The 72,089-nt window shown below is 37.6% G+C and overlaps 1 protein-coding gene and 2 long non-coding RNA genes across 5 annotated transcripts; 1 reads left to right on the top strand and 2 right to left on the bottom strand.

The window, feature by feature from the left end:
- Positions 1-17,565: 17,565 nt before the first annotated feature.
- Positions 17,566-44,015, bottom strand: LOC111941809 (uncharacterized). 3 transcript variants are annotated; one of them, XR_015280415.1, is made up of 5 exons: positions 28,576-29,156; positions 25,915-25,975; positions 24,943-25,020; positions 21,663-21,687; positions 19,921-19,973 (listed from the first exon to the last, which is right to left on the bottom strand). It is a non-coding gene; the product is annotated as an uncharacterized LOC111941809 (long non-coding RNA). The 3 variants fall into 3 exon arrangements; XR_015280414.1 differs by lacking the exons at positions 21,663-21,687; positions 24,943-25,020; positions 28,576-29,156 and adding exons at positions 17,566-18,345; positions 43,929-44,015 and having other exon boundaries at positions 19,905-19,973; XR_015280413.1 differs by lacking the exons at positions 21,663-21,687; positions 24,943-25,020 and adding an exon at positions 17,566-18,345 and having other exon boundaries at positions 19,905-19,973; positions 28,576-28,649.
- On the top strand, positions 28,750-40,884 carry LOC147648382 (uncharacterized). Its single transcript, XR_015280416.1, has 4 exons — positions 28,750-29,095; positions 34,782-34,876; positions 37,861-37,956; positions 38,599-40,884. It is a non-coding gene; the product is annotated as an uncharacterized LOC147648382 (long non-coding RNA).
- A 4,507-nt stretch (positions 44,016-48,522) lies between the features above and the next one.
- Positions 48,523-51,376, bottom strand: LOC147648381 (uncharacterized). The gene has a single exon (XM_086867959.1). The coding sequence runs from the start codon at positions 51,374-51,376 to the stop codon at positions 49,946-49,948; it is 1,431 nt and encodes a 476-aa protein (XP_086724085.1). The 3' UTR covers positions 48,523-49,945.
- Positions 51,377-72,089: the final 20,713 nt, after the last annotated feature.

Raw genomic sequence — 72,089 nt, 5'->3', positions numbered from 1 at the left:
GGCTGTCATGTCTCCAACATCAAACAAAGCTCCCCAATTTTGTAACAGGGTAATGAATGTCACGTTGATAGGGACTTTCAAAACTGGGAGAACAACATAAACCAGGATTTATTCCTACTACTCATTCTTGGCTATTCATTTAAATCATTGGCATCATAGCAGTACCTAGTGATTAGTTTTGTTCCTAGAACCCTGAAATTTTAAAGTCTTGCAGGAGATCAGTAAAAGTTGCAAGGGATCTGACTTTGTTACTCTCAGTTGAATTTCAAGCAGTGTCTAATTTGGTATAGGAGAGCTCACCTATTGTTTTCATAATGCCAAAAACACACTGAGAGTTTTGAACAAGATAACAGCAAGAAAAATAAAGTTCATAAACACACAGTCATTATTTTATTTAATTAAACCTAGTTACAGTTCTAAATACCCGGAATCAAACTAATTACACAACTAAACTTAGGAAAGGAAAAATTACTGTAATTCAGCAAAACTGAACCAGATGATGATTTCTGGATAAAACTTGACACCACCAAATACAAATAATCATTTAATCCCAACTGCACCCTGAGACAACTACAAACTCCCTGAGTATCTATACTGTGACTGACATTTCATCAAATAAAAAATATATAATATAATAATAGAGAATAGTTTCTTCCACTACTGCTTTTCTTTTACTGTCTTTCAGTAAAACTATCTTGATTTTTGATGTCCCATTCATTGTGTATGCAGTCCAAAGTAAGGTTCTTCTTGAATTTTTAGCATTGTTATCCAATAATTGAGCATGTGAACTACGAAAGCCTAAATTTTCTATTTTTAGTTTTTAATTTCTTATATGCTTTGCAAGTAGCATCTAAAACTTCCTCCATGCTTATTCTTGGGTTCTTGTTTTCGGTCTTCCTTCTGGGAAAACATGTCCTGTTTTCACTTTGAAAAGACACTTTTCAAAGGATCCTGCTGGTTTTAGAGAATATCAGAAAATTAAGAGATATTCTCTTAATTCTCTTAGCAGGAATATCTCCTGCTCAGAACAGCACATTTTTCTATAGGACACCATAAGTTTTTTTTTGTAGATATGTTCATGCTAATTGTACCACCTCTTTCAAAAACTTAATTTCTGGTTAACTGTTTCATTTAGGTTTTCTTTGCCACTATTTTACCTCTGATTACTTGGCTGCATCTGTCATTCACATTATTGTTGCACTATGTGCTTGACTATAGTCTACACTGTGGTCTTTTAATGGTGGTCTTTTAATGGTCACATTCCTGCTAGTGTGTTATTATGCTTATAATCTTTCAAATTTCTATTTTTTCTGCTAAATCATTTTAACTTTCTAATTTTAGCTTGAACCACAATCAGCTGAAAACATTGCAGACATGTGGGAAAGTTTTCTTTCAATAATTTAAAGTAATCTCTACTGTACATAGAATTTCTACTTCCCATAAGCCACCTTTTCATATTCTTTTGTCCTGGGAATTACAATAGATATCCATTATTTTCAATTGTTAATGGTTTGCTCTTGCCTATACCCTGCCTTCTCCTTATTTCCCATGACAGTTAGTCTTTACACACACATGCACAGTGAGTTTCAGTAACATCAATTTTGGAAGAAAAAAGTGTCTGAGATTTTCTTAATTAAGTCAGACTTGCCCTTACAGCAATTCAATTTTTGCCTTTCAGTTTAGTTTGCAAGTCAAAGAAAGAGGAATGGCTGTTCCCACTTGTCATGGTGCACTGAAGGCTGGCTCCTCTGCACCATCAGGGACATGCAGATCCAAAGGGATGGGCATTGGCTGGACAGCCTAGTCAGGAGTGCTGTCCTAAGATCTACCTGGAAAACTGTGTGACATAGTTCCCAGATGGTGACTCCTCTTGAACTGAAGAACTTAGAATTAGCTATTACCAAAGTATTATCTGGATACAAGACTCACACCCTTCTAATCACCTCTGCTTGAGCAACCAGCTTCAGGCAGCCTCCTGGTGATGCAATCCTGCAGGAGAAACCTGGGCACAACAGAGCTTGGGCTTTCCACACGTGGAGTTCACATACACAGGCAAGCTGTGGAAGTGTCACACACACAATAACCATACACTGATGTTTTCCATTATTTTACAATGCACTTCATTCAGCTACTTATATAGAGCTTTTTTTTATGCAAGGGTAAGGTTTCCAAAAGCAACTAACACTGTAGCCAAGTCTGGGGCATTTACTGTCCCATGCCACTTCATTTTTTTGGAAATCCAGTCCTAAGAACTTCATGGCTTCTGTCAATTTTCACAATTATTTATTATTTCTCTCTTTTTTTTTCCTTTTTTTTTTTTTTAAATAGGTGGAAACGGTCAGCTAATGTTATACAGCAAAAAAAAAGGTGCATAGAAGGGTTTTCCTGGTGGAAACATTTAGACAGGGAGTATATCAAAAAGGTAAATTTACACCAGAGACCAGAAAAGAAGCTAACCCCTGGAACAAGCCGACGTATATTTCATATTTATGCATTACATCTCTGTATCTGGTATAAATTTCTGTATCTCCAAGAGCATCAGCTTGGATGTGCTAATTTACATCAATAGAGGAGCTGGCTCATCTGATACTGGCTTCTCTTCTCAACTTATACAGAAAGGGAAACGCTACAACATTTTCTACTGAAGTTTCACAATTGTTCTGATTGGAATTTTGAGGCCTTTGCTTGCTCACCAGTCCTTCATCAGTCTCACATTTGCCGGATCCAGGGGTAGGAGGTTACGGGTGTGTTTTTTAAGTGCTGAAGCAGGGTTACTGAAATTCATGGAATTCATTCAGGCAACCTAATTGTACTCCCTTATGTACATAATACATATATATACAATATATACAATATATATTCTTAGATTTTTTTCTTAATCTTTTAAAACTACATATTTTGTTTAGCAGGGAATTAATATTCAGTAAATATTCAGTAACTCAAAAACCCATGCTCCTTTTTAAGGCATACCTAATTAGAAACAATCGTGTTATAATCTAAACCGTTCTATAATCTAAATTACCCCCAACAGAGCTCATTACCTTAGAAATACAAGTGTCTTAATAGAAAAGATACTCCATCCCAAGAGCCCTTTTTACAGTGCTCAAGGTCATTAACTAACTTTGCCAGGCCCTCAAACACAGAATATTAAAAAGCACATTAAAACTATTTCGTACTGAAAGCCACCATTTCTAGGGAATGTTTCTTCTACAGTGGCATTGATTGTGAAATGTACTTGTAACATTTGTAGATTGGTCCCCAGTGCAATGGGACAGATGTAGGGGAAGCAATGTGCATGCATCTCACTAATTCATTCAAGCTAGAGTTTTTGTGACTTTCTTGTCAAGTAGTAGAGGCAAAAAACCATGAAAGTACATGGTAGGATATATTCATGCAAACATAATTGTGTTGGCATATATAGCTATGATATACAGCTTTCCTAGTAGATCATGCAATCTTTTTCTCAGCACGTTATAGCCCTCTGAGTAACAACAAACCCTGTTCCCAAAACACACACTATCTACACGTGATCTTCTGTGTGAAGATCATATTTGCTTTTATTTGTTTTCCTTGTTAATAGTTGTGCTGCTTTTACTTGTATTTCATACATATCCTGTCTAGGTCAATACATACAAGTTGCTTTCTAAAAGACATAAAAGGAGAAAAAAGTACTGAAAAATGTTTTCTGCTGACTTAGACAAGCATTTGATTTCTTTTCTACAGAAGGAGTACACTGTCTCACTTCAGTTGCAGCTTTATGTGGAGAGACAGCAGTGGGAGGAGGGAGACGTGTTCTTGAAACATCTGCACAACCTTGATGCTCTTACTTCAGATAGTACTTAACAGATCTTTATTACATGTTTTCTGCGAACTAGGTATCTGTCTTACAACAGAGGACTTCAGACTTGTCAGACTTAAAACAGCTCCCCTGAAAATTTCGACTAGAATCAGCGCTTTCTTCAAGGCATTGTGTGAAGTCATTACACTAGTTCTTTATGCTTTTGCTTTGATTTCTTAGCTAGATGCCCCAAATGAGACGCATGCACACAAAATCACATACTTCCGAGGAACTCATCTGATGAAATTACCTGAAACTTAGATGAATGATTAGTAATTTTACATACATATTACTCATTTGATTGAGGAAGGGAAGAGGACACTGGAAGCTGGTAGTTTTATAGGGTTTTGCTGATTTTTTTACGTATTTATCTCTTTTCCTGAGAAACTTAAAATGAAGTATGGTGTCTGCCTATGCCTATATATTTGCCTATGGATGATTTTAGTGGCTTGAATGTACTAGAGGTAATACTATATGACAAGCTGAAAAGCTTCCTTTCCCTTGAGGACAGGGCAAACACTTTCAGCCCTCAGCTTTTAATGTGTTTTAACCCATCTTCTCACAACATACTCATATCTTATAATTAATTAATTTTAAAATTTTTACTTGTGTGGCTTTTTATATCAATAATTTAAAATACTGGAGCAAATGTATTTATTGCAAGCACTTTTCTCATATCTTCAGATGGGCTGCTCTCATTTTCACAAGTGCCAAAACCCTGCCTGTTGGGAAAGGTGATCCAGATGAGAGTGGCAAATCAGCAAGGCAATATACAGCAATATAGAGCTTATATACATATATATATATATATATATATATATGCATATATATATATTTGCACCATTTTGTGCAGTGGTATCATTATAACACACTTTTGTATTAAATCTTTCCTAACACTGTTGCTTTGACAATATCACAGGGCACTCCACTACTCTACACACAAGATCAGGGCTTACTCCATTTCTTAATAATCTCAAATCAAACAGTGATTAGTTTCAAGGTCACTGTTTTGAACCAGTGCTATCAGCCCATGGAGAAACAGCATTGTGCTAATGTTAAAAAGGTTAAAAGAACTTCCCAAACACAAAGTTGAACCTCTCTAACTTCCTGGATTTTCATAAAGTGAAGATACTCTGATTTGAAAATGGAACTGTGTTTTGCCTCTAATGTTTGTTTATGAAGGTTGTCCCAGAATAGGATGGGTCTGAAGATTACAAGAGCTTTTAATTTCCATTACTAATATTTATTCATTATAAAATTCTGGAGTTTTCACATTTCAACATTTTTCTCCACGTGTTTATAATTAGAAATAATGTTCTTTCTAAGTTTCTGATTTGCTAGCATTACTAAAAAAAATTCTGCACATCTTAAAGTTTTGCCTTAAAATCTTTTGCATTTTCCTAGTCGGCCTAACATTCCTTCTATATGTTTTTACAAGTATTTCTTATTTTTGGAGCATGCATATATTGTCATGCAGAACTGGATTTATAGAATAAGATTTCACTTGCTACTTTTGTTTAATGCTTCATATTTACTGGTTGCACTGGTGATTAATGTTTACTTAAAAATGATTAATGTTTACTTAAATGCATCAGATAGACCTTCCTCCTCCATTGCATATTTAAGCCGATATTGCTAAGTTTTATATTGCCTAATCTTGTGTTTATATTCTGTTTCTAGCTCAATATTTCCACAAATGCACATGCAGGAACTTAAAAAATTATTTTATGTTTTGATACAAGTGAAAATTTCCAGTGTTCATTTCTTCACTATACAGCTGTAACACAGAAACATTCATCTGTCAGTTTAAAATAAAAAGGTTTTAAAAAAAGATTAAAAATTAATTTAACAAAAACTTGTGCTATAATAGAAACAAAATCCCATAATGTTAGCACATCATACAGAAGACAACTATTTGCTAAAATTTCTACATATATAAGCTTAGCATTAGTGTATCAAAGTCAATACAAATCTCAAGTCATCACAATTTTTTTTTTCTTTTATTCCTTTGGGCTTTATACACTATTTAAACCATGCAACAAATACAGATTTTTCATCTACTGTTAAATCTAGGGAGTGTAGCGAAAATCTGGAGACTTTGTATTTACATGTGAAAGTCCACATAACTTTCAATGTATCTGAAACTTCTAAAACAGGGATACCTTGGAAAGGAGTAATAAATTTATTTCAGGAGCAGAGAGTATTAAAGCCTTACAAAGTGTATTTTTAAGTTCACATAAAGTAGTTATTTATGTATGGTACACATTAACTATTTTTAATATTTAATAAGGTGAGAATTATCATAGTTTGCTAGATTAGCAAAGTTGTAATATACCACGGTTGACATGGCAGTACACAGTCAAATTTTCAAGAGTTTGCCCTCACATACATTACTGAATGTAGAGTGTGTTCTGCTATCATCTTTCCTGCTCTTTAGTGAGCCAACAGTGTGAATCTAACTTCCCTAGTCTGCAGAGTGGTTAGAAAAAAAAGAGTTTCTTCAAAATTTGGTTCTATATTAAAAAGTATTATTTCCTGTAGCGACTCTGAATTGCTCTCAGGCCTGAGAGATGCATTAGATCAAAATGAAAGGATTTATTGAAGAATTTAATCAGAGCAATAAATAAAGCAAGTCATTGGGGCACTTCCATGAATGGAGTAAAAATTTTTATAAAGGAAGCAACAACAATAGAGCAAAGTAATCAATTGCAGAAGCAATGCTGAAAGCATTTTAAACATGTACCACTTGCTGCATCTTATTTTATTTGCATCCTAATTGCAGTGTTGATGTTTCTCCAAGGGATAGACAATCTTTGAGAACTAACAGAAATTTCTAGTGCCTTCTGCCAGGTTACAAGGAAAATAGTATACCAATAAAATAGTTTGCAGCTTTACAATAAAATCTGAGGAGTAGCATGTCCAATATGAATATGGAATTGTTCCAAAATGGTTTGAACAACCATTATGTTTACTAAATATCTTTGTAGAAGTCAGTTTTGAAAACTCAGAGATTTTAGCTTCCAAACATATTTTATCTTTCTTTTTCTGCAGTCACTTTCACAAAAAATACAGAGGGCTCCAACCCCTTATCTGAAGAGTAGGAAGGCTTAAAGAATTGTGAACATTCCAGCTGTATCCAACTGTGCTTCAACATATTTCACAGTTTATTATTCAGAATAACAAATTAACAAATTCTCTTTTTCAACAATGCAAAGCAATAGCTGCTCTTTGGGGGTGATTCATTCTGCAATAGATTCAGAGGCCAGAGCTTCCACCACCATAAGTACTGAAGTATTTTCTTGGTGACCAAGACTCAAAACACTTGCTTTAAATTTACTAGTACTTGGAAAGTACTATCCCTTCAAGCCAGTTGTCAAGATGTAGCATAAAACATTATGCAGTAAGTTTGTTTGGGGAAGATGTTGGTTCCTTCACTGCTTAGGTCTTGAATTATTGTTTTACTTTATTATGGTTTTCTATCAATTGTCTTTTGCACTGGTATTTTCTAGAATAGTGGAAAAAAAAAAAAAAAAGAAAATAGAGGAGGAAAAAGTGCAAAATCCTACTCATGCCTTCTCTCATAGCTCATTGACCTACAATGTAGTGCTCAAAGTGAATTGCATAAATATGAAAAATGGTCTTTTCTCATTTTTTTATTAAAGTAGTCTTCAGTTCTACTAACTAAAGCCATTTAAAGACATTACAAAACCTTTTCACTCTTGCCTTGAGGATTCAGTTTATTCCTTTCTTTTGCAGAACAAAAGAGAATTCATTTAACTGACCTCAAATATGTTTTATTGCCAAAAATCCTCTGTTCACTATTGAAGATTCATGGAGCACTTACCTTTCCTTAGGAAAAACTAGCAATTTTAAAGAAAAAAAGAAAGATTTCCGAATATGCAGAGGTTTAATAGCAGGCTAACAAAGTTAAAAGCCATCATTCTTCCTCCTAATATTCCTTAGCTGCTCTTTGACTGTGCTGTGTCTGCAATTTACAACATCAGTTGTAGTGCATTGTTTTTATTGTTTCTGAGGCACTTCTTATCAATAGAAAAAAAGCAATTTATGTATGGGGTGCCTGTAGCTCAATCACACAACAAATGGGATTATATAATATATTCTTTTTTTCCTTTTTTTCCAAATGAAAAAAGTGTACAAATGAAACAAAGGACACCAAATATAAAAACTCTACAGCAGTACAATCTCACTTTGTATTTTCTTAGTTGCTTTACTGAAAATAAACAACAAAAAAACCCTCCATCCACCTATTTGCATATTAGTAAGGACTTTTTTTAAAAAAAGATTGATACATGGGAAACAAAAGTTAAAATTAGAAAGATGTAAGACTGACAGAAATATGTAGCTCTACCCATTCATAGACACTTCAGGGATCAAAACCTCTTGCTTTGTAGTCTGTATGTAACTTTTGCTGCAAGTATTCTTATTTGTTCACAGCTACTAAAACATCATAAATGAGCAATTCACAATTCTCTCATTCACACTTGTTTTTGTCTCTTCTGAAGACACACCCTTCCCACTCCCCAAAAGAAGATCTTTCTCAATGTTAATTTTTTTTTCTGCTTGCTAAAAATTATTTTAATTGCTCTTTCCATTGTGAACATCTTGTTCATTTGAATTGCCTCCAAGAGTTTTTTTTCTGTATGTGCCAAATGTTGCAAAATACAAGTTTCTTAAAGCCTTACTCATTAGAGCTAACATTAAAATATAAGACACTAATAATCACAAATGCATTGCAAAGAAACAGAAAATCCCAGTTCCATGCAGAAGCACGTATTTGCATTTGTAAATAACAAATGTAATTTGTAACTGAATGTAAGTACAAAAAGAAGTATCAAAGTATATAACATGTTTAATTCTAATTTTCTTCCCTGCCATCACTGTCTACCATATCCTTCACATTGACTTATTTTAAAAATTATCAAGGTAGATTGGTTATATTTTCCCTCCACAAGAAAATAATGTTTGAATCCTCTCACAGCTTTCTAAATATTCTCTGAGGAGCGTAAAAATCAAAGTAAGTTGGAGAGTTTTTACTCAACCTTACACAGAAAAAATAAGTGAAGTCATGAAGGGAAGAGAGGCTTTCTTTTCACCAATTTTCACATGTCTGAGCACTAAGACTCCAGCCTTTCTGTTTGAACAGTATCTACCTCTACAGAAGTCAGCTGTGAGACTGCCAGGATAAAAGAAAGTTGTGACGGTCAGCCAGGCACAGCTCCAAAAGTTATATTGAAACACAACCTTGTGACAGATAAGTAGAAGAAAGCTTTAGCATTTTAGAGCTAAATAATAATTTAGACATAGGCATTGCCTCAGTAAATGGAAACAGGAACCATCCTTCAGGAGGGATACTGAGGTGTTGGAGTAGGTTCAGAGAAGGGCAATGAAGCTGGTGAAGGATTTGGAGCACACCTGATGACTAACAGCTGGGTGAGCTGAGGGTGTTTAGCCTGGAAAAAAGAAGGCTCTGGTGAGACCTTATCACTCTCTACAAGCACTTGACAGGAGTGTGTAGCCCCCCTGTAGGTGGGGATCAGTCTCTTTCCCAGGCAACCTGTGACAGGACATGAGGACATAGGCTCAAGCTGTACCAGGGGAGGTTTAGGCTGGACATCAGAAACGATTTCTTCCCAGAAAGGGTGATAGGGTATTGCAATGGACTGCCATGGGGCAGGAAGTGTCACCGTTCCCAAAAGTGTTTAAGGAAAGACTGGATGTGGCACTCAGTATCATGGTCTAGTTCACAAGGTGGTATCTGGTCATAGGTTGTTGGACTTGATGATCTCAGAGCTCTCTTCCAACATAATTGAATCTGTAGTTCTCAAAAAGAACTGTGATTTATTTTTTTCTTTCTCACCCTCTCTTTTTTTGCTTTTCTTTTTCTTGACATAACAAGCCTAATTTAAGTTACTGACTGCACGGAGTAAATACTTCTCCCCAGGAGGACTGAGGAATTTAGGTTCTAACAAGAGAGCAGATGTGTTTCCTTCTTAACCACAGCCATGATTTCCTCTGTGAAAACTAGCTGTAGAGGGAAGGGAAGTCACCATCTTGTATAAAAGAAATATTCAAACCTAACTTTTTAAATTGTCACTAGAGTCTCATAAAATATGAATTTTCTAATTCTTCAGGTATTAATTATTTATTTTAAAACCACTTATTATGTTCTGATTTCATATGTATGTAATTTATCTTTGAGTGGTCATAAAAAGTGTATGGATTATTTTCTACCTATTAGGACCTGATAAAATTCCTGTCCATCTTAAATGAGATGGTTTCTCTATAAGCATGCATACAAATTTCTTCATGAGATAAGTTTTCTGTTCTAATAATTTTTATCAGATAGGGAGAAAAGAATTTTTTTATAGTTTCATGCACAGCTTGGAGAAATTAAGACAGTAATTAGAAAGAAAAATGGATCATTGCCACATGAAAAAGAGTAGTCATTTTATATGATGAATTTTGATTTGATTATCCAAGAAAAGTAATGAGCTCACGTCACAAAAATAATCAGTGTTAGTAGACTCTCATTTTTCATTATCAATGGGGGAAAATAATTTCTATCAGTATATCAGAAGAACTTCATTTTAGCATTGCTTATTTTAAGTGTCAAAGAACTTCTCAGTTTGGAGAGTCTTTGAGTTTCTGTAAGACATTGAAAATTTTGAAGTATTGAACAAAAGAGAAAATACTCCAGTAGCTGTTAAGACATGGGAATACAAATAATAAAACAGAAAGCATACCTCAAAGAAAAATGTATAATGCATCATTATAATGCATAATTACGATATTTTATTTTATTTTCAATTATTAAACTGTTCTTACCTCAACAGGCAACTTTGAGTTTCCTCCCCATTCCACTAGGGTGGGGTGGAGAGAGGGGGGGTTGAGTGAGCAACTGTGGTGTTTGTTTTCCAGCTGGACTTAAACCATGACATCAAATATATGTGTGTGTGTATATATGTGTGTTTATATGTGTGTGTGTGTGTGTACCTAAATATACCTAGACAGATACACACTTATATTTATGGAGAAAGATAGCAAACTGTCCATTGGGTTTTGTTCAACTGCTGAATGACATTCCAGGTTTAAATTACTGGACTGGAAATATTTTGTTCAGCTTTCAGCATTTAAACTGCCATTCTTGGTAATGTGCTGTTGCTACAAAAAGAGAATCTGTAAATTTTATTAAATAATGATTCTGCATCGTATCTTTTAAATGTGACCAAATATGGGTTTCAAAATGCCAGATTGTAGCAGATTCATGCATTGTTCTTTTATCAATACAGTGAACTGTTGAGGGATAATAAATATCACCTTAAGTATTTACTGAAATCTAAAAACAAGTCTCTTTTGACTGTGGTTGTTTTTAATCTGAATTTCTCTTCTACAGTAATGAAAGTGATTCCAGTTTCCTACTCAATTGTTGACAGTAAATAGGTATAATTAGGTACGGATACTACCCAGATATACTGCAAGTCAAGCACACTTCTTGGTAAGTGTTTTTAAAGACAAGGTTCTGAAAACACTAAATATACAATACACATGCAAATTTTCTTTGAAACTTTGTGGTTAAGACCACATGCATCCTTTGTGGATTTGTCATCTGGCTCATCAAGAAAAAAATTAGTCTTCCCTATCATTCATTCCAGCAAAAGCTGTCACTCAGCAAGGAATCAGGCAGACAGACAAAGAACCTTCCACAAAGAAATAACCCTGAAACTCCTTTACCCTGAAACTCATATATATATATATATATATATATATACATGTTTTCCATTAATTTCCTGAAATTCAAAGACATAACTTCTCCAGCCTTTACTTCACTCTTGGGTCATTCCTGAAAACACCCTATAAATTCCCTCCAATGGTCTTAACAGAAATTCCACACAGTTCTAGATTGTAACAGATTGTAACCACAAAGATTATACTAATTCTGATTATATAAATTTGAACTTCTTGAAAGACATTGTGTATTGGTATACTGAATGTTCCCAGCCTATAAATGAAAAAGCTCTTACGTGTGCAACTAAAAAGGCTTATGAGCAAAGACGATATTTGAGGACTGTGAAGACTGTGGATTGTGTTTCAGACACACATAATTATCATTACAGACACTAGTTTGCAGGGTTTATGAACCAAAAACCAGAAAGAAACCTCATGTCATTCATTCATGGAGTGGCATCATTGCAGAATACTGCGCTTGTCCAACAAAGACAAAATAAACATATATTAACTCATTAGAATGAACAAGAAAAATTATCAATTTATTTTCTAGTGATAATATAGATTAAAAATAACCTTAAAAAATGATGAATGCATCATACATCCAGTTTTTATACACTAAGTTATCAAAGCATATTCTAAAATGCTCAGTACACTTAGAATGGTTTGACTTACCATCTGTCCAGTATTTTCCTAGTAAAAATGATAAAATATCTTCCTCTCATTTTCCTTTTTTTGAATTTTAGAGAGATAAAACAACTCTTTCCTCATAGGACATGTCTGTCTAGGGGCATGAAACCAGACACAGCTTATGTGTCTACACTACTGCTGAGAGACATTCGTTCACTTGTGGCATGCACTGCATTGTCACTTTTATCAGGTGATAGTTCGAAGCCTTCAATACAGTGAGATTTTTACTCAGCATTGTCTGCTTCTGTACATTCAGATATTCACAGTAAATCTCCAGGGACAATAGCTTCTAGCAGTTAAAGCTTCTCCTGAAGAATATATCCATAACTGGGCCACATACTTTTCCAGTGCCATTCCATAATTTGCCTGCACAAAATGTATATTAAAATCTGTCTTTTTAACCCTTTACACTGGTGTTCCATTATTTTGAGGCTTATTGTATGGAGGATAAATGGAAACAAGCTATAACTTTCATGCATTGAACCTATAAAAATGTTATAGTGGTAATGTTTTACCACTGTAAAACATTAATACTAATACTCATTACATTTCAGGTGAGCATCAGATTTTGACAAGACAGTCATAAACAGCAAAAATAGAGAACACACAAGTCCCTTATACTGTAATCTTTTCTTTAATCATCTTTATTTCAATGAAGCAGGTACAAAAATGTTTCTTACAAGGTTTTTTTCTTGTGCCATGATCATGGCTTTTCCTTTTGATTTGAATTATTGTATATGTGGTATGCACGTGCATAACACTGTCCATATTGTTGTCCTTTACAGAGGGTCACTATTTGAATATTTTTCAGATTTTTCAGTCCCTTCAGACACAATTTATCTGGCAGGCAGTTTCTGGTGTCAGACACATTCCATAAGGAAGAATTCAAAAGTTACTTGCAGTAAATATAAATAACTTCTGTTTAATAATATGTAACAGCTTTTATTTTACATGCACTTTTTTATCACATTTTGTTCATGAGCTACTGTACATTATGTCAAAACATGGCTAATTAATAGAAAACAAGTCTTGAAATATATTAATTTTTTACTTGGCAAATTCTCAATAGTCTTGTAAGTGTTGAATGAAAGGGCCTAAATTAGACAGTCAAATCAAGTGTTTGCCTCTTTTCAGCTGTTCGTTGTTGGCTCTTTTTTTTTTGTGGGAGGGAGGTTATGTTTTTGTCGTCAGTGATCTCAAGCAGACAGTCTTTTATTAGAATTCAGGGGGACATTTTACTGCTTCAAGTCTGGCATGCAGCAAAATCCACCACATTCACCTTGACAGAATCATGCTCTTTACAAATATATTTTTAAGAAACATATTCTCACATGTAATTTTTTGTTTGTACTTCACTAAGCCTGCAATGAGAACCTGTGCATCATACTTGACAAATACAGAATTCTTTATTCTCCTTTTCCTGCGAAACAGGTTGTTTATTCTTCTAAAATTCAGTTATCAAAACTCTTTTGGTTATTATTCCTTCAGAAAACTAAATATTGTTCCTGTGTGCTCCTGTTTGTCTGTGTACTCATGGTCTGATTCTGGTCTTTTAACTAGTCAAAGCTTATGAGGCTTTTTTTGCTGTGTCCAGTGACAGGCAATAGCAGTGGCATAAGCTAAACACGGGATTTTTCTCCAGAACATCAGGAAACCATTTTTTACTGTGAGAGTGGACAGTAACTTGTAGAAGTTACCCAGAGATGGATTCTCAATTTTGGAGGTTCTCAGAGATCTTCCAGAGCTACATGTGCATGGTCCTGAATGGACCTGCTTGAGCAGGAGATTGGAACCAAATGCCCTCTAGAGACAAGTCTTCTCACTTGACTTTAAGATGTCATAATAACTCAGAGTAGCTACATTGAGACCATTTTAACAATATGATCCATAGCTGAGATATAAGGTATTTCTTCAAACTTCTTTTGTTTTGCTATTTGCTCTGCTCAAGGAGAAGCAACTTTATGAAAAAATTAAGTAATGTTGTGGAAATTCTGAATCTTTGAAAAAAAAATGTTCTCAAGATATTTATTCATGATTGCACAGAAAAAAAAAAGTTTTTATTTTAATGACTTGGTATTTTTCAGTAGCTTCCATTTTAATCCTCTGCAATATCTGTCTGTTACCATTTTCAGGTAAGTTCATGCCACCTCCTACTTGAAACAGGCAAAACTCTGTTCCAGTCTGGAAAAATCAATCAACTCACAAATTTGAGTTGATTAAAATAATGGAACAAATAGTCTCAGACTTTCAAATAGTCTCTATACTCAATATATCTAGACAAATAGCCTTCATACTTCAACTGCCTGTAGAGAGTACATAGGTATTGAGAGTTCAGCTTGTGTGACAGATGCAAAGTGCCAAGGTGCAGTTCCCTGCACAACTCAGCAAAGATTATCCACATACAATTACAGTGACATTGCAGGCTAAAGCCTGCTCAGAACTAGAGAGAATGTGGCATGTCTGTGTGACATAAGAGGCTAGCAGCTCTTATCTAGTGCTAATAAGAGAAAGATGCATATGTCTGTTTTCCCTGATAGGGAAAGCTGAAATGCTCAACCTGATTTCAGAATTAAATTGATATATTAAGTCTCAACGGAAGGTGAAAGGCAGAAACAAAAAAAAATAAAATGAATTTTTAAGAACTCTTTCTAACAAAAAAAATAATTTGACTTGGAAAAAAGTCCAAAGTCTGCTGTGTTTTTGAACATAGTCCTATGTAAGACAGTGTCAATATGCTTAAGAAAAAAAAAAATAAAGAAAAAAAAAAATATATATATATATATATATGTATGTATGTGTATATATATATATATATGTAACAGAACAATCTGTGTCACAACCTTAGCCTGATACAGATTTCCACTGGTGTTTTAATACAACAGGTTTTTAACTACAAATTCTACTGAATTTTGTTGTTTACTGTCCAAGGACCAGAAATCACATGTTTGTATGTTTGCTTCAAACCAAGTTTCAAAGGAATCTTAATTCTCTTATTTTTTTCTGCTGATTAAGACATTTTGTATACTCATCCTTTTTTTTTTTATGTGTATCACAATTTGGGGAACATGAGCAATTAAAAAGTGAACCTTTATCTGTATATAATGCTTAGGGTATTATATTACTGTACAATACACTTTAGAAGAAAAGCACTTCTAAGAAGTAATGAAACCAAGGCTAATGTGGCAATTGTGGTGTATTAAATGTGGGCACAGCTAATTGTGCATGTTCTATGTGAATCAGTCTTCTGATAAAATTCATTAAGGATGCCCATTAAAGAAACTGGCAATCACATTACCTTTTAGTCAAATGTCTCCTTTCTAACAGTATTGTTAGTATTGTGAGAATTCTCTTTAGTGAACTCATTGCACAGGTGTATTGACAGTAAGTCAGTGAAGCAATTTGAAAATCTTTAGAAAGTCTTCAAATAATCTATCCTTAAAGCCATCTAATAAGGAGTAGGAGTTCATCAGATTGTCACTCCTCTCTTCCTATTTGTAAATATCCCATTTACATACTTGACAAAAGAGAAATGGTAGACTACAGACTTGAATCCGTAAAAAAACCTTACTATACAGTGGTTTGCCAAAGGTAAGAAAAAACAGAAGTTATGCAGTAGACACACTTTGGAGGGTCTGTCATCAGTTTTAGGAACACAACAGAACATGTGGATGGTATGCAGATCTTAGCACCCTGAGGGAGCTGCAGAATTAGCATCTAATAGCAATAATCCAATTCTATTCCAGAAGAAGGGAGCACACTCTTAAAAGTTAATTGGTACAAATGTCCCATTTTCTGGAAATCATCACTAGCCCAGTTTGAAATTCAGTACAGTAAATACAGTTCAGAAAACACTGATAAAATAATACCTCATGTTTCTGCCCTATTACTTCTATTAGCAGTCTTCCGACTGAAAAACTGGTTTGAGTATCAAGTTAAACTGCATTTTATATGGGGGCTTTTCAGAAAAATAACAGGAAAAATGGCAGGGTGTTCAGAGAAAAACCTCATGGCAAAGACCTATAGAGGTAATGCAAAGTGTCTGTTTCAATTAAACAGGGTTTGTAGTTCAGAAATACTGATTCATGCTCTAGAAACTGAAGTATCAAAATCAGTACAGAATTCTGAGATTTTCTCTTGCCTGAAAATGAACAGCTGATAACTGTAGAGCTTTCTGAATTTAAAGCTAAAATAGATTTAATAGAGCTTCCAGGTACAACTCATTAAGTGACTGAAGTACATAAAACTTAGGCAAAATTGAAATACTTGCATTTAAATTCAGATCACGCCCAAAATGGTCCATGAACTTGTGTAGCATTGGAGGTACCAACTTAAGGTATATAAAAGCATTTTATACAACATTTAATATAATACATCACAACCTTTCAAATAAAAATCCATCCCTTCAATTTTTGTGCTTTTGAGGATACCCTTTACAGTCTAAATCAGCTTATACCTCATGCACACCTCCAAGCCATAACTAAAAATTTCTTTGCCAGTGCTCTCCTGACACTGAAAACACAGCCTTTGGATCAGGCTTTTGTCATTTTTTATTTATTAAAGTTTTAGATAGTTGCTTTATTTTATAGCAGATATGAAGAAAAGGGCACTACATACACAGCAGCTAGAGAACTGAGTCAGAGGTGAGTATCTTGTGCCCAGAAATCTTACTGGCCCAAGGACATTCAAGGCCATATTTTTCACCACCAAGGAAAATGTCAGGCTGTAATCAGGCCAAAGGGGAGTTTTCTCTTTGCAGTATTCACCTGCTCCATTACAACTGCACCACTTGTATAGGAAATAGAATATTTATAGGGAGAACATGTAGAGTGTATCTCTGGTCTTGCTGGTTGGCACAGTCTTGGAATGGGGAACAGGGGCTTCAGCTTCTGAAACAATAAATTATTTCTATATTTTGTCCAGTGATTGTACTGACTAAGGCAAAATCTTGACAAGAACCATCATTCATTTGGCCAGTCCATTTCCACTTGTCTTCAGAAGAAAATATGCTAGATGGATAGTGAATGGTATATTGAACCACAGTTCTAAGTGATACATGTTTGTTGAAGCTCAGGATTCTAACCATCAAGCAATTTGATCTACTTGAAGTATTTCAAGATACATACAATGTTGCATTAACTATCTAAGTGTCAATAACAACTACAATCAACGTGTGAAACTCCAATTCGATAAATAGTTTGAACACTATTTGAACTTGATTTTTTTCTTTTTTTTCTTTTTTTTTTGTTTTTTTTTTTTTGTGACACAGGATACTGTCCCACCTTGGGATCTTCTTTCATGTTGTGGTATTCTCTGTCTTTGAGAGACAGCTGGAAGCTAGGGTTTTTAACTGTAGTGTTTTTGTCTTTTGGGAAATTTAGTTTTGCAACTGACCATTTTGTAACAGGTGCAGCTTTCATTTACTAGCTAAATTAAAAATTGCACTTCTATTATTTGCATACAGCGTGTGGGAAGTTTATGTCAGGGGACTGCAGAGGAGGAAGAGGCTTTTGGTGAAACTGTCCTACTTATTTAAAGATAGAAATCTAAAGAATATCAAAATGCTTCCAATCTCTCCATATGTATTTCATTAAAACACAAAAAACAAATGAATAGGGAATAAAATGACCCATTATAAAAATCTTCTTTATCCGTGGTGTCTTCTTTTCCTCAAGTTTTGTGTTCTGTTCTTACAGTTTTAAGGTTTCCCTATTCAAAAAAACCTCAATGAAGGCTCCTCTTTCTTCTCAGAAGCAGCATCCTTTGCATTCACTTGCAACTAGGCATTTATTTTTCCATCAGAAGCCTCCTAGAGTGCTGTCTTCTTGCAGGATTATTTCTGTTTAGAGGTTTATAGTGTGAGATGATAAAACACTGTGTTGAGTACAGTAATGGAAACTATAATTTCAAGACAGCAAAGATTTTAATTGGTTTTGTATAGGAATTTATACACAAAGTTGAAGGGAACTAAAAGGTATTTAGCTTCAAAAACTCCTCCTTACACATCCTATATTGATTGCGGTCGAATGAAATCCTGAGTCAAGTATGGCATTATTCTTCCCCACAAAGAGGATCTGTTTGGAAAAAAAAAGGTATACTGATTTATTTACATGAAATCATTACTGAGTCTTTACTTTTTCCTCTCTGTGGGAAGCCAAGGAAGAGTCCTTTCAGGCATCCCGGAGATGCCAAACACTTTTTTTCCTCACCTCAGGTCTGTATCCCTGACCATCTAGACTTCCAGAGAAACTGAACTACTACAACACAACAGTCTCTAGGCAATTAAGTACAATTGTTCACCTTATCCTGAAGCACTGTCATTTTCTGAGGATTTACAATAAACCAAGATAAACAACACATAATGAAATCCACAGCTGTGTGCATAAAAGATGCTTTTCAAAACAAATCCTTCCTTGTTAGGAAGGACTTTATGTGTATATATATCATAACAATCTGAGCTCTGGAAGTAAAAGTTATCATTTTACATGCTGAGATTTATGTTTTACCTATTCATTTTCAACTGTGTTAATACTTTCCTGAAATCCCTATCCGTCAGTGATTATTCACAGAAGATACTCATTGCTTTTAATTTTAAATGTCAGCAAGTAGAATATAATTGAAATACTCTTTCCAACCGAGTTCACATCTATAAGGTTTATTTTATGCTATGCTAAATTAGGCATCTTTCTTGTGCGATGTCAAGAGGGGTAGAAGGGGGCAGGGAAACGTCATGCTGAGGATTTATAGTACACAGGAAAACATTCATAGCTCATGTTCTACCAGTAAGCTTTAACACCAACCTGTAGCCCCAGAAATATTCTTGGAGCAATAATTATTGAATTTCACTGCCTGATCAGCCTACGGTCTATTTGCAAGACTGTTAATTATGCATGATAGCTACTGAAGTTAAAAAGACTAGGCTGTTTTAATAAGGACCACCAATATTAGGCCATTATTTTCCTTAACTGAACAATAATTCATATAATTTTCTCGTTTGTTTGGTTTCTTTCTCTTCTGGTTTGAATTAACAACAGGAGCTCAGTATATTAAAACTGTAGAAACTGAATATATACCACATTCATCAGGTTTCTTTCCTCTTAATTCAGCATTCACACCAGACATGTGAATGAAAGTGGCAAAGCCAGTCAGACTCACCAAAAGGTTTTTGCCTAATGAATGTTCTTACATTTTGCTTGTGTTTAGGAAATTCTTTATATTATCATAATACACACTCTTGTTCTCTCTTTCATATTGGTTCAAACAGTCACTTTAGTTCAGGGTCTAAGTATCACAAGTTTAAAACATAAAAAGATCCTTATGTGCTCTGCTAAACTAGATTTTGCAGCCAACTTTGTAAAAAAGTTGATTAGAAAGTTCAGGGGAAATAGATCCAACATGTCATTTTAACATTAGATGTAAGACAAAGTTTTGCCCTTTCACACTTCACACCAACTTTCCTGAAGTATCTTGTTCAAAATTCACTCCATTATTAATAAGTTTCTCAGGTTTTACTCTATTCTACAATGGATTCTGTCCTTCTTCTGTGTCTGACTTCATTCTCTTGGCAATGTTCATAGATCCAAACAGTACTTTAGAGACACCCGTCTACCCTTGCAGATAGACACACTGATACCTGATAAGAAAGGAACATCTTCACTTGCCCAGCAGCAGGTTACAGTTTGGTACCATTTTCCATCTTGCTCTGTGAAAATAAAATGAATTGGTATATATAAGAGAGAGGACATCAATGCAATATAAATAGACTGTGAGGAATGAGTAGCACATAACCAAATTAATGCTTAGCAAGTAATCTGTGCTGTCAGACTAGTCCACTGTTCAAATGCAAAATGGACCAAGGAGATAATAAAGTAGACAACTGCAAAGCATTTGGGTTACTACACAGTATGTAACTATTATTTTTTTCCTTCAAGCTTTAGATATGAGAGAAATAAAATGAATAGAATATTCAGTAGTACTTCCAGCAAAGAAAATACATCAGTTAATTAACCATCGTTTGTGACTTGAATATATTTGAAGAAAGATGAGGGTGGTTAGAAAAACATATAGCCTCAGGCTTCACTGTCCCTTTGCATTTAGCCTAGATCTTTATATGCATAAATTATCTTGGGTTAAATAGCTGACTTTTTCAAATTACAGTGTTTACTTTGCCCAATAATTTTTGAAGAATGTTTCATTTTTACACCTTGTCACATTCCACAAGTCCAACAGATTTGGTTACATACCCTACTTCTGGGACACACACACACACACACACACACACGAGTTTATTAAGCAAGTAAGTGAGATAACCAGATTTCATTAGTGAAAATGCACTGGCTGAAAATTGTTAACACTTTGAAGGGATATACAGAAAAAAGTGTTTGCAATTTCTATACCATTGACATTGGAGGTAGGAAAGAAGAAAAAGAAGTAGGTGTCTGCCAGTCTCAATTCAATCACACATAAAAAATGACTATAGATGAATATAGCTGTGGGGATTTTATTTATTTATGTTATTGTGTTGGCACATAACTCCAATAATTTGACTGGGAACATTCCACAGCTAAAAAATGTCACTGACTGGATCATCAGCAAATACACTCATAGATTTTACACTGAATGATACTCCATCCCAGCTCAATAAATGCATTTGATAATATATTTTTCTATAGAAAGTTCAGGCATATGCAGTAATTACCTAACTTCTAAAAGCAATAAAAAAAAATCTTCTATCCATATGTAAAATAGATTGACAGAGGTACATTAGGCCAAGTCACTTGCTCACAGAAAAGGATTTTAGTATTTTTCTGTTGATTTGCATTTTTTAGGTACTAATTCCTGATATACCACTAACAGTGTGCAGTATGATAAATTTTAACAAACCAGGCATCATTTCATGAGAAAAATCTGACATTATTACTTAATTCTTTATATCCTAAGCAACTATTTTAATATGTGCATAATATGATATGATATGAGTTAGTGCAAATTAATCATCCTTAGAAAATATATGAGAAGTTTATGGGATCAGCTATAGTAAGTCTCTTTTCTATTTATCTTATATGATATTTTAAGCGAATTTTGGACATTTCCATTTTGATAAAACACCAGAATATCTACATATGCAAAGTGAACCGTGAACTAGGCATTTGTAAGCAGTGGCAGAACATGATTTCTGAATATTTAAGTGAAATATTCAGCAAACTTCAGATCCATATTCTTCTACATATATATTTTTAGTGAGAGAGAACAATGATCTCATTAGAGTGAGGTTTATTATATACTAAATGCACTTGGGGGAAAAAAAAGCTCCAGAAGTTTTCAGTTGGAAAGATGCATTCCTTATGGAATATATATAATGCTAGCTGAGAAAAATAATTGGCTGCTTTACCTTTTGTTTGCATCTAAGTATTACACTGTAAAGGAAAATGGAGAAAGAATTAATGGTATAAGAAAAACAATTAATCTCTAAATTCAGTGATGAGATTAATGGCAACATCAGATATGAAGTGCTCAAAAACTAATTAATTCTCTTCAAAACACATTTTTAAGAGCCACACAGTAGCCTTCTCTTTGTAAAGACAGGGAGAACAAAAAAGAGAACAGTAAAATCATATTAAAATGTAATCTGAAATATCCTGCTCCTTAAATTATTGTGGGTTTTATCACTTCTACTCCCTCTGTAGATTAGGTCTCAGAATACCAAAATCCTCAGTATGGGAGGTCTAAGGATTTTCCTCTCCAGAAATGTTCCGAAATTATATTTCAAATTTGTCTTTAGCCTAGATTTGACACTTGAAAGGTGATGTGTCAATAAAACATGCATAGACTGTAATATTTATGTTGAACCTTCATAATGGTATTACATTAATTCAAAAAAATTAAAAAGGAGATGTGAAATATTTGTGGTTTGGTGTTACCAGACAAAATCTTCAATAGCTGAACCTCTTGATGTTATTGTGATATTACTGCTATAAAGAGGAAAAGGTGCAGGAATGCCTAGTAACCTAAAAAAACAAGGGGCAAGCTTCTGATTTTGCATTTGTTACAAAAGAATATGTTAATACTGTCCACAGGTTAATTAACCACCATATAAAGCCAAAGAACAATGGACTACTGCAATGAAATTCTACAATTTGTGTTTGGATCATATGTGACACTAAATGAAGTTTAAGTGAGCTAAATTTAGAAAAACCTCATTAGAGTAATTGTTGTTAATTCCGAGGTGACACCTACAATACCTGTTATTACTATACATAGCAGAGGAGTTAGGGGAAGGAAAGGACTGTCATTTTTAAGGAAAGAATGTGGTAGAATACCTGGGAAGCTACTAATTTATATAGACTCATCTGATAGCAGTTCAAGAGGTACAGAGTGAACTTATTATCCATGGGATATTAATGCAATTCTGATAGCATGGATTGAAATTTAACAAGACACTGCCATCATTTTCATAGCAGGCAAATATCTCTCTGCTAATTAATACAGAGGCAAAAAATAAGTGACTCCAGGTCTACATGAGAAGTTGCCAGGGGAGAAAATTCCATTTATCTAAGAAAATGACCTATATACAGCTTTTCAGAAAGTAATACCTGTCATCAGGCCAGAACACATTGCTGAAAATGTAAAATAGTTTCTTAACTGTAAGATCACAAGAGATATTGTTGCCTCATGTAAAGGAGAGTTTGTTCCGTCTTAACTTTTTTCTCTATTTAGGCCTCAACTTATTTATCATTATGGGGACTAGAGGCAAAATAAAAACTCCTTAAAAATTAAAAATCCAAACCACATTAAAATAGTGCAATTAATTGTGCAGTTTCTTTGCTGCAATTGTAGTTCAAAGAACATTTTGGTTGTTAACATCCACACTACATTTGTTTTTAAAAATGTAGAACTTTTCAGCACACAGTTATGGTTAGAAAATATGCCTATCCAAAGGTAATGTCAAGAAGTTGATTATCATTACAATGAATAAATGCTGACCTCCGCTAGATTACTGAATGCTAAGAAGCATCCCAGAATAAAAAAGATGTGGGAATTTATAGGACACAAGAACCATGAAATATTTTAGTACTAAAGTTTTTTGGTCATACACTCCACCATGAAGGTCTGAGAGCAACTGGCTTATTTACAGGGAAAATGCATGCTGCTTTTCCTCTGGAGATTATTTTTTTCCTATAGATTTCAGTTAATTAACAAAGAAGTGCAAGAAAAAATAAGGGAGGAAGAGCATCAAAAGGAGAACTTAGAATTTCTTAGCCACAAAGAACATAAGGTGTAGTAGCAGGTTAACATGTCCGAACATTATGTCCTTCTTCCACAGCAGGCAATTCCATTACACAAACATTTTTGAAGTTCTACCAAATTAGAAAGACAGTGGGAAGTTTCCTTTTCTTAGAAAAAAAGATAAAGGAAAAACTGCCAGTTTGAAATAAATCTATTACCTAAATTTACTAAAAAATCCCCTCTGTCATTCATGGAAGTAGGCTATTAAGTTCTATACATGGAATTTTCAAAAAGGAGAAAACTGAAGTACTTCTACAAAGCTCACATTATTTATTACTGGTACTCATAAGCATAATATATGGCAAAAAGTTTTCTGTTACAGCTATTAAGGCATCACAGAATATATGTGGAGTGCATGGGTTATCTGAAATAATCACTTGATAGTCTAAGCACTCCTTACAGAAAACCTTTATGAAGATCACTTTAACTGCTTTGTATTGCCTGGCATCAAACTGAAGAGCATAATCATTTGTGCCGACAGAACTTCGCAAACAAAATACAGAAACATTTTAAATAGAATGAGGAAAGGAGAAAGGCAGCTTCCTATTTCATTTTGATGCTATATGAGTAGTCTACAATCCCTAGGGAGTGCCTAAATTCACTGAAGGAAGACATGACCATCCAAAGAGTGCTTTGCAATAGGCACCTGCTGCATGTATTCTTAAGTCACATTGAATTCCCTGTCTTCCAAGGCTCATCCAGCTGCTGAATGTATGGTTTCCTTGCTGTGGAGGTGCAATCTGTCTCTCAGCCAGAAGAGATGGGGTGAAATACAAGTTAGAGCTGGTCTATGAGTCACCTATTTGGTCATGCTGCTTTGCGTGTCAGTTTGCATTAAAAAAACGCCAGCTGTTGCTTTATTTCAAGACAAAATGTGTGAAGGAGAACTATCTAAAATATGCAACTTTCATCTATTGATATGCTGAACACAAGACTGATAATATCTTTGTTATCGTTGCACAGGATTTGCACAGCACCCAGGCCTTTTCTGCTTTTCATGCTGGAACAATGTCAAGGAGACTGGGGATACATGGGAGGTTAGGATGGGATACAGCCAGGACATATTCCCAATTTAAACATTAAGAAAGGTACAGCAAATCCAACAGTTCATCTCTCATTAGCTTTTTTTTCTTCAGCATCTCAGGTCAATTTTCCAGCAGTCTGAAATTACGGAGGTATCAACCAGTCAATCTGGTCAAGAAATATACAAAAAGGGAAGGACCCTACTACCTGTGCTGCTGAGATTAGCTCAGTTGGTCAGAGCATGGTACTAATAAGGCCAAGGCTGTGTATTTGATCCCCAGAGAGGCTGTCACTTCAGAGCTGGACTCCATGACCCTTGTGGATCCCTTCCACACCAGAATGTTCTGTGACACTTCACATACCAATATGCAGTAGCTGTAGCTTTCAGTGCTTCTGGTTCAGCTAGGGCAGAATTTGGTAGTTGTTGCTGTATGGATTCCCTGTATATACATAAATGAATGTACATATTCATATATACTCTGGCTTGAGAACACCTATATAGACTTCCTGTATATGCTTATTATTAACCCATATTTACTATTTCCACCAAACTTTGGTTGTTTTTAGTTTTTGAAATAGTTGAAAAACATAGGCAAGGCTTTTATATATATTCACCATTTCTCTGGTGCATAGTGTTTTATGCATGCATCCACCATGAATGCATGCAGTGATTTATGTTTGCAATTTGTGCTAACTGTAAAAGAAGGCAGTAGTTTTCTGGTTGGGTTTTTTCTGGTTTTGTTTGATATTTTTTGCTTGTTTGTTTGTGGGGTTTTTTTTGCTTTAAAGAAAGAACAACAGTCATAAATAAAAATCTTAGAAAAGCCCTGAAAACAATCTCATAAAATTAAATGTAAAGAGAAATATTCACACACACACAGAGTTAAGCTATTTCAGAAAAAGGAAAGCCAAAATAAAAATACATGCATCTAAGGCATTTTTGAGAACTATTTTTTTTCTTTTTAAGTAGTGAAAATTGTTGAGCAGGCAAATTGTTTATTTTATATTTCTCTTCAGAAAAAACTGCCACCAAGGAAATTATACAAGTATACGCATTCACACATGTGTATGCTCATGGGAGTAAATGCCAAAGTCATACATTATCTGCAACGCTGTTGAAATTAAAAAATGGACTTTAGAAATTCCAGAATACTGTGAAGGTTACAAAATGAATATTTTACTCATGCTGAAACCAATAAACAGATCAGTTGTACTTGGAGTAATATTTTTCCCAGTTGTGAAAATGTGTAATAAGCAAAAAAATAACCTAAGTAGTAACAAAGGTAAAAATTTTTGAACAGTTATGGCCTAGTTTCCCAGTAAGTAAGTCTCACCTGACCACTTATGCTTATGCAGCAATAACAATTGTTGAGCTTGTTGGCCAGTACAGCAAACCTGGACGGGGAGAGGGGAGGAGTTAGTCCACAAAATTCATAAAGTGGCAGTGAAAGCAGGTAATTAAACACAGAAGGGATGCTGCAACTAGGGAAAGGGCTGTAACCTAAGCATAGGCATTTTGTATCAGGCGATCTACATGGGAGAAAGTGCCTTCTTGAAATTGCTAAAATTTTAATACTTCAGAAGGAAAGAGGGAGGGGGAGGGGGAAGGGGGAGGGGAAAGGAGAGGGGGAAGGGGGAGGGGAAAGGGGAGGGGGAAGGGAAGGGAAGGGAAGGGAAGGGAAGGGAAGGGAAGGGAAGGGAAGGGAAGGGAAGGGAAGGGAAGGGAAGGGAAGGGAAGGGAAGGGAAGGGAAGGGAAGGGAAGGGAAGGGAAGGGAAGGGAAGGGAAGGGAAGGGAAGGGAAGGGAAGGGAAGGGAAGGGAAGGGAAGGGAAGGGAAGGGAAGGGAAGGGAAGGGAAGGGAAGGGAAGGGAAGGGAAGGGAAGGGGATATCTGCAAGAAAAATTGTTCATTCCTTCTCATTTTCATACCTTTGATTGGTTTTGTATTGTTTATATTTTAATTTTTCTGGTGAAATTTCTCTTCACATATACCCTTATTACTAAAATTGTAACTTCTTACAAAAAATTTTGACATAAGCAGTGCCCAAATAACCAAGTTTTGTTCAATGACAATAACGTACACAATCTGAATTTTTGCTTCCTTGACTAGGCGCAAATTTGCCTCTCTTTACAGAGCTCTATCAGACTATATGTAACTGTAATCAATACGAGCCTAAAAATTTGCTGCTGGTATTAGAATTGCCTTGATCATCTGCCCTGAATATTGGGAAATGAGGTCATGTCCATCTTGGTTTGTTATAGCAACAAAGGAAAATGGACTTGTACTAGATTAACAGTAAAATAAGACTGACTTTATATTTACCTTTTTCTGATAAAACACTGTATAATGCAGAAGTGCAAGTAGAACTGTTTTGACCACTAATGATACATAATCATCTGCTTCAAGGCAGATGCAGGCAACTTCTCCCTAAATCTCAATGCTTAACTTAATCATTGTATTTTAGATAGGAGAAAGCAGTCTCCCCCTTGCCAGATTTCAAATGAGATGCTTCACAATGTGGTAAAATCTAGAGGTCAAAAGGAATACTAAGAATTCCACTTAAGGCACTACCCTCTGTTTTAAAAAGCAAGCACTTTACTGCATAGTAGTGCAGTAAACACAGCTGAGATGGGGGATGCCACTGAATAAGATGACAGCTTCATGTGTGCTCTATGTTTTTCTGTCCATTTCCTGATTTAGAGAAGAACAAGCATGAATCTCTTGATAGTGGTTATTGATTATTAGTGGCCTTTCAAAGATCAGCTCCTCATATAATTTAGCTGAAGAGAATGCAAGATATATAGCACAGCTTAATAACCATGAAAGAAGCTAAAAGAAAGACAATACCTAAACCTTAAGTAAAACATCCAAAGATTGTTACTACTTGACTATAGTAATAGTATGTGGTGAAGACTTTTTCTTTAACTAACAGATGTATTGTAATAAAGATACCAAAGTACTTGAGTTTGATTTATCTATCAAATATCTATTGCATTTGCAAAAGACTAGGGATTATTTTTTAACATTAATGCTGTCCTAAATAATTTTAAGTGCATTGCATGAAATTCAGACAATATGCAGTCACTGAGAGTTCTAACGTTCATTTCTGTAGCACTGTAATTTTATGTCTAACTACTATCTGCAAAATTGTCAGTATTTTTTATTTTTAAATTTTGGAAAGCTAGAATGTTTAACATCCAAAAATGAGCTCCATCTAGATATTTCATTCATCTTGCATCAGATTAATCCAAGTGTCATGGTTTTAAACCAATAACTAAGAAAATTACTTATTTCTTGCTGTGAGATATGGATTAGAACAAGAGCAAAACAGGCATAAAACTTAAAAGGGAAAAAAAAAAAAAAGTTTATTGACAAACTACATTAATAAGAACACCAGAATACACTTCCAGAAAAACCTTTTCATCCCCTATCTACCCACTATTCCCTTGTTCACATGACAACAGAGACAAAAACTTTGGAACTTTGATGGTTAAAACAGTCCCAATTCTTGCTACAGTCTTTTCACCAGTCTTTGTAGAGAAACAGAAGTTTCTTCCTGTTAATTTATGGAGTTTTTCACAAGAAAACTATTTTTGTTATAGTTTTTCATTGCCCTAATGTTAGCTGCCCAGAGCTGCTATTATTAGAGTTCACTCCTCCCATTTTCACATCACTCTGAAGTGTGTATGGGTCATGAGTCTAGAGATAGCATTTTTAAGGATAAGTTATTCAAAGGCAAAAAAGTCTTCATCTGTTTCTGTGAGCTTCACCAGAAAACAGTTTTCTCATTGCCTCTCAAGGCTTCAAATCTCCCAGCACTTCACTATACCATAATTACTCTACTTTTTACTCAAATTTATACTTTGAACACTTTATTCCTCTCTAGATACTGTATCATGAATTAAAGGAGTTCTTTTCAGGACTTCATTGTCCATCTCCATAGTTTTAACAGAGAGATATTTCAGCTTAATTAAAGCATCTTCTTAATTCTCTACCTTTTCTGAAGCTTCTTTTCTTTCCTGTCACTGGTAGTTTATAACGTCTCTTTTCATGTTGATCACTCTCTTTTTCTCTCTCTGGATAAAAAGATTAATCTGCAAGTCTCATCTGGGTAATGAAAGAGTTAAAATCTTGCCCAGGCTTTTGTAGCTGGTTCGGAGATCTCTGCCGAACAGGAGCTGGAGCCGTCTGCGATGGAAGGTTCCTCATAGCTGCTCTGGAGAGTGTGGTCACAGCTCCAGCCCGCTGCAGGTCCAGAGCCTCTCTCTTTCTTCACTGGGCAGTTTCTAGTGAATTAGTTACAGCAAAACCTGCAGCCGAGCCAGAGATCGGCTCGGCCCGGGCCCGAGGAAAACCTTCCCCAGGCCCCGCCATCTCCCGGCCGGGAGCCGCTTGGCCTGGCCCCATCCCCGCCCGGCCGCATGGCCTGGGCAGGGACGGGAGGCCTGGAGCTCCGCCACCCTCCACAGCCAGGAAACAAAGAGAACCCAGAGAGCTCTGCTTTTACACTTTAAGGTAGGGTTCACAAGTTGATCCCAGTTTTCAATGGCCTAAACTGCTGTAAATTCTCAGCAATGACCGATAATTGGTCAGGAGAAAAGACTCCAGGCAGTTCCCAGCAACTCCAACTCCCTTAAAGGTAAAGTAACTCCATGACATCAAGTCAGAAAAAAAGGAAATACTTTTCACTTTCTTGGTTCCAATTTTCATCATCAAAAACTGGTATCATCAGTTGTTAAGTAGGAAGTTTTTTCTCAGGATGACTGATCAAAAACTTTCATTAAACCTATCCTGTGTGGTCCCTTTTGTGCACTGATGAAATGTAAAGGACCACTATACTGGTTTCAGCTGGGGTAGTTAATTTTCTTCACAGTGGCTGATATGGGACTGTGTTTTGGATTTTTGCTGAACACAGGGTTGATAATATTGAAATATTTGCTATTGTTGTGCAGGACTTGCATGGCACCAATTCCTTTTCTGTTTTTTATACTGGCATGTCAAAGAGACTGGGCACACATGGGAGGTTGGGATGGGACACAGCCAGGACAGGTGACCACCATTCACCAAAGGCTTATTCAAGATCAGGTAACATCAGGCTCAGTATATAAAGGTGGTGAGAAGAAGTAGGAAGGGAGGGACATTTGGAGTGATGTCATTTGTCTTCCCAAGAAACCATTATGTATGATGGAGCTCTGCTCTCCCGGAGATGGCTGAACACCTGACTGCCAACCAGAAGTACTGAATTAATTATTTTTGCTTTTCTTGTGTAAGTGGCTTTTGCTTTCCCTAAAAAACAGTCTTCATCTCAACCCATGAGTTTTCTGGCTTTTACCCTTGCAATTCTCTCCCCAATACTGCTGGTGTGGGAGTGAGAGAGCAGCTGTGTAAGCCTTGGCTGCCATCTGGGGTTGAACCACGACAACCACTTAAGAACTTATTTTCCATTTTCTGTAGATATGTAAAATGCTTATGAAAAATCATAGTATACCACATTGAAAGCAAGAAACATAGATTGAAAAGGCTGTGACCTAATACAAGTACTTCACTTTTCTGTGTCAGCTGCACATTTCTCATCTTTGAGTACCAAAATGTTCTATTATGCCTGTGCCTACCTCTTCTTGCAAAAGAGTCTGTAATCTCACAGCACAGGTTCAAACCTCCAAAGTAAAATAAGTTCTGATAGCAGTAAAAGAAAAGTATAACATGAATCAAAATCTTTCCACTAAGAACCTTACTGTGAAACATGAAAGATACCAAAAATTTCAGGCCATAATTTGAATATATAAATAATAATGTGAGCTATGTTACATCTTAAATGAAAGGTGATGACTCCTGTCCTATCTCAGTATGTGTTTCTATAGGGATGCCTGTGTGTAGAAGGAATGGCAATGAATAAATGAGTTAAATTTTAGAATCAGTCATGTGATTAGTAAGATTTCTCTTAAACCTCATAAAGCAAAGTATATTGATCTGATTTAAGCTATAGAAGGCATGCCCACTCATAAAACAAAAACAGCTAATTCAATTTCATAGCTGGCCCTCCTTCTTCCAACATCACTGGCTGAAATATTGACATGAGGACTATTGTCCCTTCAAAACAAAACATGTGTTGGACACAGGAATATAAAACAAACAAAAGTGTTCACAGAAAAAGGAACGTATGCAAACCCAGCATGAGCACCTCCACTACCATGCAGAAAAGACAAATGTTGACTTTGCTTTCCCTATAGTTTGTGAGATTATTCAGTTTGAATTCATGAATATACAAATTAACGTATGGAGTTTTGAGCACAATGTTTTTATTTTATAGCAAAAAAGCACAGGCCTATGGGGGTGCACTGTGAACAATTCAAACATAATTAACCATATTTTCTTTTTATTTTTCTGACATAGTCATGCAGAGTTTTTAGTAGAACACATGGGAAACTATGAGCATGCTGTCATCCAGTCCTTTATATAGCATTTCACAGAATAAAACATTGGAATACATTGGAAAGAGTAATTTTAAATGGCAGAAGACTTTTTGGACTGTCTGCCTAGGTTTCATCATGTCTCAGGCCTTTATCTTACTTACATACAAATATAGAAACTTTGTCTTCCATCTTCTGATGGATTGCACTGGTGGAGATTTTGTTGGAAAACTTTTGTAATAATTGCTTCACTACTCATGAACATCAGCATTTTTGCACTGTATAGTAACTACGAGTGTGGCTAATTTTACACTCTTCCATTCCTGATTTTTTTTCTGAAACTTTTTAGCACAGTTGAAACCTATGGGAGACTTAGTTTCTTTTTCACTCCCTATCCAGCTAGGCATTGACATGAACCATAACAACACAGAATCATACATCTCTATTATAACACATGTATTGCCTACTGTCAGAAAATGTGCTAAAAATGTTTTGTAAAACCAGAAAAAGAGAATCAGCTTAGAGAATCATCAGATAGGACAGTCTTCACAATGACATATGCCTTGAGAATGAGAAAGGTACCTAAGAAAATTTCATAACAAAGTAGATGTTTCCACTGGAAGTAGTCTCTTCTGTTAGTATTGTCATGTTGAAATTGCTTCCAGATAAGAGAGAGTAGATACAATTCTTGAATCACTTTATTAATTCACTTTTTTTTTTTTATTAATGATCACAATTTATTTTTACAGCTCCCTAGTCTATGCTACAAGTTTCGGGGTCATATATCACAAATATACCATAATTAACTGGTTAGCATAGGAATTTAGAAACTTTTTTTTCATAGTGTAGACCACAGTCTGAGGCAGGATTACATCTCAGACCACTTCCTTTTCCATTCATGACATCAATGTATTGTACTAATGGTCCATGTGATTATTTCAGAAACTTTTATTTCAGAAAATAACAAGGAAACATTTAATGGACAATTTCTGCCTTTGTAAGATGAAACATTTTTGGTACAAGTTGTATTGGGTCTGACTGAGACAGTTTATTTCCCTGTAGCAGCCCTCACAGTGCTGTGCCTTGCATTGGTAGCTGGCAGGGTGCTGATAACACACCAGTGCTTTGGCTACTGCCAAGTCCTGTCCCTCTGACATTCTGCCACCCCAAGGGGCTGGGAGGGGACAAGATCTTGGGAAGGGTCACAAAGCTGACCCAAATTAAGCCAAGGGATATTCCATACCATGTCACACCAGCTCAGACAGAAAAGGGAAGGCAGAGGGACAGGTGGGAATTTGTTGTTCTACAATGTTTTCCTTCCAGAACAACTACTGTTTGTGTTGAAGCCCTGCTTCCTAGCAAGTGTCTGAACAGCGCTTGCTGATGGGAAGTAGAGATTGACTTTTCCTTCTGCTTGTGAGAGCACAAACTAGTGCCTTATCTCAACCTACTATTTGTTTTCCATCTTATTCCCTTTACCCTGTCCTGCTGGGAAGGGGAGTGATAGAGCACATGGCACCAGGCGCTCAGCCAAAGTCAAACCACTACACAAGTAAAACAATACAAAAGACATTTGCAACTAGCTTACTGAAGACCACCAAAATATTTTTTCCAATACTTTAATATAAAGTTCTCTAGCCTTCTAAGAGTGTTGCACCATTTCATTTATGGTTAGGTAAGGTTAGAATTCACATTAGGGTTTTTTACCAAATACCTGATGCAACCTGCTGTTGATAATAGGCAAAATTTGAAGAAAAACTGCATTGAAGAAAAAAGGCAGCATTCGGCTTCTGAACTAAGCATAACTTTCAAGCTGGTAAATATTACTGCTCTGATTACTCTGACTGACCTGAGATCAAATAAAAGTATGGCATGTCAAAAATAGGTTTTTACATTCTTTACTTTTTTATGAATGTCCAAGACAGTTATCTCTTGACAATTAAAAAACAGAAGTGTTTTATGAAAATACATGAAATATTTCAGATTAATTATTTACGTAGTTAGGTCTTGGCATTAAAAGCTCTCACAGAGAACATCCAGGAGATGAAAAATACTCAAAGAAATATTATGACTACTGATGTAACAGAGCTTTTGTCTACACAAAATCTGAATCTTTCATGATATCAGACAAGTTCATGAACAAGATGATGTGCTGATATTGACAAGGTGCTGACATCAGTGACAAATTTTAAGTGATGCATCAAAATTTATTATGTCCTTAAAGTCTTTGCTTTCCCTGAATTTAAGTCAATCTTAAATTACTGTGTCAACTGTATAAGAACAAAATTCTCTTCTGACAAACAAATGTCAAAATCACAGTTGTTATCAAGAAGTGGAAGCAATAGGTTATTATAGCTCTCCCAAACAATGGCAGGCACCTGTATAAATCCCAAGCACAGGGATTAAAATAAAATAAAGAATTATTTATATTATCTTCCAATGTTTTTTCTCCTTCACCAAAATATTGTAAGCACCCACGATAGTGCAGTTTTATAACTTCAAGAAATCAATATGGTACAGTTTTTATTCATTCTAATTATATTTAAAATTTATGCCCACACATGCATGTGCACACACAGGGATCATAGATATCACAGACTACACGAAAACCTGTTATACTACAAACATCAGCTTAAAATAAAGACTTGTGTGCAATTATCCTCAAGAACATCTCCTCACCATAATCAGGGGAACGGGAAGGAGAAGGAAAGAAGCAAGGCAAGACAGAAATATTTAGCTTACAGGGCTTCTCCTGAAAAAGCAAAACTAACATGATTTGGAATTTACAGATAAAAGGAATCTGGAAAACTGTACAGTGCCAACAGGTCATTTGTGGTGTAATAGTGTTACATTTTTCTCTTATGCTTCCATTATGCTTTTTTGTTGCCACTGAACAGCGAGTTGTTTTTTTGAAAAATAGAATCTATCACAAACCCTTTAAATATTATGAAATAAAAGTGCTTGGGTGCTATTACAACATATTTATACAATTATAAATTAAGATAATTAAGTGTCAATTATGTCCTTCATGCCAGTTCCCAAGCCTAAAATGAGTGGTTCTACAATCTTGCCTTCCTCAGAGACATTTGCTTGGACTTTGTATGTGTAATCTTCAGCACATCATGTTTTGGTAAATAATTTTGGGAAGGCACAAAGATCAGAAGACAGTGCAAAAAAATACCTTTACTCTTGACTGTCGTGAGCTATGGACAATATAGAGCTGAGAAGTTTTACAGAAAGACTGAGGATGATTGAAAATCTGGGTGCTGCTGCATTTGTTGCTGGTAGTAGCTCAAACTGACCAAAAGGTTCAAGATCTGCCTTGTGGTCAAATGTAACATAATGAACATAGGTGTCAGTGTATGAGGAAGTAAAAGAAAGTAAAGAGAACACAAAAACTTGATTCTGAGGTGTCACAATCTCCCCAGTATGAAAATGTCAATCTTGTGAGACCCGTCCTCTCCTTGTCCATCTGCTTATAGCCCAACAATAGGTGAATTAGAAAACATAAGTGTATAGGGAACTGTAACTTGAGGATTAGAAGGTACATCTTAATTGAAAATCAAAAAAGTTTTAAATTTTTAGATAAAATTATGTTGTTGTTTTGTTCATGAATTTGGGTTTTTTTTAACTTCATCATACACAATTAAATAAGAAGTGACTTACCTGAGAAATGTGATTTTAAGTCTTTCCTAAAGATCAATCCTTAAAGACATGAGAGAGAATGCAAACCTGAGTGAAGCTTAATTAAATTTCATTATAATTAATTGGTGCTTATTTTGTAATCACAGCAGTTCTTACTTCTTCGAAATGAACATCTTTTCCTCCTGAGGAATTCAGCCTGTTCAAACAGCACCAATGTTATTTCCCAGTTCGTGAAAATTGAGTAAGTTTTGTGAGCCTTTTTGCATTACATAATAAAACATGACATTGGTGTATGAGTTACATAACTTAATAAGACTCATTATATATCTGCTTATAAAAAGTATGGATCTATAGGCCTATAAAACATATGTAACACAATTTTTTTCAAGGTAAAATAAGGAAACCATTAAGGAAAAAAGCATGTTTGCCTTTATTCTCATGCCTGTTTTCACTGATAACAGAATCTAAACATAACTAGAGCTCCACAGCAATTGGGCACATCACTATTAAAGTGTTTCAGAACTGCCATAAAGGCAGTGACAAGAATGCCGACCTCAGAGGTGAGTAAAGAATTAACAGCTAATGGGATCTGCTGTACTGGAAGCCAGGTATAGCTTTCAACAGACCTGTTCTGATTTAGCCTCACACAGAAAAAGGTCAGCATAATAGCTGATAGTTATTGACAGCTACTTATTTAGGTACAGATAATAGCTTTGGAAGTGAAATCACAAAGCTATTTTGGATGAGTGCTTAGAAACTTGGCAGATAAATTGAAAATGCTCTTAGCTTGCATTTGTTGGCATTTTTATGAAGTCATTTTGTCGTTTTCTTTTATGGTGACTTGAGTGTTGTTACCCATTATTCACTAAGATCTTATTTTGAAGAACATAAAAACTAAATCACATTAAAAAGCTAATATGCAAAGCTAAGGGATGCTCTGGTTAACTAAAATGTAACTTTTGCAGCTTTTATGTCTCACCTATTTGTTCAGTTTGTTCCAAAGTGATTATTTTTTATATTTCATTAGAAAGAAAGATCACTGAGAAATTATGAAGAGATACTTTTAAATTGCATGAGATATAGCTTAATAAATTTGTATCAGTTTTTAAGTAGTAAGGTTCTTGAGAAATAAGAAAATTAAGTTGTACTTTAGTGCAACCATTGTTGCATTGTTCCCACCTTTCCAAAGGGAAAAGGTACAATTCTCCTGAGGTGAGTTCAAAACAGCAGACAGCTTCCTAGTGGAAGGTCAGCATTACTACCATTCCCTTCAGTTTTCTCCATTGTCCTGCTGACTGAAAGCAGTATTCCAGTGGAGATTTTTGACTAAACAGAAGGACGAATACTGTAATAAAAGCATGAACTAAAGCATCAAAAGATAGGGACTGGTACCTAAATGCAAATTTCTAAAGAAAGGTTCATGTATCAATTTTTGCTACTATTAGTTGTAAGATAAAAAGAATTCTGTAGAGTTTGTGAGATCAGTATCTTCCCAACTTCACTGTTGGACTAAAAATAAGCAGCATCTTGTGAAATGAAGTGAAAAAAGGAGCTTAAATTAAAAATCCATTAAAGCCCTTTGATTTCATTACGCTTTAGAAAGCTGTTACTTTATTTGTGTATTTAAAAACACTAATAGCTCCATAAGATTGCATGTGTTTAATAAGCTTTTCTGTTTGGGAGATGGCAAAAGACTCCTAAACATTCCTAAATAACTGTTTCTAGAAGTTAATTATGACCACCAAAAGAATCTCTTATTTACAAGAGAAGTTTTCCAGCTTTATCATGACTGTAAGATTAAAACCAGCATGTTGATCAAAATTTTGGATGAAAAATAGGTAACTGACAGGGCCTAAAGGTATCTTGAAAACTGGGAGCTGTCCTAGAGAAAGTGAGGGACAAAGGTGTGCTACAGGGAATGACAATCAGGAAGAAAAGTCATAAAGAAATTAACAGATTGTGAAAAGGTAGCAAAGAGAACAATCTTCATCATTCAGTGAACAGGTTATGGAACCATAGAGTCATGTAATTGGTGAGGGATGGAAGCAACCTCAAAAAATCTAGCTCCAAAACTTTACTATGGACAGGCATACCTTCCTCTAGCACAGGCAACTCAGAGCCCCATAAACCAGGTCTTGAACATCACCAGAAATGGGGACTCCACAGCTTCTCTAGTCAATTTGTCCCAGAGCCTCAGCACTCTCACAGTAAAGAATTTATTTTTAATATCTAGTCAAAAAGTACCTAATAAAACTTAAACTAACCTACATAAGCTGAAGATCCCATTCATGTTGTGGAGCATGACCACGGCAAAAATGAAAATCTGTACTGACTAATCAGTGCATTCACTGGAACTGTAAAAATATTCCAGAAGCAGACATAGTTTAAGAAGAGAGTTGAAAGATGTTACAAAATCCAAAGTGTCAAAAAAATGACTCAGTCTAGGAAATAAACTTTGCCAACAGAGCCAGCTAGTTTACTTTATACAACAAAAGCTGTGGAAGCACAAACACAAACGTGTCTTTAGGAATAATGTTAACTCAACAGAATATTTCAGGATAGACATTTTTAACCTCCTTCAAAAGATGAAAGTTGAAGCTGAAGGAATGTGTATCTTTCAGAATGCATGTTTTTTAAGCTTAATGCCTTGATTAAATCTTGGGAATGTCAACAAGATTATTTCTCTGGAAAGAATCATTCATGAGTGGAATGTTTGATAGAAAATCCTAGACCAACCAAGGAGCCGCAATATTTCAAAAGCATCTTGAAATCAGCAGAAGAGTAGATTCAATATGACTAGTAAAAATTGAAATATTTAGAGACGGCATCTTGAGCCTCATTGAGTTTTCAGACAGAAAAAGTGCTTCCTTTCTACATAGAACCTATGCAAAAAGGAAAACAATTATTAAAATATATATGGTAGAGATAAAGGAGTTTATGACACTTTTTAAGAATACCCTAAAGACAAGCATCTAAACAAACCCATCAGGCAATTTCTAAGTTCATGTAGCAGTCTTTCCTGCACTATTGGTTGTCTATTAATCTGTGGCTCATGTTTCTTTATCATTATTACAACAGAAAATAAAATACTAAAAGGAATGAAACTCAAAATAGGGGTAACAATTACTTACTCCTACCTTACATATTTAAGAAAAACGGGAAAATTTTGATTCCCTGCCATTAGAGAATTTACCAAATACCATGGTAGTTTCTTTTGTCTTACAGAAAGATAAGAGAGTTTTATAGTAGAAACACTGCAGCTCAATCAGTGCTACTGGCCCTACACCAAGAAATGATTTGTTCTTTTGAATGTCAGACTGGGTAAGTGCAGCATTCATTTCAGTTTTTACATGTTTCCTGTCCTAAACATGGCATACTCATTCTTTTTACAGTGATACCATTTTCTACATAGTCAGGATGCACCTGCTATAGTGAAAATATTATTACTGAATGATATTTTAAATGATCCAAATTTTAGGAAATATATTTATTTCAATCACATGACATTCCATAACTTATTTTTCAGCCATCTGTTTAATGTGGAACTATCCCAATGCACTCATATGGTAGAAAGATGGCCATAAATCTGTATCCATTACACACATGTACGTTCTTGATGCATTTCACTGAGCAGCCCGACTGTTGACAATAGGTGAAAATAAACCTTTATGCAAATCTTGATGTGGTCATGTTAGGGGTTTTTTGGGATGTATCTATTTTATCAGTTATACCTGTGTGTAATCAATGTTTTATTAAAAAATCTTTGAATAGAAACAGACTACCTAGAGTTAATTTTCAGAAGAGTGTTACAGCTGTTCCATAAACCCCTACATAGCTAACTTGTATAGAAACACTTTGGAAGTCATCCAGATATTCTATTGAATATTCAGTAAATACAAGAAGACAACATAATGTTTCTGTCATCAAATCTCTGGTAATTAATTCATCTCTTCATTTTTACAGATTGTGAGAAAGATCTTATACTTTGACCTAAACCAGAAAGCTAAAATGGACAAACACATGGATAGCACAGTTCTAACTGAAGATGTCCCAGTACATTTTAGCAGTTCTTAGACAAGTTTATCTTCTTTAGTTTTCTTTTAGTTTTTTTAGTTTAGTTTAGTTTTCCTAGTTTATCTTCTTTATCTTCTCAAATTTAAATGAATTTGAAATATTTTCAAATTTAACTGCTTTCCTTAATCTAAAGGTTTTTCCATTTACATTTTTGAGTAGCAAAAATACATCCTAAACAGCCAAATCATTGGCAATAACAAATCCAGAGCTTAAGTTTTTCAAGTTCACGGGAATCACTTTTATAATTCTGCCAAATTAACTAGGTAGTTCCTAACTGTAGAGTAGAATACTAGGAATTTTTGTACTTGGGTTTTGTTTTTTTGTAATTCCAAGGGTGAAAGGAGACATCATGCAATGTTCAAATACCAGTTAACTGTTTTATATGAATAAGTGCCCATGTATCAATCCAGAATAATATAAACCTGAAACATTCCCAGAGATGTGAAAGTAGAAGAATTGCTGGGCCAATGACAAGTCACATGATGAGTCTGGTACATCAAGCAGACAAGCTTTTTCCACTATTTAGCACTGGAGCTGAACAGGACGAAAGTGGTACAGACCATTAGGGAAAGAGTACAAAAGAAAATTTATGTTGTCCTCAAATGACATGTCTTTCTACCAGCAATGTGAAGCTCCTCTGACTGCAGTTTTGTAAACTTAATTGAGTAACAATTGTGGAATATAGAAGTCAATGAAAATTACTAATTTTTCATTTGAAAAATTCAATTAACAGGGATGTTCTTTGTATTCAAGGAGTACTGTTGCTGACCATCTCCTATTTGTCACATGAATTATTCAGCAGATACGAGCAAAATTTGTAAAGTGATTTATTTATGAAAGCACTTATTTGGTATTCAGCCAATGCTCTGTCTCATGCTTGTTTGGACTGCAAAGTGTTCAATATCTGGGAAACAAACTGCTGCCATATTTTACACCATGTTTCATCCTCATTTTCTGATGACCATAGTTCCCATGGACTCAAATTTCAATCCAACCACAAGAAGACACTATGGCAGAGGTCACTTTGTGTTTAAAGGACATAATTCTAAAACAATGGAACCCCTTCAGAATTTTCTCTTCTCAAATGCTATTAAGAATTGTGCCAAAAAGTTACATAAAAAAATTAATTATAATTTGTAGGGGGTTTTTTTGTGTCAAATTTGAAGATTAAATTCAGTCATTAAAGAAAAGGAAAAAACCCTACCAGTTTTAGCCCTGCATTCAGAGCTACTTCCCCTTGTACCCAAACTGTAGGGCTACTATTAAAACAGAGAACTTGCAAAAACATGTTAATTAAATAGCTGTAAAAAGAGCTCAGGGAAATAAGCAAATTAATTTGCATATCTCCCTGGTGTTCAAGGGGTTAATTAAAGTGCTTTAAAACATTTTTATGATGACATTCAGCTGCAATGTGATCAGTTGCTGATTTTTCATTTAGTTCTATTAACTTGGGCTTTGATTATATGAATGGCAAAGAGTGAAAAATACTACCACTGAAAGCAAAAATTGCCACAAAAGAGATTTTTATCACAGAGTAGCTTTCATCCTTAGCTGTATTGCCACATACTTTGGCTACCTGGGTTTTTAGAAGCACTGGATCTTTTTAAGAAGAGGAATATCAAAACAATAGGAGAAAAAAATATATTAAATTGCTGGCTGCATTATAAAATAAAATTAATTAACTAGTTCAGTGATAATGCAGTTGTTGAAAAAGCTTTGAAAGCACATCATCATGGCTGGAGGGAAAGTGGTCCGTTTTCCTGCTAAATATTCTTTATAGGTCATTTACAAGTTCTGATTTTATAATAATTATACAGAGGTGCTGGATTATTTTTCTCTTAGTTCAAGCTGCTGGATGAATAACCACACAGAAGTGAAAAATATATCTTGTAGGAAACATTAAACAAATTACAAATCTCCATCTAAGTATCAATTATATGACAAGAGCATTATTAGCTGCACATAAATGAAAACAGAGTGGATAATTTGAGTAGTACATTTCAGAAAACTTCATGCATTTGTTCAATTTTTATGTTGGAAAAAATCATGTCAGATAAAGGCAAGCACTACAGGGAGAGAAAGCAAAGCAAAAAAAACCAAAAAAACCCCAAAAAAACCAAGCACAAACCAACCAAACCTTATCAAATTTACAACCTTTAAAAAAAAAAAAAAAAAGGAAAGCAAATCAAACCCCTTTCCTTTTAAGGCCAGTTTGTCATTTTCCAGTGCACTGTCAGACCCAACAAAGCCCATATAAAACAATGTTTATTTAGCCACATATTGTAACTCTTTTAATCTTCCCACTTTTCAACCAGTCCTATGGTTGAAGGGGCCAGTTTCCCAAAAGCACTGAAAGTTCCTGCTAGTAGATTGTGACCCTGCACAAAACATGGACAGTGAAACAGTAAATTCTACTGATAAACAGAATATGAAAAAGGGTTTACAGACCCCTCTCACCTAGCTAGCCCTGGCTTCCCAAATTTCACATGACCATGCCATTTCATACCAGAATGAACACACATTATGCAAAGTTTCTGCTTCATGAGGCACATTCTCAACTGAAAACAGAAATTATTCTTCCCACCATATGTGAAGCCCACACTTACAGTCATAGGGTTTGCGGATAGTATTTCGTTCCTTCAAAAGAAGAACCATCCTGGGCACATTATCTTGTTGACCCAGCAAGAAAACCCTGAAAAAAGTGCTCTTGAGAGCAGAAAGTGCAAAGGAAAATTTGTAAAACTGATTCTCACAAACTACTCAACTCTCATAAGAAAAGAAGAATACTCCCTCCTGGAGTACTGCTTTCAGTTCTGTGGCCCCAACACAACAAGGATTGGGAACCCTTTGGAGTGACTCCAGGGGAGGCAAAGATGAGCTGAGGCCTGAAGAGTCTTTCATATGAAACAGATAGGGTGCAAGAGCTGTAGCTGTTCAGCCTGGAGAAGACTCCAGGGAGTTCTTATACCACCTTTCAGTATCTAAAGGGGTCCTGTAAGACAGCTGGAGAGGGTTTTTTTTACAAGAGTGTGTAGGGATGGAAGGAGGAATGGCTTTAAACCAGAAGAGTGTGGAATTACCTTGGTTATTAGGAAGAAATTCTTGACTGTGAAGATGGTGAGGTACCAGAACAGATTGCCAGGGAAATTTGTGGATGTCCCATTCCTGGAAATGCTCCGTGCTAGCTTGGATGGAGCCCTGAACAACCTGGTCTAGTGTGGAAGACATCCCTGCCCATGGCAGGGGGTTGAAATAAGATTCTCTCTAGTGCCCCTTCCACCACAAACCATTCTATGATTTTGGTATTATTTTGATATTAAATCTTTCAGTCTAAAACTCTATGAAATGTGGACAGAAAGTAAATACCTGCCCCTTAACCCTCTGCATGAAGTGAAACTTGAAGAAGGGTTTTGGAAGACTGCAGAATGTTAAAAGTGGGTATTTAGAGCCTGAATGCAAAAATAGAAAAAAATTACAAAGAAGTTTCACAAAAGCATGATGATACGATAAATTGTCATAAAAAATAGTGATTAAGACTGTTTGGTGACAAAGTGACAGCTGTAGGACTGAAATTCAAATACAGACTTCATCATCTGTATTTAACTAAGTCACAGGCTTTATTATTCTGATTTAGAAGTCATATTGCAGTTTTTCTATAGAAAAGAAAAAGTTACAGCTGTGAGAAACCAGTCCTGTTTGTCAGCTGAGGTAGGACAGCATGATCTTCATTCAGTCACTGAAAGCTATGCTAATTTATGATGAATAGGTTCTATAATGCAAATTTACGTCAGTTCATAAAAGTTTGAGCTGTGCGTTTCAAACAAGAGAACAGCAAGAGTTAAATGAAAGAAGATGCTACTTCTGAAAAAGGAAACTCTGGTTATGTGAAGGATGAAGTCATCAGTTGTATTAGGCAGAAACTCCATCCACAAGTGCATTACTAGTGACTCTTCAAATCAAATTTAAAAACTCTCCGAGTCACTCTTAACAACAGCTAAAATTTTCACTTTAGGTGGCTGGTAAGGTGGAAAAGACATAACAATAAAATTACTTTGACAAAATATTGGAAAAGAGAGTCTTAGTGTAGATTACCCTCGAATAAGATTATTTCTTCAGGCATTAGCTTCTAAAACTTTTAATAAGGAAGAGGAAATAATGGGGAGCACACCGTGTATTTTTCCAAACAGAGTTTAGAATCTATTTCAAAATTATCAGCCCAATAAATAGAAAAGTCATCTTAGCCTACCTTCAAATTATGAGACTTATCAATTCCCAGTAGAATTTCACAGCAGTTCCCATCCTCGTAATGATCTACCACACATTGTTAGTACTAAGAGTAGCAAGTGTTAAAAAAAGAATATAAGTGATAATGAATAAACAAATTTAAAATTCTTTTGAAAAGGCAGAGTCACAGGGCAAGTATACATAGCTCATGTAATTGGTCATGATCAATATCTTCCTGGTAAGAATTGCTTCTCATAAAGGTTTACACTTTTTTTCTCCCTACCGTAAGGCTTTAAAGAAAAAAAAAAAACCACAAACTATTTTGAGACTAGCTCAAGTAGAAGACAAATGCATACCTTCAAGTGTACAGATACACAATCAGTAAGAGCACAGTAAAAGACAGCAGTCTTTGTGGACACTAATTTCAAAGTCTTTGGCTACCAGATAGATATATTTGAAATGAAATTTAAGATTTTTTACAGTCATTCTTACAGTCATTGACCATCCTTTATACGCCTCCCTCAATCTGATGAGGTGCTCTGACCTATGGCTGAGAAATGTTACATGGTTGTGCAGCGAGAGTGCTAAACTTTTATAAGTATTTACCAAAAAAAAAAAAATTATTACTATTGTACATCCTCAATCTGCATTAAGATTATATTACAGGCTGGTATTCAAAATTAGCTTTCTTAGTCCTGCACGGATTTCCTATTTATCTGACACCATCGAATTTAGAAATAAATAAAAAAATAATAATAAAAAAAAAAACCAATAAAAAACCCCCCAACAAACAAACAAAACCCCAAATCTAAACAGCGCAGGCCGGTGGCGGGGCAGGGTTTAGAGTCGGCAAGGTGCTCGCAGGCAGTGCCCGGCCCAGCCTGGGCCGGAGCCCCGCGGCCTCCCCGTCCCCAGCCTGGCCACCGCCGGGGCCCGGCCCGCTCCCCAGTTACCTCTCCCAGGCCAGAAGGGAGACAGAGCTTTCCCGGCCTTACCGTCTTTAAAATGTGAATCTCGCAGAGGTGGATCTAGCTCCTAAATGGTTTAATAGGTTTTCAATTCTCAGAGCTAGCCAGCTATTGGTTTCTCTTAGCAGCTTCTCTCAGAAAAATCATTTCCGTGGGTGGCTTCTTCCCTCCTCACCAAATGTCAATCAATGCAAAACCAGCATAAGAGGTCAATAGTATTTCCATTAAAAGTCTTTCACAACTGAAGATTTAATTTATCTTCAGTATCACTTTCTTCCCAACGCATACATTTCTTAAATCAAATTAGTATTTCTTCCATGACTAAACATTATAGGATTCCTGTGTTCTTCTATTATCTATTTACACTTCCTTAATCAGCCTGGGTTTTTTTCTTTATCAACTTCCACCATTCTCTTGTTCACTTACTTGTGATGTTCTTTGAAGCAGTTTTCTTCCTTCAGAAACCCTCCCTAAACACTTCTGTTTCACTAACACATTGATTTCAAAGGAAACTGAGTAGTTTACAGAATTTACAGCAATTATTCTGTTGAAATAGAGTGATCAATCTGTTGGAGCAGGAGGAAATCCTTAAGAAATTGTTTGAAACTTCTTCCTTATTAAAAAAAAAAAAAAAAAAAAAAAAAGAGAGATTACTTCTACCAAGTCTTTTGTTCAATTTTTTTTTCAAGGATAAAATTACATTTTATTGCATAAAGAAGTCAGCATTTATAAACTAACAGGCAGCTCTGATGGATAACATATTTTTGTTAGACATGTAACATTGCAGTAGTTTCACCAGACAGATCAGTATACAATGCTTCCTGCTTTCTTTTTGAAGAGATAAAGTTTCTCACTTCTGTAGTGTCACTGAGGTTTAAAAAGTTTCATTTCAGAATGACAAAAAGATTCAGTACAACATTGAGGTATCTCATCTCATATTGCTTTCTAGTTGGACATGCTTTACCTGTTCTATTATGCAAGAAAATCCACCGGCAACAGAGAGAGTTCAAGGCAAAATAAGAGCATATGCAGTGAGAAACTCCAGTACAGATACTAGAGATATGTTTTTTATTAAGCTTATAAGGGTATACCAACAGCTGCATGTCACATAGAAATATAAAGAAAATTTAATCCCAGGAACAATATGGAGGTATTAACTGGGAGGAAGTCAATTTATACAACCTTTGTGACATCAGGAGCTTTACAGGATGTGACTTCTTATTTCTGTAGGCCTCCTATTGGAAGTTTGAGGAGAGGTTCTGTATAGAAAATAACTTTTATATTTGAAATTCTGGATGAAATATGAAATAATGTCCTGTCGCACTGGGGCTTTCTATTTAACGTCTCCCTGAACTTGTTCTTTCTGTGTATGAAAGCCTTGAAGCTTAATAAATAAATTCAACACATTCTTCTATATGAAAAGGGTATAAGCATTTTGTTGTTGTTGTTGTTTTTTTCTCATTAAGTTCCAATCTCTCATTGACCCAGCAAATACCAACTTTTTCCTTTGGGAGGGAGGGTTTCACTGACATCAGCTAGTATCAGTGAGTGCCTCTGGATAATCAACCAACAGCCTTATGTCTCTGTGCATTTTAGCCACATCAAAAGCTCTATAAAATGGTTCTGTATTCAATAAAAATAAAAAAAAAAATTAAAATCGCAGAAGTACTGTAAAATGAGGGCCAAGTTTAGTTCAACCTACTTAAATCAGAATGCCATTTGTGTGTGTTTAAGTACTGAAATGATATCTTAATGCTCACTTACTTTGAAAATGAAACTCCATTAGAGTCATGCTACTTAACTTCACACAAAAAAATAAGCTTGCTTAAGTTTTGTATTTATTTCTTGAATGTGTGTCCAAAAAATTTTATTCGCTGACAGCCTCCTCTCAGTGGTACTAATAGAAAGTTCACAAAGACATATTCCAGAGTTACAGCCTTTCATAAAAGTCTTGTTCAGAAAGTAATGAAAAATTTCTTATTTAATCTCCTGCATATCACAAGACATTACATTTTACCCATATTAGACTCAGAAAGTTTAAGAAGATGAAATCATTCCTCAGAAGATAACTTATTATCAGAAGAATTTCTATTCTCAGAAACCTGTGAAGTCAGAGGTACTGCTGTGCATGGTTTTGGCATTAAAAAAGGCCGTAGAAAACCATGTTTTTCCATGTCACTCTGGTTGAACGTGTTTTTGAACATGAAATTTCCACATCATTTTGACATTTGATTCCTGGAAAAGGCTACTAAGATAACTATGGGAAGGCTATCTTTACCATCTGAGCATATGAGCCCAAATCCTTTGGTTTCTTATTTCACATATTGGCAAATACCTATGTGTTTCAAAGCAAAGATTGGAGGGAAAGAGAGAAGGAGAGCGAGGGAGAGAGAGAAAAATAACTAAGAAGAGATGTATTAAATTATGTGTTTGGCTCCCAACGACATGCTTAAACATGTTTTCAATTGACCTTTACCTGGAATACTTGATTTGAGCAGATACTCAACTAGAATTTCTTGAAAACTCTGTATTACCTAGAATATTACAAAAGGCATAAAACCAGTCAAGTCTGATAAGAATTTGAGTAGGTGCCAACAGAAAGAATTGTGATATTTCTTCTCCATGCAAAGCAATGATAGAGTAATGGCATATAGTCCAAAAACAGTACTTGAACCCATGCTATTTTCATGTATTTACCTATCTAGTGTAATTTATTTCCTTATAGATTCCTTTGCCATTATATAGTGTACCTTAAATGAAGTCTTCAATTCTGGACTAATCTGCAGAAGACTTCATAAATAAACAACTGAGTTTTATATGGGCTTTATATGCACCCAGACAATTTAATTTCATCTGAAAAAAACTCATCATTCAATGTGTAATATAAAAATTCATAACAGTTTTCCACATAACACATTGCTAACCTGCAGACATTAAAAACTAAACATGCTTCAATGAAGAATATGATCAAACACATAATTTAACTTCAAATACAGCTGACAATGGGCAAAACAAAATTGACAATGCAAGACAAATATGCATTATGTATCTTATGCATTTTATCTAGAGTTATTCTCATCATTCTAAATAAAAGTGAAATAATCTGCTAAGAACCGAATCATCTGATGCCTGAAGAAGCACTAAATTAAAATCTAAAATAGCAGTGTCCTGTCCCAACCACCACTAAGTAATGAAAATTTCAGTGTGCATCGGTAAGGAAAAGAGTAACACAAGCTACCTTTTACATATTGATTATTATGCATCTGATCCTGCATTTCTTACTTGGTTGTTTGTTAGTCTTTGACTGGCAAATATTCCTACCTCAGCTCCTACCCTCAAACCCACACTCCATTGTTTGGCCTACAAATAATCCTAAAAGAGCCGGAGCAGGCTACAGATTTTCTTCTATGTGATTACCTGAAATAAAGGCTCTACTCAAAAAACAGTCCAGATTTCTTCTCAATATAGAAAAACTATCAGCTCAAAAGCTGATACTGGCTGACAGTGATCATACAGAGCCAGATGCATCTGGGTTTTATGTTTCAAAGGTTTGTCAGCTTGAGCAACAGGACGAAATAAAAGAATAATAATAAAAAAAATATTAAATAAAAGAATATAGCTGCAAATTACTGTTTCTAATATATTGGTGAATGAATAATCCTAAGTGAAACAAAATTATTTAAAAAACAAGAAAATAAAATAGCTATTGATATATTTAAGCTGTATAACTTCAGGATGTTACTGATGAGAAAGAAATAGTACATATCTTGATTTATTTTCTTTTTGGTGGGGGGAGAAATTTGAATATGCGTATTCACAGGGATAAGGAGAAAGGTAGGGTTTTTAAATAGGTAGAAATTTATATAGAGGTATGGGAAAATTGTGCTCCTCTGTGTAATCCAAAATTACGTTAAATCTCTGTTTTAATGAAATTACAGCACTTGAAATTCTGTCACATATGGGAAGTCATAGTAGTCTGCATTGCAATGCCACACAAAATATCTTAACATAATATCTACAGAGTATTATATGTTATACACCTTTCACATATTCAAGGATAGTACATCAAACACATCATAATAAAAAGGTAATTCAAGGCATCAGGACAGTACTTGCATTTCACCATGGAATCTATAAAACAAATTAAATAAAAAAGTTTTAATTTTTAATTAGCAGACTCTGTGACATACTAGATGTTTACAATGCTCTCATTCCAGAACAGCAACCACAAAGTACCTTTGCAACACACTGAATGAAATACAATAAAGAAAAAAAAAAAAAAAAAGAAATCCAAAGGAAAACTTTTTTTTGCATTTCACAGAAATTTTCTTTAATGCATGAAACACAATTATTTATATGAAGGCACAGAAGAATGATTATCTAATTATATTTACTGAACTTCCTATTGAGGAAACAATGTTAAAGATTGAGTAAGGGAGACATATCTGGGGAAGTACACCTTTTTTCTTTGTGTGAATCGACAGGCACTTGTCAGAATTCCAGAGAAAGAGATCATACATTTATCTGCTGTGAGCTCTTTCCATAGTCTGCCATTTCAAAGACATTTAACACTTAACACCACAAGGCAGTTACAAAAAGATACAGCAGATGTTTGATGGCATGGAGGGCAGCAGGGTCTAGACAAATGTTTTGATCTGGAGAAAGGAATCTTTTTCTCACAAGCAACAACTATGAAATGGAGGAAACTTGAAAATGCTTTAGAGAGTATCTATTTACCAAAAGACAGGGGCAAAAATACACACAACCTTTAAAAAAATAAATTCAGGATTATGTAGGTGGCTTATCCCTCAGAGCTGGAGAAAAATCCAGCAGTTGGCCAACTCTGCTCTTTAAATTGAGTGTGAAGCTAACATGGTAACAGACCTGGGGCTGCACTCAGGCAGCTTTTTTAAAACCAACAGAGCAACAGTACAAACAGAAAATAAGTATAAACAAGAAAAAAATGAGAACAGGAGAAAATAAATAGTAGAAAATTGTCAGAAACTGGCAGTCAGAACTGCAAGTTCAGGCTTGCAAATTGTGGAGTAAAAGCAGATTCTTCCCCAAGAGTCATGCAGAATCTGTGGTTTTGATCTTTCAACTGTCTTTCAGGTTATATTGCTCATAACTATATGACAAAAGTTATGTTCATTATCTCTTATGAAACTGGGTTAAAAGGGTTAACCATATTTGAGGAATGTAGCTTGAGTTAGACTGTGTTGACCATTCACAGCAGCTAGTATCAAAAGTAATGAATTAAATAGTCTGGAGTTGCTAAAATATGAGATACAATATCTTTAAGGATTTCAGGTCATCTTAACCATTTAAACTACATTAACAGGAGAGATGATAGGTGACGCTGCCCGCTGTGGCCCGTAACGCTTTAGGCTAGCTCTGCTCACTGGCCGCTTGCAGCGTCAGGAGTGGGGAACGGTCTGGGAGCTGTTTTCCCCAGACCGAACCTTCAGAGCCCTGGTGCCACTATAGGCTCTGCGGAATCACAGCGTCGTGGGCTTCGGCGAAGAGATGGAGGAGACCCAAAGTCTAAGCAGCTTTCCAGGAAGAAGGATTTATTAAGGGAAAGGGAACAGTGACGGGACAAGGGCTGGAAAGGTGCACAGGAACCCCAAGGCTCTGGGCAAGCAGCACCTCTGTGCGCCTCAATTTAAGGTGGGGAGGGTACAAACACAGGAACCAATCAGGGCATCTCAGGGGAGGAGTTGGGGGGAGGGCTTACAATGTTGGGGACTAATAGGAATAACCTGTGGGAGGGGCGGCAATCACAATGCCAATGGGGCCTCGAGTGAGGGATGAATGACAGGGAAGGAGCTAGAACAAGAGGTGGGGTTTACACAGATTGATGGGGTTCAGGGGCAGGAACAGGGTGATGGACAAGGAAGGTTCAGGAAAAAGGGGAGGGGTTTACAAAACTGACAAGTGGGTAAAACCATTACAACTCATGGGGGGAACAACATTAAGAACAAACCATTTACATTAATAACCTGAACAAAATAAACAGGCGGCAACATCTCCCCCTTTCTTTTTTAGAAAGAGGAGGTTGCATCTGCAGGAGGTGCAGAGGGCTCAGGGAACCAGTCTTTAAGGGAGGGAGAGGGTGGAGGCGAGGAGGAAGGAGAAGGAGCATCCACAAAATTAATTTGGGGAGGAGGAGATACAAGGTGGAGAACAGATTGAATTAAACATCTCTTCAAAATGGCGAACGCAACCAAAATTATAAAAATGATGAAAACAATCCATAAAACAGTTTTCAGGATGGATGAGAGCCAGCCAGACAGTCCCCAGTTGGAAAAGATGTTGGTGGCCCAGTCCTCATGTTCTTGTTTTATTTGGTGGACCATGCCTCTCATCTGTTCGATGGTCTGGCGAATGGAGGGACTTTTTGATGTCAAGTTCATGCAGCAAAGCCCCTCAAATTCCCTGCAGTCGTGGTTGTGCAGGAGCAGCAGGTAGTCTATGGCCGCCCGATTTTGGAGGGTGGCTTGCCTGGTGATTTCCTCGTCTTCGAGGAGGTCGCTTAGCGCAGCTGACGTTAAATTTGCTTGTTTTACTACCCAACACTCGAATTGGCCTAATTCTCCAAGGGCTTGAGCAGCGGCCAACCAGGGCAGAAAAACAGACACTGCTACCCGTTTTAGCTTACTCCAATGGAAAATTTCTGAGTCGCAGTCTGGGTCTAAGTCGTCCAGGCTGCGCTTCTTGATAGCCGAATTATTCTTTTGGCTCCAATTTTCGATTTGGGTCGTGTTGGGTGAAAACAAGGACAGCCGGCCCAGTGTGCACGGCCCTCCGAGAAGGCGAGAGGGGATGCCTGCCCATGCCCGATCTCCACAGATCAAAAATAAACCTTTGGGTAACCGAAGAGGGGAAGGATTAAGGGTTGAGGGCATCTTTACATGTGCAATGTTCTGGCACCATTTGGCTGCCTGGAACTGCTTGTTCACTTGTTCAACTTTTGGATATGGGGCAGGATCAGAGGGATAATAACGGAAATGAACGCAGAATGACGCCGGGGAGGAATCTAAAAGGTCGAACTCTTGGGGCTCAACGGTCGCTTTCTCAAGCGTGACTTGCCAGTCTCTCCAGAGGAGGAGGGGGTTCTTCGCTGGCCTTCTGATCTTGTACATTGGCGCTGAGCGGACGACACGTTGAGCCGGCCTTCCCTGGTTGGCGTCCTGGAGTAAGGTGGTAAGGGAGTCGGGAAACTCTTCAGGCTTCAAAGGGATCCCCACCAGGTATGTTGACATTGGATTTCCTGCTGCTCCGGTGGAGAGGCACAGCTCGTCGCGCTGCAGGGACTTCGCCAACATGACCCATACGTTTTGCTTTGGCTGAGGCACGATCCACCCTTCTATCTGGGCTACTACCAACATCACACCGAAGATGATCCCGGCGACGCTTGGGGCTGTCATGTCTTCAGGGATGGCTCTCTCTAAAACAAAGCAAACATAAAACATAACTTAACTGAAAGGTAAATCGGCATAACAAAAGGGTTCAGGGTTGTTTTCTCCTCTTCCTCGGGTTGGGGGTGGCTCACCCGGACGCAACAGTGCCAGCATCCTTGACCCCATCTGGCGGCCTGCTCGGATGTTTAGGGACGTAAGGCTTAACCCACCGTTGTGGGATCCACCTTAGTCCCTGGGGCGAGGATACGCAAGCGTACCCGCGCCCCCAGGTCACTAGGTCAAAAGGACCCATGATTTTCTGGGTCTCAGGGTCCCGGACCAGCACCGGAGGGCGGTGTTGCAATCGGTAGCTGGCGGCAGTCTGGAAGTGCCGGGTCACTGGAGGGTTGGGATCTTGATCCGAACAATTTAGAAAGTTCAGTGTGTAAAGGGCCTTGCACAGTCGCTCTTGTGGTGTGCAGCCCTTCACAGTCTCCTTCTGGTGGAAAAGGACACGCTTGAGCGACTGATGGGCTCGCTCAACAATCGCTTGGCCTGTGGGGGAGTGTGGGATGCCTTTCTTATGTTCCACTCCCCACTCCTGCAGGAATTCCTCCAGTTTCCTGGAGGTGTATGCTGGGCCATTATCTGTTTTTATTTCTTTGGGGACCCCTAACACAGAGAAAGCCTGCATGAGGTGTTTGCAGACATGCTCGGCTTTCTCCCCTGTGTGGGCAGAGGCAAAGACAGCACCCGAGAAGGTGTCGATGGAAAGGTGTACAAAACGGAACCTACCAAACTCAGGGACGTGTGTTACGTCCATCTGCCACACCTCGCAGCTCCCCAGACCTCGAGGGTTGACCCCCGATCCTAGGGAAGGCATGGCGGTAGAATGACAGTGCGGGCATGTGGCCACAATGGCTCTGGCCTGGTCTCGCCTCAGGTGGAACTGACGGACCAGTCCAGGCACATTCTGGTGGAACATCTGATGACTCAGCTTGGCTTGCTGAAACACATCAGGGAGCTGGGCCATTGAAACAGGGGTAGCGAGGGAATCTGCTATTTTATTCCCCTCTGCTACCGGACCAGGGAGCTCCGTGTGTGACCTTACGTGCATTACGAAGAAAGGCTGCTTTCTGTGGGAAACAGCATAGATCAGTTTAGAAAGCAGCTCAAACAGCTTAGGATTGGAGACCTCCTTGAGAGCTACATGTTCAGCTCTCGCGACCACCCCTGCTACATAGGCCGAATCTGTAACCAGATTGAAAGGTTCAGAAAACCTCTCAAAAGCTCTAACGACTGCATCCAACTCAGCAACTTGTGGAGATCCCTCCACGTATTTAACATCTGCTTCCCACTGCTGAGTCCGAGGATCTTGCCAAGTCACTACTGACTTGTGAGATGCTCCGGATGCGTCTGTAAAAACAGTCAGAGCTTTGAGGGGCTTTCTGCTCCGAACTTCTCTTGGAATTACATCGAACTTTGCGTTAAAGAATTTATGGGCAGGGGCGTGGACCGAAATTTGTCCGCAGTAACTATCCAGAGCAATCTGGAGGGTCTCGTTCTCCTGTAACAGCTGATTGAACATCTCCTTTGTCAGCTTATCTGGGGACGCTTTGTCCCGAGACAAGCTAACAGGCACCCGAATGCACGAAAAGTCACACCCAGCCATCTCCCGAAGTCTAGCCCTAGCTCTCCTGATGAGCTGAGCCATCAGCTCTTGTGGCCGGGTGACACTTTTGGACCGCTGGTGACTCAGGAAGACCCACTCTATGATCAAGAGCGGGTCCCTGGAGCCCTGGTCCCATTGAAAGATGAGCCCACACAGGTGTGGCAGTCTCCCCAATACAATAAATTCAAAGGGCAGGCTCGGTTCGTACCGATGCGCCTGTCTTTTGACTAGCGCATCCTGTACCTTCTCTAGTGCTTCCCTCGCTTCTGGGGTCAGGGTCCTGGGAGAACTTAGCTCCTTCTCCCCCTTCAAGAGTAAGAAGAGGGGGGCTAGGTCTTCAGTAGTGAGGCCCAGCCAAGGTCTGACCCAGTTCAAGGTCCCACACAGAGAGTGAAGGTCTGCCAAAGTTTTCGGATTGCTGTTGATGGCCAATTTTTGAGGCACAATGGTCCTCTCAGCAATCCGCAGACCCAGATATCTCCAGGGTGGCATCTTTTGAACTTTATTTTCCTGGAGTTGAAAACCTGCTGATGTTAAAACCTTAACCACTAGGTCAAGAGATTGTGTAAGTAAATCGTCATGGGGGGCACACACTAGGACATCATCCACGTAGTGATGGATGATGACCTCCCCCATTTTGGAGCGCACAGGAGACAGCAATGAGGAGACATACCACTGGCAGATAGTCGGTGAGTTCTTCATGCCCTGGGGCAATACCCGCCAGTGGAACCTCCTCATTGGGGCTTCTCGGTTAAGGGTGGGCACCGAGAAGGCAAACCGTGGGGCATCTTCAGGGTGTAGAGGAATTTGAAAAAAGCAATCCTTGATGTCAATTATCGCCAAATTCCAATTTCGGGGGAGCATGGTTGGGGAAGGCATCCCTGGTTGAAGGGGCCCCATGTCTACAATGATTTTATTTATCGCACGAAGATCGTGGAGGAGTCGCCACTTGTCTTTCCCCGGCTTACGAATGACAAAAACCGGAGAATTCCAAGGGCTCGTTGTCTCTACGATGTTGCCTTTTAGTAATTGCTCCTCCACGAGCTCGTTGAGCGCCCTTAATTTATCCTTTCTGAGCGGCCACTGATCAATCCAGACCGCTTCATCCGTGATCCAATCCAGCTTCTGGAAGGGGCGCTCCACAGTGGCCGCCACTAAAAATCCCGGGGGGTTTTCGGGATTTCAATTCTTGCCCCCCATTGAGACATGAGGTCCCTCCCCCACAAGGGAACCTGGAAGTCTGCAACGAATGGGCGTAAATTAGCCAATTTCCCATCTGGCCCCTTAATTTGCACCACGCTCTTTGAAACTCGAGCCAATTGGGTGCCCACTATACCCTGTATTTTCCCCGCCACAGGTTGCAACTCCCAATGTGACGGCCATCTCCTTTCGGGGATGATCGTCACATCCGCCCCTGTGTCAAGCAGACCCTTCATGTTAACAAACTCCGCACCCTGCTTGACGCTGCAATCAATGATAGGCTTATCTTCACCCACCACTTCTGCCCAGTAGACGCCTGGTGCGTGGTCGTCTACTGAAAATCTTTCAGGCATTGGGATAATTTGGGCAATAATTTGCCCTTTTGGCAGGAAATATGGTGGGTGAGTGCAGCGCGCCAGGAGAGTGAGGTTCTCCGGACCACCCGGGAAGGTAATCGGAGAAATCTCAATCTCTGGGGGTGTGTATTTAGTGTCCCCGATGGCAATAAATTTACAGTCGTGTCCAGCTTCCATCTGATCCCCCTCCAGAGGGTCCACAGCCACCACCGTCCAGTGCTGGGACCGGAAGAGGGTGTCTTTGGTGGTGATGAGATGTCGCGTCCGGGATACGTGCCATGTCCAGCGTTTAAGGTCTCCCCCCTCCGCGATACCTGCCCCATTTTTTGCATCGCGCGGGGCAGGTCCGCGCCGCACTCCTAGTTTTTTTTATTAGATACTTCTTTATGTACTCTCTCCCCTGAACCGTCCCCCATCGGCCCCTGGTGAGGGTGGTTGGCAGGACAGTTCCTCGCCATGTGGCCCAGCTGTCCACACCGATAGCATTGCGTGGTTCTCGCCGGCGGAATAGCGGTGTGCCCCGCCGGGTGCTGGGTCACTGCTGCCGTTGGTGGTCTCCTGACCGTGTGTGGTGGTGGCGGCACCTTGGACGTCCCCACTAATGGCACTTTCTTCTCGCACGCATCAATGAGGGCGTCCAGGGTCGGCGGTGGATACATAGGCAGATTAAAGATAACTTGTTTGCAGATGTCGTTGCAATTGGCTTTTGCCATTTCGAGGATAAATTGTTCTTGCATCTCAGGCCTATCCACCTGTCTCTCTATTTGTTCCTGCAACCGGTTCACAAAGATGGTAAATGGCTCATTGGGGGATTGTCTGATGTTCGAAAAGTTGGTAAGGGGTTCCCCCCCCGGCAGGATGTTAAATATTTTTTCAGCGGCCTCTGTAATTTTAATCAAAACAGGCCGGGGTAGAACCCTAGCCTGTTCTTCTGGTTTTACCCAATTCCCTTCACCGCACAGATGATCAATTGAGAGAGGGTTTTCATCCGCGTCAACCGCGGACTCCTCGCTGCGCAACAACTCAGGAAGGATGGCCTCCAACGATTTCTTCCACCTCTGTTTCCACAGCCTATAGTCAGCTGGGGAAAGGAGGCAGGCAAACAACTCTTTTAAATCGTGGGGGACCATTTCGTTTGCGGAGAAGGTGGCCTTTAACAGGCCTTTAAAATATTCACTTCTCCTGCCAAACTCTTTCTGAGCCTTGCACAGCTCCCTCTTCGTCTGGAAGGAGAAGGGCTCCCATTCTCGGTACCTCCCCCCCCTTCCTCTAAAACTAACCGGTGCGGCAAAGGGAATTATAACCTGTTCCGGGTTCTGGCTCTCAGGCCTGTCACTTCCGGTTCCCGAAGCGTGGGAACTGGTGGGAGGGGCGTGGGAACCGGAAGGGGAGGCATGGGAACCGGGAGGAGGGGCGTGGGAACCAGAAGCTGGAAGAGGCGGGGCTGGAGGACCGACTGAGGGGGAGGGTTGAAGGGAGGAATGGCGGCCTGAAGGGGTGGAGTTTTGGGAGGTAACACTTTGGGAACACACCCCCGAGGAGGAGGAACTATCTGAGGGTAAGTGGGAGGGGTCAGGGTAGGAAGGGAAGGAGGAGCTAGGGAGGAAAGGGTTGGACTTTGAGGGGAGGAAGGGATTGTGGGAAGAAGAAGCACAAGGGAGGGGTCCGACCATGCGGTCCCCGCCATCTTGTGTCCCTCGGGGGCCATTTTGGGAATTATGTAAGGTATGGGCAGACTTAGGGGAAGATTCAGGGGAACACCGGGAATTAGGGAGTGTAGGGGAACTAGGGTTCTGGGAGCGAAACTGGGGATCAATAACTTTATCAACTCGGGGATTTGGAACTTGGGAAGGGAAAAACTTGGAATTATCAACTGGGGAAGTAGGGGAATGGGTAAGGGCTCCGGCAGCTTGGCCAGGGCTACCGGGGCAAGGGTTCTGAGGGAGGCTTGGGGAGCCAGGGAGACTACTGCCGACTTCGGAGCCCTGCGTTTCACGGGTTGCTCCGCAGGTCTCCCCCAACTTAGGGACAAGGGACGAGGAGCAGGGGTTTGGGGAAACCGGGAAAACTGAAGAAACTGGGGAAGGCTGCGTTGGCTGTTTCTGCTTTTCCTTCTTCTCAACTAAAGCGGTCCGAATCAGAACAAAAAGCGGGATTAATTTGGCGGCTGTCTTGTCCCCCTGAACTACTAAAGCCGTTAATTTGGACCCGACCGAATTCCAAAATGACACAGAAAGAACATCTTCGGAGGACACATGGGGAAAATGCAGAAAAAGCCAACGCACAAGCCTCTTAACCAACCCTCGTGAATACTTATGTTTCCCACCCTCAAGGAGACCCACAACTTGGAAATAAATCCCCCTCTGCGGAGCCGACAAACGTGCACCCATCTCTTACACCCCCGGCTCCACAGTCTCACCACCCCCCAACGGCAAACGAGAAATTAAAAAACTAAAAACAAGGGTCTGGACCCAAATCACACTCACTCCCCCCCCCAGGGGAGTCTACCGAGGGGCTACCAAGGGGCTCACACGCACGCCCCCCCTCTTTTTCCCCCACCGGGGAAAACTTACCAAGTCCAGACAGTGGCCGTGGGAGGTGTCCAAAGCCCCAGGAGCGGTCCCTCGTGCGCGGAGAGATTGTCGCTCCTTCCCCCGGGAGCGCCGCCGGACAAAAACCGGCCTGCTGCAACCGGGGTAGCTGCCGCCCAAAAGTCTTTGTAATCCAAAAACGACTCCTCCGGGGGTCTCCTCTCGCTGAAGAGGCCCCACGTTGGGCGCCAGCTGACGCTGCCCGCTGTGGCCCGTAACGCTTTAGGCTAGCTCTGCTCACTGGCCGCTTGCAGCGTCAGGAGTGGGGAACGGTCTGGGAGCTGTTTTCCCCAGACCGAACCTTCAGAGCCCTGGTGCCACTATAGGCTCTGCGGAATCACAGCGTCGTGGGCTTCGGCGAAGAGATGGAGGAGACCCAGAGTCTAAGCAGCTTTCCAGGAAGAAGGATTTATTAAGGGAAAGGGAACAGTGACGGGACAAGGGCTGGAAAGGTGCACAGGAACCCCAAGGCTCTGGGCAAGCAGCACCTCTGTGCGCCTCAATTTAAGGTGGGGAGGGTACAAACACAGGAACCAATCAGGGCATCTCAGGGGAGGAGTTGGGGGGAGGGCTTACAATGTTGGGGACTAATAGGAATAACCTGTGGGAGGGGCTTCAATCACAATGCCAATGGGGCCTCGAGTGAGGGATGAATGACAGGGAAGGAGCTAGAACAAGAGGTGGGGTTTACACAGATTGATGGGGTTCAGGGGCAGGAACAGGGTGATGGACAAGGAAGGTTCAGGAAAAAGGGGAGGGGTTTACAAAACTGACAAGTGGGTAAAACCATTACAACTCATGGGGGGAACAACATTAAGAACAAACCATTTACATTAATAACCTGAACAAAATAAACAGGCGGCAACAGATAGGGTTTTAGAAAACACTTGATACATGGACTCTTGAAGGATAAACTAGCATCTGAAAGTCCTATTGATTTCAACAAAAAGCATCTGACCTTGAAGTCCTTAAAGAAACTCTTAAAATCCTGAAGGCAGTTTACATTTTTTTTTCATTTAAAGCAATAATACCAAAGACTCCCTTATCTGTGTTTTGTACTGTCTATACGAAATATTTCAAATCAGTCCAGAGCCCACAGCTGTGGATAAACTGAAGCCATTCTAATTATGTGCCCTATCCCAAACAGGAATTATAACGGAAGTTACTCCTTTTTCCCACTCTTTTACAGCTTTAAAGCTTTGCTTATTGACCAAAAGGGATCAACCATCACATTTATTTCAGATATATTTTTTAAAATGTGATGAAATGCATGGTAGAAAATTTCTTCACACTCGTCAGATACAGGTACACCCAGGCAGGTAGGGTACCACTTGTCAAGGTCTAAGCTTGGGAGATAATTTTGATGTTTACATGTTCCAAGATCCACACACTTCTACCTTCCAAAAATAAATTCACAGGGAAAAAAAATCACAGAGATACAGTACACTACTGTGGATTTCTTATAACAGTTAGTCCTAACAAGCAGTGTGAACTGCTCCCATGAAGAGATCAAACTGTCTGCCAGCATTTACCTGTTAAGGATTTAAAATTATCAGAAAGAAGTAGGGTGGGAATATTTAAATATAGTTGTTTACTATTCTTTGCATTGCTTCTTGCTGTCTTGTAAGACAAGACAGAGAAGGCCAGACGTGAGATTGCTCTAACAGAATTTGGCAGTATTTGGCTAACACACTGCAAAAAAAAGGAGAGTTGTAAATAAAGCCCCTAATGTTTTCCTGCCCATCTCCCTCTCAGTCTTTCATATGTAAATCTGAAACTCAAAGCTTGCCAAGTAAAACCACCCAACCCACATACAAATCAAAATTTCAGGTACCATGGTTCTCACAGCTGTCACAACAACAACAACAAAAAAAAAAAAATAAAAAAAGGTATTTATTCTACATAAATACTCAAAGAAATCTTGATGGGGACTATTTCAAATAACAGCCATTGGACATAAAAGGTTGATTCAAAAACATTGTGAGTATATGTTATGCTACATTATTAAACTAACAAAGTCATATTTTTCATTCTTCATAGGCTCTTTCCTCATTTAGTGTACAAAATGGATCATTCTCATATAGCGATCAGTTATTTGATATGCTATTCTTCCTTCATCATTAAATGGATTGCCCTGGGCCTTAGATATCACATATTATTCCAGTGCTATTCTAGTGACAAAGCTATTAATTTCCTCATGTGACTTTCTATGCCAATTATTAGATCATCCACTAGAATTTCTATTCAATTCATTTGCTACTGATTATTAGTCCTGAGACCATTGACAGGCTGGTACCCAGAGAAAGTTCTTTTCTGGGTAAGATGTGGATGAATGAAACTCAGGTTTCACTCAGTGGGGGGGGGGGGGGGGGGGGGGGTTAGAGGAGGGGGGAAGGGGTTTTGTTAGAATGGTTAGAATAGAAAAGGTGGGGAGATAGGAAGAAAAAAAAGAGAAGGAAGGTGGGGGAAGGTGGGGGAAGGTGGGGGAAGGGGAAGGGGAAGGGGAAGGGGAAGGGACAAGAGAAATAAGATTCATTTAAGTAGCATGTGTAGCATCAGAAAGGATCTGCCCAGGAAAACCTGTTCTATCCTTGTTTATGGCACAAGGCACTGTGAAATATTTTTCCTTTAATCCTCACCTACTGCAAGGAAGATTCAAGAATGCAAGCTTCTTAAGATGAATTGGTAGTAAATAAATTTTTCTTTTTTTAATAAATTATTCACATTATTTTTCAGCTCCTTCTCACAAAAAATACAGCCTTAATTTTTCACAGTGATTCCATTAAGGGCCAAAAATTATATGCTGTAAAACAAAACATTTTCAACAATCCTGAGTTATTTTATTTTTACTTTCTTCTTACCTTGTGGGATAGAATAAAAGAAGTCAATTACTACTTATCGTCATAGATATGAATAAAAAAGCATAAAAGTAGCATAGCAAGCAATGCTAGCTTTTCCTACAAAATTCTCATCAAATAAATAGAGAGACAGATGAGATTCAAAAGATCATTAAGTGAGTTCTGGTAAGTAAACTGTAAAACCCGTATTTGTAACCACTAGGAACTTTTTATCCACATTTCTTAGAGAGTTTTCTTTTTGTGTAAGACCTGAGACCTCAGGAATTATAAAGCAAGTGGAAAAGAAAAAACACAGGAATTCAGTTATTGGTTGTCCAAGTGAAGAATCTGTAATAAATTACATCTAAAGAATTTTAGAAATTACAGACTACGATGCTGCACCTATCAGGATTTCCCTTTCTCTCTCTGGTTTTAGTTCTTGCAAGTCATTGGTATCATGTATACCCAGATAACTGCATTCTCCCTAACTCTAACAGTTGATATAAGGCTGTAGAGGAAATCCTGAAAAGCTCAAACAATATGCAGGTTTTATAAAAAGAAGGATTTTAACATTACTGAAATTGGTCTTAATATTATTTTAAAAAGTGTTCTGTAGTCTCACATATAAAGAGGCTCTAGGAAGGGACATCAATGAGAAAGTTTCCTCTGTTTAGCCTATAAATGACATCTTACTTCTGTCAACAATTATTTTAATTGCAGCTGAAATTAATTACATCTATTTTTATACTATCATGAGGCAGCATGATACAAATTGGTTTATAACATGAAATCAATACTTGATTAAAACTGTATTATTACAAGTGTGGCAATATTTTTCTAGCAATATTTTGCTAGTTATTATGCCTTGCTCATAGTTTCTTTCCCCATTGTTAGCCAACTTTCTAATTCAAATAAAGCACTGCACTGCAATTTCAGTATCTAGAACTGAACTACCTATTTCAAAATAAAAGTTCCTATTCTGAGAGAAAGGTTTCTTTCATTGTCTGGACACAATAGAAGAAGATTTATCTATAACTTAGTCCTCTGATTTTTAGCATGCTATTCAGTCCATAGGAAAAAGAGCTTTCAGACTTCTCCACTAATTTTATTAATTCTGCAGTGTTCTGTTTACCAAGGTTATAAGAAAGCTATACTCTTTTCCTGGTATAGCAGTTTCTTTGTTCCTGTTCATGGCCATGGTTCCTGGACTCTGCAATCATGCAGCACACTGTTGCAGAATGGTTTTAAACACCACAATTTGCTTATTTAACCAAATCAGTCTGGCAAATCCAACTGGCAACCCTATTTATTTCTCTGAAGACTTGATGCTCTATGAAATATAGGAAGAAACCTTAGCGAGATAGATTGTAGATTTCATTTTGCAAACTAAGAGATGAAAAGGGTTAATAGGCTGAGACTTTAGAAATTGCTAGAATAAAGGAAAAAAATTAGCTTTGTAGTCCCTTAATTTTTTTTTAATTATTCTACTAGAATACTGAAAATATGTATTATTTAAATTCCTTTGTTTGGTTTTATTTTATAGCTTCTTTCCAGAAAAAAATAAAAGCAACTTAATTTAAAGACTCAAGAGTTTGAAGAATGAAGTGTTGTCACTATTATGCTATCTTTTAAGAAAATTGTAATTATCTTAAACTATTTCAATATACAGTAGTTGAAGGCTGCTTTGAAAGATGGAGCTTGTGTTGAGATCTTGTTTTCTGCTTTAACCTTAAATGCTATTTTCTGGAAAGAAGATTGTCATGCGAAAGTGGAAAATTTCCTCAAACCCTTTGTGTTTGATTAGTCTGCCAGAGCCTCAGGAAAATTGAGACCCTTGTGCCTGACCACTCTGTCAGAATCTCATTAGGGGGACTCTCTACTGAGCAGTCCAATAGGGCAGAGGCCAGTTTGACTAACTTGTTCAGGATCACCAGCCCACAGAAAGAATACCCCTGAGACTCCATAGTTTTGAGTGTATTATCCACTGCCAGCAACTGCTTAATGCAGAGCATAACACTTAATTCAGAGCATAACACTCTTTTTTAATAAAATTGTGGGAGATTGAGGTTCAAGGATTTCCCATGGTAGTAACTGATTGCAAAAATCTATTTAAAACAATATACAAACATGTTCTATCCCTAACAAAATCTAGCTGAAGGTAATCACTCAGAACACACAGACTATGGTTCTTACCCAGTTGGTGTCCCTATGGAGAAGAAGACAGGTTTTAGCCCATTGACTAATACCAGAAGTTATGATGGCGTCCTCCCTAATTTCCCCACATTCTAAACATACTTTTATACATATATTTCTTACATTTAGGAGGAACTTCAGTGTGAAGCATCCTACTTGGTGAAGGGTGGTTGTACTTTGGAGGCAGATAACGTCAGTATTACATCTAAGGTAACCTTGAGATGGAGATAGATATCAAATCTGAGGAGAGTGATTTCATCCCAGCTGCAGGTTCATTAACAAGACATGTGTTTTTATTTCCCTTGATTAACAGCTGCTGTGCAGCTTATCAGATAAAAGCAGAACTAACTTCCCTTCTCTACAAGGATTTCAACTGGGCCTGGCTGTGATGTTTCCACTCCCACCCCACCCCACCCCACTCCACTCCACTCCACTCCACTCCACTCCACTCCACTCCACTCCACTCCACTCCACTCCACTCCACTCCACTCCACTCCACTCCACTCCACTCCACTCCACTCCACTCCACTCCATCCTATCCTCTGTTAATTCCTTCCTTAAGCCTGTATTTTGTGCGGGAAGTCAGCCATGCTGACCACATTCTCTCCAGTACAAGCTTCATTTTCCCCTGTATTATATATCAAGGCAGGAGACAGGGGTGTAGGGCATCCTGATGAGAATCTCTACCTGTTGAAAGGTAATTTTTACCCCCAGTCTTCTTTTCATGATGATATATCACAATAAGAGGCATTCAAAGGTTCCAAGATGCTGGTCCCATATTTTGCTGAGTGGAAACAGTAAACAGTGAACAAGAACCTCACCACAGAATCTGTAGAAGATAAGGATTCATGAGTCCCAAACACCAAAGCTGGATGGTTGTGGAGCCAGCCAAAGATTGTTGATAATAACTGACAAAGATTGGTAGCAATAACCGAAGATTTTTAACCAAGCACTCTTAGTAATAAAACACTGTGAGAAAGAGCAAGGTATGGTTATAGAAAGGGGCCATGCAGAGGTAGGGCAGCAGTTTTCCAGGGCAAATTTCTTTCTTCTAGTTCCTAGAGATAAGCACAACATAGACTAGCACAAGCTCAGGAATCAGGCCAAGAAGTGTGCATGGACTGTAGGAGGGATCAAGATCCCCAAAGCCCTTCAACCCATATCCAGAAATGTGCAAAAGAAAGAACTGGTCATGTTAATTAATTGTCATAATAGAAGTTTCCTCCCTTCCTCCCTTCCTGTCTTTCTCTGAAATTAATTTCTGTCTTTCTCACTTCCTTTTAATCTTATTCCTTTAACCAGAACACTGTCATTTGCTTATACAGTAGATCAGGAACTAATATACACATTTTCACTCCAAGTGCGTTATTTGCTATTAAAACTTCTTTATTCATCTGGTTTTGCAGACTCTCTGACTTTTGTTCTTTCTCTCAGCCACAAGCATTTACAAACCTTGAGTGCTCTCTTCCCTTAAGGGTAGGGTATAACATGCACAGAAGTCATCCTGTTATACTTTGTTTTTTCTTTCAGTTACTCTTGTGTGTGAAATGTTTGAGTGTCACATGCAAAACATTTCTCATTGATGATATTTGAGAATCACCAGATTGTTCCATTTATTGGCCATCCTTAATGGTCAAAATGGAATACAATTCCTACAGATATTTCAGGAAAGAGAAATAGCTTTTCCACTACATTAGCGTGTTTCTCAGGGAGCTAGTACTTCTGATTATTATTAGTTCAATACTACTCTCATAAGGATTCTCTTTGTTAAATATAATGCGTCTTGAGGGCTGCCACAGGAAATCACTAAAACAGAACATTGATCCTATTCTAGAAAAAGTACTGTAACCCAAGAGGAAGTGCTTAAAGGAGGGTAAAGCTCTCGGCAGAGAATTTGTATGCAGGAATTTCTCACATTTAGAATAAGCTGACATTTTTAACAGGCATGCTGCCCAACACTAGCCATGCATGATGCCTCAAATGACTAATGAACAAAGAGAAAGAATAAAGAGAAATAAAAAACATTCTAGAGACAGGCACAATTGCATCCAGTGTCAGAAGAAACAGCAAAAATAAATTAAAATGATAAAACTGTTGAAAAGGTAAAGCAGTTTCTCACATTAAGTGTGTAGCAGCCAGCTAGCAATGCTCTATTTGTGCAAAGTAGACCAAATTCAAAGAATTGAAAATGTGTTTGGCAATCCCAGTAGAACATTCATTTGTCTGCAGCATAAACCCACAATTTTGTACAATTTAGTATGTCTAGCAAGCATCCTAGCTCAGGAGCAGCCTAGAAATAAACTAGACAGTTGATATTACAGAATAGGATTGAAGTGCGATAGCAGAGCTGCGTGGGAGTTGTGTATAAAGCATCTACTTGCATTTAGGCTTGCTCAAACCTATGCCATTTGCCTTTTGCTAAATTGGCCACAAAATTCCTGTACAACAATTGGAGGAAGGGAGGTAAAAGAAGGAAATAAAAAATGCCTTTTATATGAGCTTCCAAATCCAGAACACTATTCAACCAGCAAAAATTAATGGGCTAATTTTTTGTCTACTCTGAGCCAAAAATTCGTGATATACGTAACCATAAAGATGCCCAAGGAAAAGGAGTTTTAAAAACAAATGGGAACCTTATCATATATGAGCAAACTCAGAAACCACAACAAAAATTTCTTCTCTTGTTATTAATTCCTCTCCCTTTTCCACAGACAGGGTGGTAACAGCTGTCTTATCAAGTATGTGAGTGTATGTGCTCTGGAAGGTGTGCTGCCTCGTGTTGTATATCCAGAATGGAGCAGATTGTCCCCAGTCATGCTGGCGATTGGCACCTACATGTAAGTAACCAAATGCCACCTTGAAGTAGAACTGTCTTTACTGACGCTTTTCTGCAAATTTTTACCCAGCTTGCTTGGCAGTTCAACTAGAATAACCAGTGTTGTCAGACTCTGTGTGTGCATGTGTGCATTAAGTGGAATTAAGTAGGTTAAGTGGAATTAAAAGCAGATTTCATATTTCGATTAATGTAACTTTTAGAACACTGCAGGATTTATGTTTTTTTTCATTCGACTATATGAAACAGAGATAACAGACTGTTCCTTTATTCCTATTCCATGTGGATTAAGGAAGAAAATACTTAGAAGGCAAAATATTTCAAGTTAGAAATCATCAGTCCCTGAAATTTTTGCAAACTTTATATTAAAAGATGAATCAACGAAAAAAACTCACTCTATAAGACCTAGAAAAAAATAAAAGCTGAATGGGCATAGTGTCTACAAATGTTCCATGAAATAATTTCCAGTTATTAGTTCCACAGACATGGCTCCATACATCATAACCTTATATTCTCCATTGGGTTGCATTTCCTGCTTAAGAGTTAGTCGTTAAGAGACATTTGGATACATTTGGCCCTTGAGGCAAATCTCAACCACTTGTCATTTTCCATGTGGAAACGGGTATGTTGCTATTATCAATATAAACCACACACACACATGCTTTACAGGCAAATAATAATAAAACAAAGTGCTTCTATAAAATGTATAAAATCATCTTTGTATGATTAAACAATATAAAACTTTCAGGCCTATATAAAGAATGTACCTTATTACAATCTTAACTCTTCTAATGAAATAACAATGAATACAATGAAATAACAGAATCTGATTATTTAATGAAATAACATCATTTAATGCTTTAAATTAGCCTTCTGATGCTAATTTCAGACTTGGAAAAGTGTCCTATGACTTGCTGTAATTCTTCAGTCTGTTTCAAAAATCTGCTTGCTATCTTTCACTTTTGTTCTTGGCTACTTAATAATTTCCAAAGACATTACTGAATTATACAGTGTGTGACGATTCAATGCAAATAACTTTGTTTTATTTGATTTCTTTGATTTTTTTTATTGTTTTATTAAATACCGAAGATTCAGTTAAAATATACAACAAATATAATTTTTCAGGAAAGTTGATGCTGGCTGGACTTCAACTTCCCACATAAAGTGCTTTATCCCTCCTCTCATCAGCTGGACAAGAGAGAAAGTTTAACAAAAGGTTCCTGCATTGAGATAAGAGCAGGCAGAGGCTGAGAACAGGTAGAGTCTGCTCAATGATTACTCGAGCTAAGGAGACTGAAAAAATTTGGGAAAATTTCTTTCTTGTCAGTCACGTTACAGTAGGATAATGATAAATAAAACCTAAACCTTAAAAACTGCTTCTTCCTGGGCTCGACTTCACTAGAAATTTCTTTACCTTACACTCCCTTCCAGTAGTGCAATGAGATGGAATGGGTGTTGTGGTCACTTCATCACATTTCTGCTGCTCCTTCTCCTTCATGGATAGCATTCCTCATACTCGTCCCCTGCTCCGCAGCCGAGTCCCTCTCATGATAGACAGTCTTCCATATACTTCTTCAACATGAGTTCTCAGAGGCCACAGTACTTCACAAACTGCTTCAGTGCCTTCCCCAAGGCACAGTCCTTCAAGAGCAGACTTCTCCAGTGTGGGTACCTCACCTATGCTGGTCTTCAAACTTCCTCACCATGAGGAGGGCCTGGAAGGGAACTCTGCTCCGAAATCTGAAGCACCTCCTCCCACTCCAACTTCATTGGTGTCTGCAGGACTGTTGCTTTTTTGTATTCTTCTCCTCTGGATACTGTTCCCCAGAAGGATCTTTTTTTCCTTCTTCTTAACTACATAGTTCCACAGGTGCTACCACCATTTCTGATGACTTCAGCTGACTGGTGTCAGGTCAGTCTTGGAATTATCTGGCACAAGGCAGAAGCTTCTCAACAGAAGCCATCCCTGTTCCAAAACCTTGTCATGTATGCAGAACCAATACAGCAGTTCAACAATTAATAGAGTCAGACTGTACGAATTTATAATCAATTTCAGGTGAAAACAGCACACTAGAAGTAAAACTGAAGTTACTCTAAGGAGGTAACTTTCTTTTCACTTACAAATTCAGTGAACACTGATTGACTGAGTTATTTTTTTAAAAAAATCAATATTGTTATTGGAGAAGAGAGAAAGACAAAATTGTTGTCCATTTGAACAAGTCAATAAAAGTAGAAATGTTTAAAAAAATCCTCAAGAGGAATAATTACATTGAGAGGATTTCATTAGTGTGGAGATTATCTTGGAGAAGTAAATTTCAGCATCAGAAGTCAATAACTACCCTGAGTGTTTTGTCATTATTTTCCCTGCTTTCCACTAGAGATATGTTCTGTGGTAAAGACAGGATGGAGTAAATAACAAAAACCTGTCACAGTATTTTGAATAGGAAAACTAATTCTGTTTCTAATTGCCATTTTTTTGATGTTGGTGGTTGCTTATGTTATATCCTGCTTTGACAGTCAACAGAAGAGATGAATTGTCATGTCAACAAAAAGCTCTAGTTCTGTCCTCTATTCAGCCATGCAATGTGTTGTTCGATATCACCCATTTAATCTTGGGCACATATGTATAACTGTTCAGACTGTTTCAAAGCCTGGGAAGACTTAGTTCTACAAGAAAACAGTTAAGACCATTGGTGTCCTATTTGATTTTTGGTCTGACAAAACCTGGTTGGGTTAACTTTCATATTTAATACTTGCCTTTATTTTAAGTGTTTTTTCATATTAAGAAGGATTAGACTATTGTATCACATTTCATTTGGATCTTATGAAAATATAATAATAATTGGGATAAAAAATAATAAAGGAAATTATGGCTGAAGGAAAGCAAGATTTTTTTTTCTAATCAGCAAAGTGGATACTGTCATGGTTTACCAGTGCTATGTATATGTATATCTGTATGGTATCTTTTGTTCAGTCCTGGTTTTTTGTTCTCAAATTCTTTGGCTACTTGTCCCACAGCATATATTCATCATAAAGGCAGAAAGATTTTATATTAAGAAAAACCAGTGAGATACTCTAAAATTTTAATATTGCACTGCCTTAAGATTAGAAATACAGTTAATAAGCATGTTATTTATAGCACTATGTCATGGAGTTACTTTACCTTTAAGGAAAGTTGGAGTTGCTGGGAACTGCCTGGAGTCTTTTCTCCTGACCAATTATCGGTCATTGCTGAGAATTGACAGCAGTTTAGGCCATTGAAAAGTGGGATCAACTTGTGAACCCTACCTTAAAGTGTAAAACCAGAGCTCTCTTGGGCTCTCTTTGTTTCCTGGCTGTGAAGGGTGGCGGTGCTCCAGGCTTCCCGTCCCTGCCCAGGCCATGCGGCCGGGCGGGGATGGGGCCGGGCCTGCCCCGTCTCCCGGCCGGGAGATGGGGGGCTTGGGGAAGGTTTTCCCCGGGCCGGGCCGATCTCTGGCTCGGCTGCAGGTTTTGCTGTAACTACATTCACTAGAAACTGCCCAGTGAAAAAAGAGGGAGGCCCTGAACTTGCAGCGGGTTGGAGCAGAGACTACACGCTCCAGAGCAGCCATGAGGAACTTTCCATCGCAGACGGCTCCAGCTCCTGTTCGGCAGAGATCTCCAAACCATCTACAAAAGCCTGGGCAAGATGTTAACTCTTTCATTACCCAGATGAGACTTGCGGATTAATCCTTTTATCCAGAGAGAGAAAAAGAGAGTGATCAACATGAAAAGAGACGTTATAAACTACCAGTGACAGGAAAGAAAAGAAGCTTCAGAAAAGGTAGAGAATTAAGAAGATGCTTTAATTAAGCTGAAATATCTCTCTGTTAAACCTATGGGGATGGGCAATGAAGTCCTGAAAAGAACTCCTTTAATTCATGATACAGTATGTAGGGAGGAATAAAGTGTTCAAAGTATAAATTTGAGTAAAAAGTTGAGTAATTATGGTATAGTGAAGTGCTGGGAGATTTGAAGCCTTGAGAGGCAATGAGAAAACTGTTTTCTAGTGAAGCTCACAGAAACAGATGAAGAAGACTTTTTTGCCTTTGAATAGCTTATCCTTAAAAATCCCATCCCTAGACTCATGGCCCATACACACTTCAGAGTGATGTGAAAATGGGAGGAGTGAACTCTAATAATAGCAGCTCTGGGCAGCTAACATTAGGGCAATGGAAAACTATAACAAAAATAATTTTCTTGTGAGAAACTCCATAAATTAACAGGAAGAAACTTCTATTTCTCTACAAAGACTGGTGAAAAGACTGTAGCAAGAATTGGGACTGTTTTAACCATCAAAGTTCCAAAGTTTTTGTCTCTGTTGTCATGTGAACAAGGGAATAGTGGGTAGATAGGGGATGAAAAGGTTTTTCTGGAAGTGTATTCTGGTGTTCTTATTATTGTAGTTTGTCAATAAACTTTCTTTTTTTTCCTTTTAAGTTTTATGCGTTTTGCTCTTGTTCTAATCCATATCTCACAGCAAGAAATAAGTAATTTTCTTAGTTATTGGTTTAAAACCACGACACACTACTATACTACAGCCCTAGGATATTATTGTTTCTAAGCTACTTGAAGAAATCTCTCATCCATACATTTAAAAGTTGCCATATGTTTCTGAAACAAACCAGAGTAACAGTAACAGTGTAGATACTTTTGTAGATGTTGACCAATAGAAAAACTATTTTTGAGATAACTAAACTTGCAAATAAATGCATCCCTTCCCACACTAAGACAATAGTGCCAATACAGGTATCCATTTAAATTCAGTATTTTTATTAATCTGTGGGAGTTTTCATGCTTTTCAAGACCCACAGTTTGAGATTTGAAGTACTCCAAAAGGTCCTAGAAATAATACGAGGTTTTGTAGACTTGAGTCGTCTGGTAAGAGGATGTTTAGTCTCCCTGCACCCATTCATTAGATTGTTCTACTAAGAGCATTTAAGTTTTAGAAAATAATTGTTAAATATTTAGTTATTTCTATTCAAAGTTTATTTCATTCCAAATTCAGGTGTACATGTCTCAGTTCTTATTTTTAAAGACATATATATCAGCTGAATTGAAACATAAGTAGTTTGGGCGAAATACTCAATAATCATTATCCTGCCCTTACTTTTCTATAGGTGAGGATACTCAGCCTCTTTTGAATGATGCACTTCAGCCCTGAAGCTTTTATGTAACTAGACAATATGCTCCAGAAAATGTCCTTTGAAGATTTTCACACTCTTCTCATTACTTTTTTAGCAGCTCACTAGTGTCAAGATTGCTTTTTCCTTTAAAATCTATTCTTTGCCTACATTACTTGCGAACTATTTTTGTGGGGCTGACAGGCAAAAAGATAAGTAATCAAACTATCTTTGCAGATACAGTTCTAGAGGAAGGAAACTACAACATTCTTTTTTAACAATTGCTGCTGCAAAACCTAGAAACCATTTTATCTGTATGTGGTCCTGTTTTATACCAAATCTCTACAGAGAATTCTTAAAATGATTCAGTTGATATAATATGTCATATAACCTACCATATTTACCTGTGTGCATTCAGAGATGAGTCTAAATAGATAAGGAATTATCTCATAGAAAAAGATGAGTTGTTTTTCTCCCTAGGAAGCAGAGCTTTCTGTACCAAAATTCAATTCACCGAGAAAGGATTTGGAGAAGTATCACACCAATCCATCTGTATACATCTTCTTTGATTGAATGACAGTCAATTAAAAAAGGGTAATTTATAGCCTCCTCCACTGATTCATTGTCTATATTATCCCTTGGAGTATTTACCTTCCCTCTTTTTCTGCTACCTCTGAAGGCAGTCAGAGAGAAGAGGGCAGAAATGTTGTCTACATTGACTAAATTTATTGCTTGCTGGGTAGTGGATCAGCAACTCAAAACTCTTCCTTTTCTCTCCCCATTCCTAATTGTTGTTGTGACCATAAGATCATCTAGTTGCACATACCCTTGACCTGCTTGTTTTGTATCATTCAAATACAGCTGCATGAAATCTAGAAGCTTATTTTTCAGCTAACACCTTCTAGAATGCAGGTGATGTTTTTTAGAGAGGTGAAGGATCCACTACTGCTTATTTCAGGGTTTAATCGCTTTCACTGTTCAAAATCTATTTCTTGGTTTCATTCCAGCTTCTGCCTCTGGGTTTTTTTACGTCTTTCTCTGCCTGGGAAATTGCAAAGTACTTAAGCAATTGGCTTTTTCTCTATCTGAAAGTGCTTATAAACTGCAATCAAGTCACTTCTCAGGTTTTTCTCTCAAATGTAAAGTGAGAATTCTTTATGTATCTCTGTGATAAACATTACTTCTGCTCTTGGAAGTGACTCTACTGTGACTCTTTTTTGCACGTTGCCCAATTCCATATGTTGAATTTTAAATGTGAGTGTATGAACTGTACATACTTGTTTTGATAATGCCTGATTTGTACACAACAGAAAGGGTCGCTTATCTTTTTTAGCTTACTCTGTACAAGAAGATAACAAGGTCACAAATTAGAGTCAAAGGGAGACTTAAAACAAGCTATTCAATTTCTGTGATCCCTTAAAATGTATTATTTCTTTACTATACCAATGTAAGCTTTATGTACATTAGATTTCATAGAATGTCTTGTTTCCAATATTTTCATGGAGGGAAGTACACCCCAAAACAGACCATCACTAGTTTTTTTTAATAGATCCCCATTTACAAGACCAGTACCTTAAAAACCATGGCAAATTATTGCTCAGAAAAACTCACAAAGATAAAAAATATCAATATTATGAGAAACCTAACCACAGACTGTACTTACCTCTTTATGCAGAGTATACAACTCCTTCTGTCTTTTGTGCAAGGGACTCTATTTTTATTAAAAACAAAAAAGTCACATTTTATACCAGCAAAATAAAGCAGACCTAGTGTTAACTTAGAGTTAATATAATTTGGCTAACATTGTTATGATATCAATTGCTGTCAATTATATATTCTGCACAGTGTAGTTGAAACAATTTGCATAGAATAAATTACTAGTTATTCTGAAACTATTTTCTCATAGCATAGTACTCTAAATGTGCTATAATTGCCTTTGATATCTCTCTGACAGGTTTT

Source organism: Cyanistes caeruleus, chromosome Z (genome assembly GCF_971803275.1).
Source record: "Cyanistes caeruleus chromosome Z, bCyaCae1.hap1.1, whole genome shotgun sequence".
Classification (NCBI taxonomy): Eukaryota; Metazoa; Chordata; class Aves; order Passeriformes; family Paridae; genus Cyanistes; species Cyanistes caeruleus.
Note: the sequence above shows the minus strand (reverse complement) of the source record. Positions and strands in the feature narration are given on the sequence as shown.

What these genes read in the sequence shown, in the direction of transcription:
- LOC147648381 (XM_086867959.1), bottom strand. Translation starts at nt 51,376, where the DNA reads ATGTTTTATGTTTGCTTTGTTTTAGAGAGAGCCATCCCTGAAGACATG.